Here is a 72,089-nt window from a genome sequence, read left to right as displayed (position 1 = left end):
GAAAATGGTATTGCCCATGATTTCTCTTGTCCTAGAACTCCACAGCAAAATGGGGTTGTAGAACGAAAGAATAGGACTCTTCAAGAAATGGCCAGAACCATGATCAATGAAACCAATATGGCTAAGCATTTCTGGGCAGAAGCAATAAACACTGCATGCTATATTCAGAATAGAATCTCTATCAGACCTATTCTAAATAAGACTCCCTATGAATTGTGGAAGAATAGAAAGCCCAACATTTCATATTTCCATCCTTTTGGATGTGTATGCTTTATTCTGAACACTAAAGATCATCTTGGTAAGTTTGATTCCAAAGCTCAAAAGTGTTTCCTTCTTGGATATTCTGAACGCTCAAAAGGCTACAGAGTATACAATACTGAAACATTGGTTGTAGAAGAATCAATCAATATCAGGTTTGATGATAAGCTTGGTTCTGAAAAACCAAAGCAGTTTGATAATTTTGCAGGTTATGATATTGACATATCAGAAGTTGTTGAGCCAAGAAGCAACGCATCAGAAGCAGAGCTTCTCAGAAGCAAAGAATCTGAAGATCAAGTATCAGCTTCTCTGGAGGATCTAAGTATGTCTGAAGAACCATCTGTCAGAAGATCATCCAGACTCATCTCTGGTCATTCAGAAGATGTCATTCTTGGAAAGAAGGATGATCCAATCAGAACAAGAGCATTCCTTAAGAACAATGCAGACTGTCAATTAGGTCTTGTATCTTTGATCGAGCCAACTTCTGTTGATCATGCTCTAGAAGATCCAGACTGGATAATTGCTATGCAAGAAGAACTGAATCAGTTTACAAGGAATGATGTTTGGGATCTTGTTCCTAGACCAGATGGATTCAATATAATTGGTACAAATTGGGTCTTCAGAAACAAGCTCAGAATGAGAAGATGAGAAATTCTTACGTATGAGTATCCTTTGATATGAAATTATTTTTTTAAGAAGTTCTGATAGAAATCAATTAGAAATTGTGATTCAGTTATTACTAACGTTTCAGTGTTTAAGTTGATTCAGAATCTCTCTAAAAGCAAAACAGCTGTAACTGGCTATCCAGATGGTAAACACGTGTTCACTATTCCTGGACAAGCGTGCGTGCAGTTGAGGGGACGTCTACTTAGGTAACTGTGCAAATCACGTCTTTTGTCATTATTATCTCTCCTCATGTCACGTAACATTAAATGCTTTTCATCATTTACTCTCTTTCAGTTTTTTTTTATATACTCTTCAAACGTTTCTTTTCCCTCTCATATTTCTCTCTCTGCATTCGGTTTCTTTTTCATCTCTCTCTTTTCATATCATAAACCCTAGCAGTTTCCAATATCTGAAAATTCATCATGAATCCATCGTCAAGCTCTGGGAATCAAGACAATGATAGGAAACAAAAGAGAAAGGCATCTGCTGAACCAGAAACCAAACCTAAAAAAGTTAGGATCTCCTATGACCCTCTCAAAGTGTATCAACCCCTTGACGGTTCCCGTCAATCACCTCCCTCTTCAAAGACCTCCACCACCTCTTCCTCCTCATTCATCCTCTCGGAACCACCTTCTTCACCATCTGATATCTCCTCTCCTTTAACCCTTCCATCAGATATTTCTTCATCCCTCTCATACCCTTTTCCCACCAGAACACCTAATCCCTATAGTGTTGTTCTTCCCGATTCAAGGTTCACTGTCAACCCTCCAACCCCTACCACTCAAACATATCTGGAGCTTTTACATGCTGATGTAAATGGCTGGTTGGAGATTCTAGGTGCTGCTCACCTTAATCATCTGGATGAGTATGCTACAAACAATCTCTGGAATACCTTTCGTCAGGATTTTCTGGATAAGGCTACAGACACTCAGAGAAGGATTATGTCTGAAGCTCCTGGTGTTCGTGGTCTCCGGTTGGAAGTTGGTGAGAGCAGCCACCACTGTCTCATCAGGAACAGAAGCGTTCTTGAAGAAAAGATACCTGCAGATGAGTTGGAAGAAGAAAATCTCTGCAGAGATATCGTGGTGTGGAAACCCCGGTCTTCTGTGCTCTGGTTTCCTGTGCTGACTGGAGATTTTCAGTGGCTGTTCAACTGGTTCAGAATGAACCCCTCTGAAAAAACACCTCACATGGTCTTTCCAGTAGTGGTTTATCGTGCTGAAGTTGCTGGTCCTACTCCTCCATCAAACCTAGCAGCTATTCTTCAAGCATTGGAAGATGGAACTTCTGAGCTGCCTGAACCAGAATATGCCAAGGCTCCTTCTGAGTCAGACTCAGATGAGGAAATGGGAGATGCACAAGCTGAAGATCTTCCAGAAGATCACCCTGCTGAGATTGCTGTCCCTCTGGGCAGAAATACTGGTGCTTCTTCTTCTGGTGAAACCTCAGCTCTGATGGAGACCTTGGAAACTCTTCATCAGAATCAAGCTATGCTGGCTTCTCGTTTGGACGCGCAAGAAGCAGCCAATGCTGAGTTTCGTTCCTTCATGACAAGGCAAGCTACGAGCACTGACGGGATTCATGATGTTCTGGCACGGATTTTGCGTAGGCTAGGATCTTAGTCTTTTGGTCTTTGTAGTTTCCTTTCCTTGTTGCATCTGTTTTCCTGCATTCCCTTCTTGTAAACCTTTTTGATTATCAATGAAAAAGTTTCATTCCAGTAAATGTTTTCCTTTTGTCTTATGCATCTGAATTTTTTTTTTTAAAATATTCTTTTTGATGTTATGACAAAAAGGGGGAGAAGATAAATGATAAATGATTTGATTAAATCTATCAGTTGCTGGGCAAAGGCTCCCACACATTCACTAACAAGAACTGCAAGTTCTATATGGTTTAAGTGTTTTGCAGGTACAGAGAAGTGAAGAAAATCTTCAGAAGCAAACACTAGAAGCAAAACCATAAGAAGCGTTATTCTGTAAAAGGAATAAGCTCTTGGAAACTGAAGCAAGCTGAGTGCTGTCAAGCTTCAGAGATCAGAAGCAAGAAAGAAGAATGAATCAGAAGCACTGATAATAGAATTTGAATATCATTGTCTATCCTGTTCTGACAAAATTCTATTTGCTTTGATACATATAATGTTATGGCTCTGATACATTATTTGCTCTGATACACGTTTTTAGCCTAAATGCTCTGATACATTTGGCTCTGATACATATCATGTATTTGAATATACATTTTATGTTCTAACTCGTTCATGCTGACTTTTGTCGTTTAGTTTTTGTTCTGTAACATTTCAGGATGTAGAGATGCTCTGATGATGCTCTGGTACATTCAACAATGTTCTGATACAAATCTAGCATGGAGTGATGTTGGTAGACATTCAAAGTTCTGAAGCTATCCGAGGGAAGCAGAAATCAGAAGATGTGAATGTTCTAAAAGATCCAGTAATTCAAGTTCTGAAGCTGTCCAATGGAAGCAGAAGTCAGAAGCTATGAATTCTCTGAAGGCAGAAGCTTATATGATCGTCTCTACCGAAATAATCAGGGAAGTCTTTTATCAAAGTTCTTCGAGTATTTATTTCAGGGGGAGATTATTTATCTCAGGGGGAGATTGTTAATCTCAGGGGGAGACATATTCATATGCTTATGCTATAGCTGTGTAATTTGTCTTTTGCCGTCTACTCTTTCTGATCGCAAATTCATATCATTTATATATGTTTTTGTCATCATCAAAAAGGGGGAGATTGTTAGAACAAGATTTGTTCTTATCAATTATCTTAGTTTTGATGATAACAATAATATGAATTTTGCTTAAGATAATATGGTACTCTAATCCAATGCAATTTCCCTTTCAGGAAATATATAAAGAGTACGCATAATTCAGCGCTCAGAAGTTGTATCTCAAATGGTTCAGCATGCAACATCAGAACATGGTCTGGCAAGACATCAGAAGATGGTCGAAGCAGAATCAGAACATGGGTCTATGGAAGCATCAGAAGAACATGAGATCAGAAGCACTGAAGATCAGAAGATGGTATCACGCTCAGAAGCACTTCAAGGTCAGAAGATCAGAAGATGCTATGCACCAAGCTGTTTGACTCTGATGATATTCAAACGTCGTATTCACAAACATCAGATCAGAAGGAAGTACACGTGGCAGACTACGCTGACTGACAAAAGGAACGTTAAAGCTACTAAAGGCTACGTCAGTAGACACAGCGTGAACAAGGCTCGAGGTAGTTGACAAAAGCGTATAACATTAAATGCGATGCTGTACGGAACACGCAAAGCATTAAATGCATTCAACGGTCATCTTCTCAACGCCTATAAATATGAAGTTCTGATGAGAAGCAAGGTTAACGATTCTGCACCAAAACAACTCATATCAAACTTGCTGAAACGCTGTTCAAATCTAAACTCAGAATCTTCATCTTCATCAACTCACTACATTGCTGTTGTAATATATTAGTGAGATTAAGCTTAAACTGTAAGAGAAATATCACAGTTGTGATTATCGCTTTTAAGAAGCATTTGTAAACTCTTGAATTGATTACATTAAGTTGTAAGGAACTAGAGTGATCAGTGTGATCAGTATACTCTAGGAAGTCTTGGCAGTTGGCTGAGCAGTTTGGAACTAGAGTGATCAGTGTGATCAGTATACTCTAGGAAGTCTTAGCAGTTGGCTGAGCAGAAAGTCTTAGGAGTGAACTAAGCCTAGAGTGATCGTGTTGATCAGTAGACTCTAGAAAAGTCTTAGGAGTGAACTAAGCCTAGAGTGATCGTGTTGATCAGTAGACTCTAGAAAAGTCTTAGGAGTGAACTAAGCAGTTGTTCCCGGAGTGATCAGTGTGTGATCAGAAGACTCTGGAAGACTTAGTTGCGGACTAAGTGGAAAACCATTGTAATCCGTGCGATTAGTGGATTAAATCCTCAGTTGAGGTAAATCATCTCTGCGGGGGTGGACTGGAGTAGCTTCGTTAACAGCGAACCAGGATAAAAATAATTGTGCAATTTATTTTTATCGTCCAAGATTTAAAGTCACACTTATTCAATCCCCCCCTTTCTAAGTGTTTTTCTATCCTTCAATGTATATATTGAGTGATGTAACGAATGGAAACGAAATAATGTCTTCTATAAGACTACCTGAAAAGGTTTCTGGAATGGATGTGAATATTTGTCTTAACGAAGACTATCTGAAAATATTTTTAGCAACGGATGAGGAATGTCTTAAAGAAGACTACCTGGAAAGGCTGAAAAAATGTCTTAAAAGACTACCTAAAAAGGTTCTTGGAAAGGACGATGAATGTCTTAGAAAAGACCACCTAGGAAGGTTCGTAGAAAGGATCGTAGGATTTGTCTTAAAAAAGACTACCTAAAAAGGTTCATGGAAATGACGATGATTGTCTTAGAGAAGACTACCTGAAAAGGTTCGTAGAAAAGGATGTCTTAAAAAAGACTACCTAAAAAGGTTCTTGGAAATGACGATGATTGTCTTAGAGAAGACTACCCAGAAAGGTTCTTAGAAAAAGAATGTCTTAAAAAGACTACCTGACGAGGTTCCTGGAAAGGATGACAATTCGTCTTAAAAAAGACTACCTGAAAAGGTTCCTAGGAAGGATCGTAAGATTTGTCTTAAACAAGACTACCAGAAAAGGTTCCTAGAAAGGATCGTGAGATTTGTCTTAAAGAATACTACCTAAAAAGGTATGGTGTAATGTATCAACCAATGTATGTAATGCATGACTTATGATGCTCCGATGATAGATTGTTGACAACCAAAGCGTATATAGCTCGCTGGAGTCGTAGGTTTGTTTGAGAGGGTGTGATGCTAGCGCGACTTCCCAATCCCTATTTTTTTGAATTTTGAAGATCGTAGTTAGGAGAAAGATTTGTCGGATGTTGTAAAGTGTGAGAACGCCTTTTCCTTTTGATGTGCGCCTTGCCCCGGTTTGACCCTTTGAATTACTCCACGCTTTTGAATTTTGAAGTTCTCCACGTCTTTCACCTTTTGCAATTCGCACCTTTAACCTTTTCGAGGTTCTCCACACCTTTAACCTTTGGAGATTCTCCACACCATTAACCTCTCGAGGTTCTCCACACCTTTAACCTTTCGAATTGTTCGCCTTATGGATTTGATATCCAATGCCCCAATGTTTAGTGGGAAAATATGCCTATGATCTCCAAGCCGTGAAGGAAGTGCCCCGGGAAATAACCTTGTCGGATGCTTCGAATTCTAGATTGAAGGGTATGCCCTTGGTCTCCAGGATATGGAGGGCTATCCATAGTGTTCTATCCTTTTGAATTTAAATTCTTCCCATGTTTGACATGCCCCTGTTTGTTACTGCTTCGAGGTGTGCCCCAAGTCGATTGAACCTTTAGGATGAATGCCCCTAGTTAATAGGACGTTTGATTGCATGCCCCTATGATCCTTGAAATTTTGCCCCTGTTTAGGAGAACCCCCTAGATGTGGTTCCCCCATTCCAGAGTCTTTATTAGAAGTGATCACCCTTGGTTAACCAATTTCGAGATTTCCTTGATGCTAAGTGTATGATGTTGTACCCTTTGAGAAGTAACTCCAATGCAATGCGTATGCAAGTTTTGGAATCGAAGTCCGTTATGAATTAGGACTGGATGATTAGAAGTGAATGCTTGAAGAAGCGTAGTGGTTTAGGAATAGTTTTAACAAACCTAGGAGTCCGTATAATAAAATCCTGCTTAATATGCTTTCGTAGTTAACCTTGCCTCAATTAGGACTTTTGAATGTTGTAATTTGGCCTGGTTCGCGGTTTTAAGAAACAATGGATATAAGGCTCAAAATTTATTTAATCCACCCCTTTCTCCTTGATGTTCTCCAAATCCTAAGAATTCGCCTAATCCAATGATTGCGCTTTGTTTGCAAGAGAATCGTTTCAGTTTTGATATTGAGTAGAAGCCTTAGTAGAGATCCAAGCACCGATGAGAAATGTTGTGGAGATCCAACCATTGATGGGAAGCTTCAGCAGTCACAAGATTATCCTTTGTATTTCACCTTTGTGTTTTTTATCCCTTATTTTTGCATGAACCAATCCCTTTGAGTTTGGTCCATCGGGATGCCCTAATTTTTGCCTAAGTTGTTTTTGTTTTCATGGAATTTTCCATTTTGACTTAGCGGGCGTTTTTCTTTTGAATGCTCCTTTTGAGGTTCGATCCTTGGATTTTGAATATTGTGACTGCCATGTTGACTTTTGATTTGCAAGCTTCGACTTTGATACGTCCTCGATCTTGAATGATATATCGAGGAAGAAGATGTTGTGAATGTTATCTCCATTGCTTCCTCAATCTTGGACGAATGCGAGGAAGAAGATATGCTTGAACCTTTGCTTGGCCTTTATGCTTGAATTGACTGATTCTCTTGGCAACCAAAATACACCATTGAATTAATCGAAATCTACCCTGCCCCTAGTTAAAATCAAGGTTTATTTGAAAAGTAGAAACAAGCTCCAACTCCTGTCTCGAGGGGGTGACGAGGGATTAACATCCTTATCTCTCCACTGTTTAGGAATTGAAACAATGCCTATACATCCTCGGCTCGGTCTTACCTTGAAAGCATACGTTTAGCGAGACTTAGTTATTTGTATTTGTCATTCTCCCTTCAGTTTGTTAATAATCCTAAATTTGAAATTGAAAATAGTCATAGAAGTTTGCGAATGGAAAGTCGTAGTAGTGAGCGAGTGAATTGACTCCAAAACCTGCATGGTCATCCCATTAGAATTGCTAATCTGAAGATACAACTTTTATCCTGAGTAGCACTTAGCGATCGTAAGGGTTGAGATTACGAGCATGACAATACCTATTGATCCTAGGGACAATCTCCTTTGTAAATCCGTTGATCTTGTTTTACTCCTTAGTTCTTAGACCTGTAGAAGTAAAGGGTAACCTCGAAGTTTCCTTGGGCACGTCAAACCTGTCGGGAATAAATTGTTAGCAGTGGGTTTTCGTCGTATCAGAACTTCATGAGTTTCCTTTGACTGAACCTCTTTTGCTTTTCCTAAGGATAGTGTCACACCGTTTGCAACCTTCAGCGTTTGTAGGTTGATGAAGAAAACCTACGGCCCTTTTGCCCCTTGGTGTGGAGTCAACATATGTCGCCTTTCCTCCATCGTAGTTATGCATTTTTGTTCAGGGTATTTCCCCAGTCGGACTGACCCTTGCCCCCAGGTTATCGTAGAGTGTCCTTGTAAATTTTGCTTTGTTCTAAGACGAACCCCTTTATGACTAGATACCCCTTTAGTGTATCTATGAGGGAACTCTTTGTTGAACTAATCCTTGCTTGATGATAACCTTTGTTGCATTTATAATCCTGTTACGACAAGGCATGGACATGCGGCTGGTATGGTGAAAGACATCTTCTCCTTTTCTTAGTAAGGCTCATTCCTCCTTTCTCCATAGTTTATAATCCTATTTGGTCTTCTTTGTGGGTCTTGGGAAATCGGCTAGCACGGTAAGTGTAGATGCGGGCGAAGGTAGAAATGCAAATGTAGATGCAAATGTATGATTGCATGAAAATGCGGATGCGTGGGTATGCGAGAGACTCTTTGTATTATAACTCCATGTATGCAACGCAGACGTACGACGTATAATCCTAGGGATAGCCTTAGAGGCGACATTAGACCCTAGCGAAATCCTTGCAAGATAGATGTTATGACACGCCAATGGAAATCCCTTAGATTAGGGAGTATGCAGAAGGTAGCGGCTGGTGACCGTTCAAGACAGTCACCAAGTCTCATGGCCATCGAGAGGCCAATCGACGTGTACCAATGAAGTTGTCCTTGGTGGGAAGGTTCTCTGTGTGGAACACAACTTATCTAAGGACGATATCGGATGAAGTGAAATCCCTACGGACTAGGGATAAAAGATGTAAAGATGGAAATCCAAACCCTACAAGTTAGAGGGTGCGCGGAAACAAGCACGGAGTGACCGTTCAGGACAGTCACTAGATCTCATAGCCATCGAGAGGCCAATCGAACGCATGCTAATGAAGTTGTCCTCCGTATGAGGGATGCGATTTTGGAATTAGAATCCCTATAGGCTAGGGAATGCGTAGATGTAGGCACGAGATGACCGTTCAAGACAGTCACTAGATCGCATGGCTATCGAGAGGCCAATTGACGTGCGTAAATGAAGATGTCCTTCGTGGGAAGGACACATAGTTGTAAGAGTACAAAGATATAAAAGGAAAACTCCCTACAGGTTAGGGAGTGCGTAGATGCAGGCGCGGGGTGACTATTCATGACAGTCACTAGGTCTCATGGCCATCGAGAGCCCAATCAACGTGCATAAACGAAGGTGTCCTTCGTGGGAAGGACATGGTCTTAGAAATAGAGTCCCTGTAGGCCATGGAACGCGTAGGAATACCTGCAAAAATAAGAATGCAAGGCAATCGCAGTATATAAATTGCATACATAATAAGCACGTAAGCACGTAAGCCCTAGGTTCATAGGTTCGACGTAACGGCTTAGGGTGCCTACCCTCCCCATTGGTATGTTCTAGAAGGTCTCATGGGGTCGTTCGTAGCCGCCGAGACTTTTTGTCTCTTTGGATTAAGCGTACGACTATGTCTCGTTCACACCATTCATCAATCAGATATGCCTACAACATCAAGTTCAAAGGGCTCAGATCGATTCAATCATCTTTCTCCAACAAGCAAGGGATGAGATGCTCGAAGACATAATAGCAATAGCAGAGTTGAAACTCAATAGAATTGTTTCCACATAGCTATTTTTCTTTTGTTTTATTCTGTAACTTTTTCAAAAAACACACAATATGTTTTTATTTTTGCCTATTCATGGCTTTCTTAATACAAGTTACTTTCTCTCTTTCGAGTTTTCATTTTTCTCTTTTTCGAATAGGCAAATGTCCAATGATAATTTTGAATGAACATATGCATATGAACATGATTATCATTTATCTTTCCTTTCGTAAAAAGTATCGATTAGACCTTTAGACCGGAAGGGCGAAGAGACAATGTCTAAAGAAATCCAGAAATCCTCCTTCAAAGTCAATGATCTGAAGGAATCCCCACAGAGTAGTCATTAAGAAGATATCTTCAATACTCTCAACAAAAGACATAGTTCCCCGACAGAGTTTACATCTTCAACACGGCCAGTCCCCCGACACTTTGCTCTCCTTCAACATGGTTTATCAATACCTCTTATCCCCAGTCAGGGTACATCAAGTTACTGATCATCCCCAAGCAAAAATCATAAATCCCCAGCTGAGCATCTTTAAGACAAGATTAGACAACAAAATTACAAGGACATGGAGATTTAGTTTCTCAATCAAGACAACATAAATCATATTCATACGTCATAAATCATAAACATATTCATACATCGCATACATACTGAACCCACGCATAACATACAAAGCTTCTCATTTATTTTGAGGGACTCGTTACATAACACATACATCATGACATTGCATAAAAAATATTTCTATACCTATTGCAGAATACAGGTACAGACAAATGAACGAAATCTCCAACTTTCCAGGATCTAATTCAGCTACTACGAACGGTACTGACACGATCATCTTCCAAGATCTAATTCATCTACCACGAACGGTGGTGACACGATCATTTTCAAAGATCTAATTTAGTTACTACGAACGGTACTGACACGGTCAGAGATCTAATTCCATCATCACGAAGGGTGTGGACACGATCAATTATCCTCCTCGGTCTAATTCAGTTACTACGAACGGTGCTGACACAACAAGAGAATCTAATTCTATCATCACGAACGATGTAGACACGATTATCTCCCCAAGATCTAATTCGGTTACCACGAACGGTGCTGACACGATCGACCTTTAAAGAGATCTAATTCTATCATCACGAACAGTATAGACACGATCATCTTTCCAAGATCTAATTCAGGTATTACGAACGGTACTGACACGATCAACTCTCAGAGATTTAATTCCATCATCACGAATGGTGTGGACACGATCAACTGCTTCTAAAGTCTAATTCGGTTACTACGAACGGTGCTGACACGACAAGAGATCTAATTCTATCATCACGAACGGTATAGACACGATCATCTTTCCGAGATCTAATTCAGGTATTACGAACAGTACTGACACGATCAACTCTCAAAGATCTAATTCGTCTACTACGAACAGTAATGACACGATCAACACTCAAACAACTACTTCTCAAACACTCCAAACATAATCTAATGCATGATTTACTGGATGGCATCTTTAAGTCCATCCCCATCATACACCTGGATGGCATCCTCAAGCCCATCTCCGACAAAAGCCCCTTCATCATCAGCTAGGGCAAATTTCTGGGTATTCTAGTGTTCAATCCTCTTCCACCTTCAGATTCCGACTGACATACAAACCACTCTACATCTTCAGGTTTAAGAAAATTGAACAGGGGCAGCTATCATACCCCAAAGTTTTCCCATACTATCTCTCCTATTCAAATTCAAATCAAAGCATAAAGCTCAAAGACATCTCTCCTAAGCAAAGATCAGAGAACTAGGGTTTTGTTGTCCAGATGGAAAATCAATGAATAAATGGATCCAAGGCATCCCATATGGCTCAAAGTATCTTACATTACCTCTATGACAATTATCAATTCTCAGCTTAAAAGATTGATCACTCAAATATTCAGAAAGTCAACAGTCGACTGGGTTGACCTAAAAGTCAACTGTGGGCAAAGTAAAGTCAAAACTCCTGATTTTTTTGTCAAGATCCTAATATTGAAGTATCATTCACCATTTGATCAAGTATTGATCATGGTTCATCAAGGAAAGATCAAAAATCAACAATTCAAAAAGTTTCTAAATTAGGGTTTGTATAGGAAAAAGTCAACTGAACTTTGACCAGCCATAACTCTCACATGGAACATCAGAAATTTTCCATCCAAAGCTTATTTTGAAGGAAATTTGATTCTCTACAATTTTGTCTCTCACATGCCAAGTCTAAAAATGCTTCATTTGATAGATATGGACCAAAACATTATAGGTCCTTTTCAAAAGTCAACAAAAAGTCACTTTTTTCAAAAGGACACACAAGGAGCATGGAAATTAATTTTGATATGAGACCAAAGACACTGGTTAGAGGACTCTCTGAGGTTTCTAAAAAGTCCTAAAACACCCCCATACCTAAAAAATTGAGAGAGATAGACCTTGTCAAAGTTGGGCTATTTTGGAGGGAAAAATGTGAAAGAATTTGGATATTTTTGCAAAGAGGCCCATGAGTTTAAGATCCAATCTTGCAAAACAAGTCATCTAGAAGCTCTAATCTTAAGGCCATGAAAATATGATGAATATTTGATTTTTATTTGAATTTTTATTTCATTTAAGTCATATATTTAATTAATATTGGAAGAAAAATTGAAAAGATTTGTTTTCCCTTCAATTTCAATCATCATTAATCATTAAAATACTCAATATTCACTATCCAATTCGTGCAAAAGCCATTTGTTTGGAAAAAGATTGGATTTGGCTCAAGAATAGAAACTTCATAATCAATTTTCAATCAACATGCCAATGATTGATTCAAGGAGATTTGGTTTGTTATTGTTGACCTAAATCACTCACTTATATATACATAACAAGTGCAGACCCCTAGGTCACGAGTTTTTGCAGTAGAAGAACCCTAGAGCCGAGTCCAAAATTCCAAGAAAATTTCAAAGTTGAAATCAGAGTTTGAAGCCAATTCACGAAGTCTCGTTGATTCCAATACATCCCTGGAGGTTCACTGAAGCTAACCTAATACTTCTCATCGAGCAAAGCTCTCAGAATCATCGCTAATAAGCATTGGTTTGCACTTTTCTAAACTTGTTCGATCTCGCTAAATCATGCATCATAATTCAATATTAATTGCATATTCTTATTTATCTTGATGTTTTGATCGATTCTGGAGATTTTAGTGCATTATTATGTTGTTATGGACAATACGCCATGTTAGGGTTTGGACCTTTAAATTGGGTTTTTTTTAATCATGCAAAATAAGACCTTAGGACAGGTACCATCGGATTCGCAAGGTTGAGACGAAGCCAAATTTTGTGGACGTTTGGTTGTATTCGTGTTTTTGCAGGTGTAGAAGATGCAAGCTTTTTACAGCGTTCCTGCAAAAAGCGTTGTAAAAGGTATGTTCTGAAAATTCCATGGAGAAGACGAAGAGGTGTCGCCACGCCATTGACTAGTTCAAATAAAAAAGGCGCGCGCGTTGCTTCGCTGGCCCAGGTAGATCCAATGTGTTTCAGTCCACGCGCACATGGTGTGTCCCCTTCCATTAGCCATCAGATCGATCCAGCGTCTCATCCAACGAACCCAGATGAGCAGGTCTATCCTAGTCCATACACGCGCGCCACACTGGATCCCACGTTAAGTTTTCTAAACTTTTTTCTTTTTAATTACATAAAACCATTTATTTTTATATATTAATATTTATATTATTTTTAATTGTTTTTTTTTGTTTTTTATATATAAACTTTATACTATTTTTAAAACCCTTTTTTTTTCTATATAGTTAATAATAATTATTTTATTTTAATTATTTTCTTTTACCTTTATTTATTTATTTATTTATTTATAATTAATAATTTCTTTTATTTAAATTATTTTCTTAGTTATCATATTTATTTATTTTAATTATATTTGTATTATTTATTTTATCCTTTTATTATTATTTTAAAAATTAGTTATTTATTTAAATATCTTTAATAAATCATATTAATTCCATTTAACGCCCGAACCAGGGTTTACAAGAACATTGCCCTACACTAAAAAAAATGTTTGTTTTTTTTTTCTGTGCTTTTTTTTAGGGTTGCCCTTCCAATACATCCCGACTACACGCCTAATCAAGATCCGAAGCTAAGTATTTAATTTAATTATTATTATTTTAAAGTTTATTTTGTTTCCTTTTGATTAGGGTTTGCTTTTAAATAAATCTTGCCTACATTCAATTTTCTGCCTTTGCCTTGCCATTTTTCAGGGTTAACACTGAGGGTTCCTCCGACCGCCAACCATATCAGATCAAATTAAAAGCTAAGTATTCTTTTCTATTTTTTATTTGTTTATTTGATTTTTTAAATTAGGGTTAACCCTAATTGACCCTGAACTGACAATGCACTCACCCTACTTTTGCTTGTTATTTTTCCACCCTTTCAGGGTTTGCCAATTGCCAAAGCTTCGAATAGTCGATAACCCTAAACCCTGATCTTAATTATTACTTGTGTTAGACCTATAGCTTATTATTCCGCTGGTTTCATTTTCCCTTTCCCCCGCTGGTTTCATTTTCCCTCTCCCCATTATTGCTTTAAACTGCTTTATACTTTCTGTTGTGGTTAGTAATCTTAGGGAGTGCAAGCCTTGAACTGAATTAGGATAACTAATTACAAGATAAATAACTGAATATAATCACGTGATTGTTGCACACACGCACATTTTTGGGATAACCTCTCTGCTGCCTGTTGCCTTTGTTGCCTTGTGTTTTTGCAGAATAAGCCATGTCCCTCGAATACGAGGATACCTCAGCCATGTTGCCTCAATTAAGATCATGGGTCCCTAATGATGCTGCCTTCGATACACTAAACATGATCTCGTCCCTCGAAAGTTGCCTACGAAAGGCTGAGGTATCCTCTGGCTGCCTACGAAAGGCTATTCTGGTTCTTCCCTTAGACTACCTGCCTCTCTATGGCATGGGACAGTCTTATGGTGAACAAACTCTCGATGAACCTTCAACATCCAAATGAAAGGCTTCCTGCCCTCTTATGGCATGGATAGACCCTTTCACCCTGAAAGGCTAAAAGAACGTTTTTTAAACTATAAGGTAATTGCCCCTAATTGCTTTGCCTTGCTCTAAAAATATTTTCATATTCTTTCTCATAAACCTTCAAAAAGCTACGCTTATTTACAAGCTAAAGTATTATTTCTTTTCTACACTTTTTTTTCCTTCAAAAGAGCAAAGCAATTAAGAGCCCATGGAAAACCATGGATGCAAAGGGTGCCTTACACCTTCCCTTTGCATAATTACCCCCCGAACCCTGTTTTTATTTAAAAGGTTTTTCCTGTTCTTTTAGCCTTTCTAATATTTGGATAAAATAAAAGTCGGTGGCGACTCTTACTTAACCGCGACATTTCGATATAAAATTCAGTTCATCGTATTACAATGCCACGCATGATCAAGCCTGGTCCAGAAGCCTTTTCCACCGCCGGAACAGTGTCAAAGGTCGTCTTCTACGGCCGTGAGGGTCGTGAATCCTGGAGAAAACAGTTCGTCTGAACGGGAAAGTAGCCCAGATCGGGTAAATCACGTGCTGCGAATTCAATGGTGACATTCTTGTTCCCTAAAAATCCCTGCAAACTCAGATACGAAGCTCCATGAGCTTCATGCCCTAATAATGGCAAATTCATGTCCGGCCACCAAAAATCGCGAGTGAATGATCAAATCGACTCTAAAACACCATACAAACTCGTTAGTGATATTAGTTTTGATTGATACAAGCTACAAATAAAGAGACGACACTGCACATATCTAAGAAGAACATGGGCGTATGTACAACTGTATGACGTGCATGGGGCTATTCTTAGGACCCCCCTTACCTCTACTTACCTTTAGGACAGTATAGAATCCTTTCAAAAGCTCCAAAGAGGCCTCCCCATTGAGATTCGAATTTGACAATGTTTATGTGTATTTTGAATTTGGGAAACCCTAGCTCTATCTGCCCAATTTCGTCCCTCCTTCATTAGTAAATGTTTCAGCATATATATGAACATAATTAGGTTAAAATTGTGGGCCTCCATCCTTAGGTTATGAGGTCTTGGTAACTTTACATAAATTGTATAAAAACCTTCCAAAATTGGTCATCTCTCCTTCTCCACCAATCTCCACGTTTTTGGGCACTTCATGAGATGTAATATGGGCCTTCAAAACATAGCAATTAAACCCAAGTGGATTGATCCAATTATTTTCATATTTTACTCAATTTATTTGCCTTTTAATTGAATAAAATTTAAATAAATATAAGTAAAAATAATAACAATATGAGGATGGTCCTAAGAGTCATTTTTTAGGTCATAAGATTGTTTGGAATCAAAATCTTAGGCTTATCAAATCAAAGAATGCAAAGTTGTGCACTTAGGGTTTTATGTATCTCTTGAAAATCGACCAACTTGTGCGCATTGTATCTCCCTTCATTTTAATCATATAAGTGCATTCTAAGACTTTTTAGAAAGCTTGATGAGTCCTTTAAGACCTCCTTTTGGTTTCATCTCCATTGAAGCTTCCATTCTCAAGTTATGAGCTTTGACCCAAAAGGTGTTTCTTGTTGACTTTTTAAAAGGACCTGTAATGTTTTTGTCCATATCTCCCAAATGGTGCCTTTCTTGATTTTGGGCCCAACATCAAAGTTGTCGAGAATGAAATTTCCTTGAGAATAGGCTTTGGTTGGACAACTTCTGACAAAACATGTGAGAGTTATGACCGGTCAAAGTTAAGTTGACCTTTTTAGTTAAAAACCCTGATTTGAACCTTTGGTTGGGAGAGAGTGATTTGAGTTTAATCATTGAGCCTTGAACTCTTGAAGATGAAATAAGGCGGGCAAATTTTGGGGTATGACAAACTTCCACGATTTTAATAGGTTCTTGACATTGGCAATTGAAATATTCAAATACCGTGGAAGTGGTATGATAGTGATTAACAAACTTAGTATGTTTAGTGATTCTAATTATTGTTACAATATGTGGTATGATTTTAAAAAAACTTGAGTATGCAAATATTATACGAATCATAATTTCAGTTCAAACAATGAATAAATTTATGTCCAAACAATGAATGCAAAATGAGGATTTGGCCAGAAGAGTATTATGTCATGGTTTAATTTTGTAAGTTTGTTAAACAACTGGAATAAGGAAAAGCCATAACTTTTAAAGCTAAAACATAACAATCTCTTATATCCATGTAACATTCAATCACAACGAAGGCACGCTTTTCCGTTTTACAACAAACCATCAATTATATAGTTTACAAATGAAGAGATTACTAATTAAATCTAACTAAACATAAATTTGTTACAATAGTTCCAAAAGTAAAGCAAAGTTCAATGCATAGCACAATAATACAGCTTCAACATATTCTATATGCACTTCGAAGTTAACCGATAGACTTTTGAATGAAATTTTAGTGTCAACCAACATCAGATGGCAATATGTTATCGATGTAGAGCTGCAAGAACATAAAGAAATAAGAATTAGCTTTTGAAAACAATTTATATTTACACAATTAAAATTGCAGCAGCTAGAGAACTTTAAAATATAACAGTTGTAGACAAAATGGAAATATTTCAACATATTATTAACTGAATCATTTCACAATCTTACATGTTTATAAGTTGTCGAAAATCTCTCCATAAACAACATTTGTAGTGTTCGCACACGGATTTTGTTCATCATCTAAAATAAGAATCTTCAATCCTTTTCTTGACTTTACCCTCGAATTAGCCACATATAGCTGGCCATGAGTGAACACAGGGCGTTGTAAATACAAACCAACCTGAGAGAGATTGACCTTGGCTTTTATTAATTGTAATAACGAAACACAACATAATTGGAAATTGACTTCTCTGAAACTTAAATGGAAAACTCGGATCAGAAGGAATCAAATTCATTCTCGGAATGTAAATCTTTTCACCAATATTTTTTCCTGTAATAATAGTGGCACCAATAATATTTGGACACAATTCATTTATGAGCAGCCTTGTTCCATTGCATAGCCCATTTGATTGATCTATATTCCTCAGAAGCATAACTAGAACACCAATCTTCAACCTTAAACAGTGATTAGGCATTCCTGATCATTTCATGTCATTCAAAAATTCATGTGTGAACCAATCAGCCTGCACTGCACTATTTTCATCAGATATAACAGTTGAGTCAGCACTCAAATAAACCTTTTCAGCACCCGGTATTAACGATAGCACAAAATTATTAACAATATCCACAAAGTCGTGAGTGGGAGAAAGTAACACCCTCTATTCATAGTATTTCAAATTGTTCCTGTTTTCTAAAAGTTGTGGATATGTTAGTTCAACTAGAGACAATAGAGGATTATGAGAATAAGTAACTAATAATTCGTTAGGAATATCAATTATGCTCGCTCCACACTCATCTGAATTGTGTTTTCCATTGCCAATATCAAGCAACCAGTCTGCAAACCATTTCACTTCATTACAATCTCCACTCAAGTTTGAATCGGCCAGCCTCATGTTCTTCGAAAATGTCAATACCTTACAATATTTCCATAGTTCATATGAGTTAATTGACGCTGACACTATAACATGCCTACAACATTTTCTAACAACAGGTAATATTTTTCTAAAATCTCCTCCAAAAACAACGACCTTACCACCAAATAGTTTGTATTGGTTTGAATCGTCTACAACCCTCATGATGTCCCTCAAAGAATGATCGACAGATTCGATACAAAATCTATTTAGCATTGGTGCTTCATCCCATATAATAAGCCTAGCATGCAAGATTAGATTACATCTGTCAGTGCGTTTTTTGATGTTGCACGTAGATGTCTCATTTGTAACTAAAGGAATACAAAACATAGAATGGGCAGTCTTTCCTCCAGATAATAGTAAAGCTGCAATCCCACTTGAAGCAACATTTAAAACAATTAAACCTTGGGATCTAACAGCAGCTGACAAAGTTTTCCTAATAAAAGTTTTTCCCGTGCCTCCATATCATGTAAAAAATAGAATCCTCCAGAATCAGACATCACAGAATGAGCATTTTGATCATACACTGACCTTTGTTCAGTAGTTAAAGTTGACATCAAAGACATGTGCTTTGCTGCCAACTCTTCCTTGTCATAGTTTAATTCAGCAGCCATTAAACCATTTTGAAATTGAGCCATTTCTTAATTTGAAGGTTGTGGCATGGACTCAATGTTACTAAGAGATTTACCATTCATAGAGAGCAATCTCTCAATCTCAATCAAACAAATATTTTTTAAATCATTGTCGCTAATTTGAAGACCTACAGTACAGAGAGATTTCTTTAACGCATAGTAAGAATGAAACTATAATTAAAACATATATTCATTATATAATTCAATACCTGGGTTGCTTAACGTCTTCCCCGCATCGTACAAAAGGCTATCGCACAAAATTTTCCATGTTGCTTCCCAAACGAAAAAAGGATTTGTCATCGAATCCATGTACAATAGCATAACAAATAATCTCCTAATATGATTTCTAGACGCCAAATGGCTGGCTTCAATAATGGCATCCACGAATTCTTTGTCGTTTCGCAATAATCTAAGTGTAACATATGCTTCCTTATATGTGTTGTGTGTAGTTCCAGCCACCGTTTTTATGTCATTGTAACTTGTGCATCCCTTTTGTACAGTCAACAGGAGTCTTAAATAAAAAACATTACCACATCCGGGTGGAATATACGTAAGCCTTCCAATAGAATTACCTCGCTGTCTAGGACGCCACGCTCGAACGCTTTTATCATAAACAAATCGTGTAGGAAATTCAGCATAAGTTAATTCCCTTCCATCTGGATATTTTTTATTTGCCTCAAACCAAGCCAAAAACATCGTATCAACTTCTTTGTTACGCGTAACAACAGACTCAATAAAAGTATTTTCTGAAAACATTATAGACTGGTCATTTTCAATATGAAAAGAAAGCCATATAATAGCAGGCCATCTTTGATGTCTATCATACTCAAAAATCCCCCAAACAGCCTCACACGGGGCCAAATATCTACATTCATAGTACTGCTTTATCTCATCCAAAACTCGCCCATTTTCAGTTCTGTTTGATATCTTAATTGTAGCTCTGTCAGGGCCTTTGATAACATATTTAAACAAATACTTGATAGTATTTTCCTTGTTACAATACTCAAGAATTAGATGCGCTTGATATCTAACCAACAATTGTGGATTGTAAGGAACTTCATATCTATTGTCCAAACGTATTCCCTTTTTCGTAACAAACAAACCCGTATCTCGGCACTTGTACTTTGGATAGCCCTCATCGTTGCCAATAGTAGAATTCTGGTAGTCTTTTGGAAAATATTTGGAGCATTTTCCATCTTTCATGCACGAGGAATTTACATTGTCTTTTCCACATGGACCGTGTAACATAAAGCTCGAAACAAAAGTTTTGGATAAAGTGTATGATCAGGTAGTTCTGCAGAAATGAACTTGTCGATGTCAGTACCTGTCTTGAGTGAATTTGCTGAATCCAGTCACAACAAAATGTGTGCATGTGGGAGGCCCCTTTTTTGGAACTCTATGGTATATGTCCCTAATGTATATAAGTAAATAAGTCCTAACATAACGCAAAAACTAGTTAGTATCATTACCTGCAACAACTTCTCCGAAAAGCTTATCTTTTTTAATAGCATTCATCATGTGATCAAGCTTTCCCTTAAAAATTCTACACACAATGTCCGGTCTATCACTGGCGGTAAGTCCTCTGTTAGTAACAAAATTTTTAATTTTTGGCCAGTTAGCATTGCACGTTATAGTGATGAACACATCAGGATACCCAAATATTTTGCAAATTGCCATTGCATCCTGACAATTGTTAAACATGTATCGTGGTCCCCCAATAAAAGATGCAGGTATGATAACATGTTGTCCTACTGCAGATGCTTGATTTTCACCGCTGTGTAATGCTTCTTGTAAACCACTCAATATATCGCATCTTATTGATGCTTGGTTCAAGCAAACCCAACATAACCTCTGTGACTCAATCAATGAGAAACTATCAACAACAAATTGTTGAAATAATCTTCCAGAATTAACAATATCTCCATGTTTAAATTCTCTCTCTTGAATATGAAATGCAATGAAATCTCTAAATGTAACTCTAAGTCGCTTCCTTCTTCCTTCTTTGATAACAGACTCTCTATAAGGAATCATTTCATGATATTGGTCTTCACCTTAGGGGAATAACAATGGATACTGCAGAGGAAGGAATGAAACATGAGTTTCTTTGATTTTTTCCAAATGACCAGACGTCTTCCTAATAATAATATCTCTTCCAGGTTCAAGATTGTCAAAATCTTCCACAATCAACGTAGCAACCTCGTCACATGTTGGCAAATTATGTGTTCTTGGATCCTTTGTTCTATTTCTAAACAACCTCAAACAGAATTCATATGTGTTGTTATGTTGCATGTGGTTGTGAACTTTTCTAAAAGACTTTGCTAAGACATTGTGTTCATTTACCATCTTTGTGATGTCTTCAACCAATGTTTTTTCCAGGTTGTCTGGGTTGGCTTTGGATCTGCATAATATTACAATACAATAGTCACATATAAAACTAATAGTATTCATAATAATAACAGAGTAAACTAAAAATTAAGAACATACCGGAAATGACTAATTCTATTAGATGTCTCGTTCTCGATATCATAAATATACAACTGGGAGAATTTGGGAGTTACACCTTCATCTGGAATCAGTCTTCCAATTCTATGAAAATTTTGACCACTAAGAATAAATTGGGGAGGACCTCCACTTGAGTTAGAGTGTACCTTCCCACCCATGGAAGTAAAACAGAACATACTATTATATACTCGAATGTTTTCCTTGTAATGTTTACTCCTTGAATCTTGTCCATTCATTAAGTTAAGTAGGAGATTTGGAGGACTTATTTTGTACAGTAGCTCAACAATTCCTTTCAAACAGCAAAAGGAAAATGAAACATTTATGGTTGTATTGCCACATTTGTTAGATCGCTCCTCATACCACATTTGGGCACCACAATAAGAACATACATACGATGGTTCTCCAAAATCGATAATATATGTTAAAAACAAAAAACACAGTTTTAAGATCATCCAAAAAATACGAAATGTGACTGTTCATTTTTCACTGTTTTGTAAATATGTTAATACCTTCACATTCAGCCTGTGCATATTTGTCAGAATGGAGGATTTCTCTCTGCTCATTCATGCTTGTACCTTCAAGGATAGCAGGCTCGACAGTTGGTTCTTCATTAAAATTCAACTCGAATAAAGGAATAGATTGAAGGACATGAGTAGGTTGAGATACAGTTTTTGCAATATGTATGGAAGTTGGATTTATCACTTCGGACATGGGAGTGGGAGTTCTCAATTCAGTGACATCTATACAAATAGAGCATGTAATAAAGAATTATATGTATATTAAAGAGTATACTAATATTCGAGTTGTAAGATGGCAAATCAGAAAGAAGATATATGAATCGTTAATATCTTTAGTTGAATGAGAATCCTTGGTACTTATTATCATCATCCTACGCCTTCTAGCCATTGTTGCAGTATAAATTAATAATTGCAATGGATCAATGTAAAAATAATTAAATCTTATATACAGAAAAAATATTATTACGAAATGTCAGCTGTTAAATTTTATATTGTAAAACAGGGGCACGACTAACCTGCATCAGATATAATGTCAGTTGTTGGTGAAGTTGCATGAGTAGGATTCTTACGTTATTGCACAAAATTCCAGAATAGTGATCAAAAGACTGTACGCCTACTTGTTCAGCAATGGATTATTAGGAAAACAATGAACAAAGAAAATAAAAAACTGAAATGAACAATAGAATGAATTTTCACCATTTGTTAACGAAGGCAAAGGAGTTCTAAGAAATTGATTTTGTCTACTGGTTGAAGCTCCATGGTTATGTCTAACTGGTGTTAAATTTTTGCCTAACAAAAAATGAGTATGATTAACGTAATTGCGACAACATATAAAATTAAATATTTCAATGCTAAAGTAAACAACATAACACAATATCGAGTTCATGAGCAATCATAAAAAGTTTTGTTTTTAGTGCTTCATAGAAAAATACTGGTGAATGTACTCCTTTGCCGCGACGATTTGTCTTTCATTAACATTTTCCTCCTCGATCCGGCATTAGATGAACCATTTTCATCCATAGTAATACACTTACAACCAGTGCAGCACTGCTAAGCACAAGTACCTATTAAAAATACAACATATAAATTATGAGATGAAAAGCAAGAAATGAAACCATTTATACGGTGATATATGAAGTAGATTTAAAATACAGTGGTTATGAAAGTGTGCATCATAGACAACAATGTTGTGCTTATAAAACATTAAGCGAGAGACAAAGAAAAGAATACCTTACATGAGAATGGTTTTGCTGTGGGTGTTTGTCATATAGAGACTGCAAGAATAATGTTAGTATAATATAGTATAGAGAATAATGCAAGAATAATGTGTGTCAACTCAATCATATGGTATAGAGAAATGTTAGCATATATTTAATGGTTTGTTTATACAATGTATAAACTAGAGACTAGCTATTTCCAAGAATAATGTACTGCCCAAGGTAATTAGTTAATCTCACATTGGAATTTGAAAAACAATATTTATTTATCATATCGTATGCTTTATGTTATTCATCAATAACATAATATAACATATTATTTATTATTTATATAATCATGAAACAATTAAGATTTTTGTACTAAATGAAACAATTATATTAATGTATAGTCATTTTGATGTAATAATATAACAATAATAAATATAAAAATGCTATTTTAAATACATGACAAATAAGTATATATAAAATACTATTATTAAAAAAATTATAATAAAAATATTTTTAATTGAAAAATACATTCTTTTGAATATAAAATTAGTTGTATATAATCGTAGTTGGTTTAGGGACAATTAGCACTGGACAATAGGTTTTATATAAAATTAGTCACATATTATCGCAGATGCAATCGGAAAAAGACTGAAACTACATTATGACAACAAAAATATATTACTACAAATATGTTTAGAGTATTACATCAAATTTCAAAGCACATGCTATTGCAAATATTATATTTTATGGTTACTCTGACATCTCACAAACAAAAAGAGAGATATAATTCTCATACCCGTTACAATAGTTTTTTCAAAAAATTACTATCTATTTATTCAATATTAATTAATATATAACCGAGGGGTAAATAATTTATAATACATGCTTAGAATTCTAACAATTGCAGCTTTTTCATTTTTATTTCTTAAAAAAATACGATTTTCTTTCATTTAAGATTTTTGTAATTATTAAATATACCATTCAAATGCTTGCGCAAAATTTAAATTTAAATGGTATGTATTCATGAATTATGTATTATATATATATATATGGGAAGTGAGTAAGTCATATGAAGAAATAAACTAAATGTATAATAAATATTACTAAAACGAGTTTGGTTCTTAAATGGCAAATCATTAAAAAATCCATAGTCATATCATATCTGATGTACATTCAAACTACACAACAACAGTTATACATAATCCTAACGACTTATTCTTCGTGTATGTATAATCTTGAACTTGATGAGGTATGGTCTTGTTATGGAAACGTTATACAATATACCTTTCCTGCCGCATCACATTATAATCTGCCACAATATTTAAAAAATATTAGAAACATAAACTTAGTAACTCTTTAGTTAGAAAATACAAAATAGAGGGTATGCATACCTTTAAGGCCATATAAAGAGGAAATCTTGCTCCTGACTATAAGGGAAATATTGGCATCAATCCAATAAAATAATTCATCCAAAAGATATGGTAATTTTAATTTATCAAAATATGGAGTGTTGCATACTACCTCCATTTTTTATTATAAGTCGTTTTGGCATTTTCACACATATTAAGAAAAATAATAATTATTGTATGAAATAGAGAAATTATAAAAGATTTTACTAAATTGTCCTTCATTAATTGTATGGGAAAGATAAATTAAAATAATTTAAAGAAAGAGAATAATAAATGCTTAAGGGTATAATAGAAAAAATAGTATTAATGATTCATTGAAATTGTAAAACGACTTATAATAAAATACAATTTTTTTTCCAAAGCGACTTATAATAAAAAACGGAGGGAGTAGCTTATAAGGTTTTAAATGAAAAAAATTTAACAATATGAAGGCTGCATTCAAAAGAAATAACAGTAGCAATGTAAACATAATTCAAAGCGAAGTACCTAATTATCGGCTAAATAAATCCCACAAAAAGCCAAATCCAAGAAAAACTAAACAACTCAAAGTGCATCACAGTTTAACAAAACAGAAAATAACAACAATTCAAAAACTATAGTGAATGAACCAAGTCGACTAATCCTTCTCAATCTTTATGTTTTTTAGAATCCTAGTGTCGCCTCCATCGATAACTCCAACAACTTCTCAAATTCCTCTCTTAACAGTAGTGCAATCTGCAAGATCAACTTCATTATGTGCTGAAACGGAACCGTTGTCTTCACAAATCTCCTCAGCGCCATCATTTTCAAATTTTGAACTCAAATCCCGAGCTACCCCAGCAACCAACTCATTCTGAACATGAGAACCAATGGCAATTTCTTCAACACCAGTATTTTTCTAAACAATTTACAATATTAAAGTTAATCATATGAACATGCATCAAAGACTACCAACAAAAAAACAAAGCAAAGTAGAACTGGTTGAAAAGTATAGCAACCTTCACAACGAAATTCAGATCCTGAATTGCACCAGCAGACATGTCACTTTGAACCACACCAGCATTCAAATCATCCTCAACGTCAACAGATTTCTAAAACAGATAATAATTGCACTATTAATCAATTATATGAAAAAACATGAAAGGGACATGTTACACAAAAAAAATGAACTAACATGAAAGAGAGTATTATCGACCTTTGCAACAGATTTGAACTTTGAAATTATATCTTTGTCAGCACAAACTTTTTTCACGTGAAAAGATTGTTCATATCCAGAGCTCACATCATTTTTTACATCTATCTTAAACATAAATGTTTGATCAACCAAACCACCAATCACTTTAGGCACAATTGTTAGCTCTTCTTCCTAAAAAACATATTTTTAAGTATTGTTACTATCAACTAATATTTTGATTATAATAATAGTTGATAATATGTAAAAATTGTTTACTTTATAAATACTCACCCGGTCCATTTCAGCAATCAAATCAGAACATGTCATTTTGGTCAGAAAATAACAATCGCGATAAAAAAGCACGAAAGTAGCAGAATCAGTTTCATCAATTACTCTGAGTTTGACACGGAACCTACATATTTAACGAAGTGGGAAAATTAAATGTTAAATATTTGTTAAATAGAGAAATTAGCCACGAATATTTGAAACAATTGAAAAAATTTACAATTAAACACCTTGGGACAATTGTCCAAATATGCTTGTTATACTTTGAGCAGAACAACCTCCTGGAATCTACAACAACACCCTTGTTGCAGACACATGCAACATACCACCAATCATTGCCACCCATAACATGTTTGATCGTGCCTAACACAACACAAACCATATTCTATAGACATAAAAAAACAAATAACAATGTCAAATAAACCTATAATATAGTAAGCATGTAAGGAAGGACATGAATGAAATAAAAGTAAAATTCAAATTACATCTTGACAGTTTTTTAGTTCCTCTATTATTTTGCGTTGACTCAGATTTAAGAAATCTTCTTCTAATCTCATCTCAGAAGCATCCTTCATATAACTAAATGGTTGAGTAGGCAATCCAATGTTATCACTAATAAGAAAGAAAAAAGTAGTAATCAATTATCAGCATTCAGAAAATTCAGAAGACTTAATTATACAAATTGAACAGATATGTGAATCTAAAAAGCATTTACTTCAGTTTTAAAGAATCTGCCTCAGGTGTTTTTGGGTTGAACAACAGTTTGGTACAGTTCATTGCATTCTGAATCTGGATTTTTCCATTATACAATTTGAATTTCAGATACTGAGCAAGAACAACAACAGTGTCAGTGTTACCATATTTGAGGTATGCATCAAGTTCATCAACATATGGTCCAAACAGTGTACAGTCAAGCTTCATCCTACACGAAACCAAATAATTCAAAAGTTATTGGACTATAACTCTAACTGCATATAAAAGCATATAAGTTTTTTATCATATAACTTACCCATCAAAATGTAACTCAATAACCTTAAACTTAGTAGTTACACCATTCCTTTCATAGACCCTTTCACGTCCAACAGCAGACAAAATGGCCACAACATCTATTACATAAATTAGACATATTAGATTACGATATAATTGAATAAGAACAAAAATTTAAAATAATTTTAAAAAATAGAATATTTATTTTGAAGTAAATAAAAGTTTTACCAATCAAGTAGTCCATATCAATTTTCCCAACGATCTCTGGGAAGGACACAAATGAGTAAGGGGATACTGTTATAAGATCATCACCAATTTCTGTAACCACAGTAGAACTCTGCAAATTCAACTTGAATTGGTGTTTCGTGGTCCTATACCCTCTAGTATTAACGGCAACCCCAAATATTGAAAATTATAAACAATACCCTCACGAATCTTATTCTAAAATCGAGACAGCAGAGCCTTACGAACAGAAGCTTGTATCTTGAAACCTTATAAATAATAACGAATCAAGATCAGAAAAAAATGATATATAATAATATGCAAAGAAAAAAAATTACAAATCAAACAACAACAACAACCTTCTCATCCATTAGAACCATCTCCATCGCATAATACTTTTGTTTCGAATTCATGTCTGGCACAAACCACAATCGAATAACTCGAACAACAACATCCCATGATTCTTTTGCTGGTGTGATTTCAGAAACAAAATCGCGTCTTGCAGCGGCCATCGTAAAATAACGGAAAATCGTAAGGGTTCAAAGGGGATGATGAATTGGAGATGAGATAGGTCATATTTATACATGTAGAATAAGCAAGTAATACAAAAAGATGAGAACTTTGGCAACTTTGTCAAGTGTGATCATTCTAGGTGACAAAGTTGCCAAAGTTCTCATCTTGCTATTTTCTATTGTATGATTACCCAGAGTTGATTTATTGTGTTAGACTTTTTTTTTATTTATTTATGTTCAAGGCAAATTATAAACTGTATTAATCAGTTTAATAAAGTCAATTGATTCAGTTTATTTTCGCACTTAAGATTACTTTTTAATGTCAAAGACACGTATTAACTAAATTATAAATTTTATTAAAAGTTTTTATACACCCATTATCAAAGTTGTTTTTGGTGAGAGAGGAAAAAATATAAAAATGTCACAATTATAAATGTCACTCTGTATATGTGAATAGAGACATACGAGAGACATACGATGTAAGTGTATGATTTTGGTGTCAGATTTTTTTGTAAATAGTTATCAAAAGTTTTAATTTAAAAATTAAAATAATTTTATATTGGATTAGATTGAGAATGTATTTATCAGTCAATTATTAAATTTTATGTCATTATTTATTATTATTATTATTTTTATTATTATTATTATTATTATTATTATTATTATTATTATTATTATTATTATTATTATTATTATTATTATTATTATTATTATTATTATTATTATTATTATTATTATTATTATTATTATTATTATCGTTTTTTTTCCTTCTGGTGGCATCATTCACAATTAACATACTCTATAATCTTGAGTTGATTAACTTTTGACTCTAATAAACCTATATATTACCATATATGCATATCCTACACTAGAGTACTACAAAAATGCATTCATGAATTGGCATGAGATAGGTGTCCTCTCTAGAAATTTGATATGGAACCATATGATATGCCATTTTAGATTAAGGCATGCCTACCCGTTTTAATTTACAACCTATTACGTATTAGGTGATCTCTAAATTTATTGTGTGGTGTGAGACTAAATTAACCTAAATTTAGGATATTAGGTTTTCAAATAATTGGGAGTATAACAGAGCAATCAATAAAACTCTAACTCTATTCAAATAAAACAATTCCTTTTAATTATGCATATTGCTTATAATTCCTTTTATTTATATTATTCATATCATTACAAAAATACTACACCAGAAAAAAATCACCCGTGCGGAAGCACGGGTCTCTGACTAGTTTTAATTTACAACCTATTACGTATTAGGTGATCTCTAAATTTATTGTGTGGTGTGAGACTAAAAGCATTTGTCATGAAATTAGAATTTTTTTACGGTCAAAAACCTCAATGAATCATGAAGCATATTCTCACAATTTTGTCATCATCAATCAAGCATGGGTGGAGTGACTCAATGGACTTCACAATAGATATTCGCATTACAAATTTACAATTAATTTGACTCACTATTGTCCGCTAATAATTTGTTTTCTTAATCCAGAAAAAGAAAATTGAATAAAAAAAATATAAACTAAAAAAATTCATTTTTTTCAAGACAATTAATAATGTGAATTTTTTTTTTAAATAATCACGTTTTGCAAAAAAAAAAATACAAATAACCATATTTTTAAATTATTTTTCAAACTAATCATTTTTCAAATAAAAAAAAGTCATTAATGTCATGCGAGAGAGCCCGTAGACATTTTTATTACAAATTTATAGTTAATTTGACTTACTATTGTCCACAAATTTACAATTAATTTGACTTTTTATTGCCCGCTTTTAATTTCTTTTTAATCCAAAAAAAATAGAATAACAAAAAAATAAAATAAGAAAATTCATTGCTTTAAGTAAAAACGCATATATTATAATGCCAACTTATGATAAAATATTTTAAATATACATGTATTATAAATTATTAAAATTAAATTAAAATCTAATTTAATAATAGAGGACAACAAAACCATTAAAATTGTATGAAATTTTATTTATTAATACAAAAATAGAAGAAGCCATTTTCACATATTTATATAAAATATTTTTAATTAATTTATAAATGACAAATACTATTTTCATCATATAATTATAAACATTTATGCGATTATTTTTTAGTTTTATAAATTTTAATCAGTAACATATATTTTAGTGTAAAATGTTGAGCTCACACTGAAAAAAACGTATTGTTAATATTTGGTGATGATTATTTATTTATTTATTTGAATAATGTGTGGTAACTAAATTAACCATATTTATTTTTTCTTAAACATTTATCATAAACTATTATTATGTCTTACCTATATAATATAACATTATTAAATTTTATTAAATAGAAATGTTCCACCTGGGAACAATCTCCCTCCCAGATACGCCAAGCGACGTGATCGCGGTAGGTAAGCAGCACTGAAGTGTCACTGGGCCCTCCCGGAAAGCCCTCCTCCTGCTCATCCTCCTCCCCGAGTGGAGGGTCAACATCCGATACCTCCTCCGCCTCGTGGTATGGCACTGCCACCTCCTCCTCCTGGCGGGAAGAAGATACCCGAGCCAGACGACTCCTTGATCCAGATGTAGAGGTACCCTCGTCCATCTCCACGGGAACTCGCACACGTCGTCCCCAGCCCTGCCCCCGTCCCTGGGTTGATGCCAGCTGCGCCGCCGCCCGCTCGCGTCTAGCCGACGCAGTCTGGGTCTCTCTACCCTGTCTGATGCGTGCTAGGTTGTCTGACATGTTCCTGAAAACAATTGAAATCGATTAATATGCGAGACAACATAAAGAACTAAAAAAATTGCACTTCTGATACAATTCGGAAGTTCATTTCCGAAACTGGGAATGGAGGTGTTTTCGGAAATGAATTTCCAAAACACCCCTGCGCAAAAGTTTTCTGCAACTTCCATGGCAGACCCCCAAAACAAAGTTCAAAACTATGTTTACACAGTCTAAACAACCTAAATATCAGTACCAACCTAACCTAATTAATTTTTTTGCTAATTGTAAACACCCTAATATGAATTTTAATCATAGATCTAAAACTCAAAATGCTTACCGATTGATGAGATTGGAGGGCTTTTGAATGTAGTGTAGGAAGCTTATTAGATCCTTTGATGTAGCCTTTGAAGTGTTTGCACAAAATTTCTCTGGGGTTGTGTTTGATGTTGAATTAGGGTACAGTGAATGGGGGAGGGGGGCTGTTTTGCTAAATCTGCAAAATGCGCAGTATTTCGGAAATGAATTTCCGAAATGGTGTTTTCGGAAATGCATTTTCGAAATAAGACAAATTTTGAAAAAAAAAAAAGGCGCTTTCGGAGATGCATCTCCGAAAACCCCTTTTTCTTGCATTTCGGAGATGCATTTCCGAAGTAAGGGGTATTTTGGGTTTTTCACCAGAGGTGACCTAGAAGGTTGGGAGGTCTATAAAGAAATTTCCTCATTATTTTCACATAAGAAATATTTTTTTATTTATTTTTCATTCACACAATTCTTAAGCAATAAAATAAAATTATTGAGGAAGAAAAACTTCCTTGGTTTATCCAGAGTCAAATATTAGAGTAACTCATTATGCCATTATTTTTTTCACAAAAACAAATGCTCGTCAAAACTCTTCAAGTCTTTTTGACTATTAACAAAGATAAATCCTTAAGGTTGTTGTAGAACTTGATCACCCATGTAGTTTGATTCCATTTTCTTGTAATTACTGATCTTTGACCTGCAAAATACTAAACAATTATATAAACCTGAGGCGTGTGAATACACTGTCCTTAAGGATTTATCCGCCTCATAAGCGCAAATCCCCAAGATTCAACGGGTTCTTCCCAGATTCTCAATAAGATTCCGAGGCAACAGAATAACAAGAAATCATCTTGTAAATGGCTGGAAGATGTGACCAGAAGAAAAGAAATATCTGCAATTCACCTTATTTGTTTCCAATTTTTTTTCTCTCCAAAACAAGGATCGTTTATATAAGAAAGAGAAAGAAAAATATATTTAATGACTTTGACTAAGTCAAGTCATTATTATAATAACATAATCATTAACCAAATTAAATATTATTATAAATCATAAATATAAATAAAGTAAATAATAATAATAATTTTCTTTAAAAATATTTGTCACTTAAAAATTAAAAGAAAACTTATTTAAAACTTTTGAAATATAATTAAAATTTACAACATATTTTTCTCGTATTAAAATCAATAGTACACTTTATAATATTTGTAAAAGATTTGCATGGGCGATATGGGGACCAATCCTCATTAGGCGTCTGCCCCAGAATGTATTGTCTAGGCATGATTTCCACTCATTAGATGGCTCGCCCTGATGTGGATGGTGACGTGCATGCATTCTATAATCACGCGGGGAAGTATCCGTGACCAGGATTCCCTGAAAAGTAGACATCAACAAGTCTCATGGTCAAGGGGGACAGTTGCTATATCTTAGGAGCCCTTGAATCGGGACCCATATGCCTTTATAAATATCCCAATCTTAGGGTTGAGGAAGGACAATTTGATACACAAATAGAAAACATTTCTAGAACAGAGCTTTCCACCCTCGTGAGCTTGGTCTAACCCAACAGAAATACTAAATCCTTTGACAACCCATATCATCCTAGAGTTGCTACGCATTTGTACTTTTTAAAGCAAGTACAATGGTGTCCAATGTGGTGCCCCCGTAAAGCTAACATGTTCCATAACTTTCATCGTTACCACAACCTTAACACTCGCCGAAGTCTATGCTTATAGTCCTAACCATTTCCAATCATTGTTTCTAGAAGGGTGCAATCTACTACATATGAGGATAATGTTGGTGGAGGATAAATGGATCGAAATGATCTAGAGGGCGGCGAATAGACTATTCCCATAAAACCATTTTCAAAAACATTTCCTTTTATAAAATTAGAGTTTTACCAAAATATGCACAAATTAAACGCTCTAAAAGTGTTTACATTTGATAAAGGGAAAAACATATACATAAAAACCATGAAGCTTCCATCTTATTCTTTTCAAAATCACCCTCCTACAACTTCCATACACTCGCCTCCGTCTTCTTCACTGTTCACACCCTTTAAATCGTAACCCCTAACCTCAAATTTTCTGCCGTGAACACGACAACTCACCATAATTAGACATCCTATCCTCCATCCGACCATGAAACCTTCATTGATCTACCATCTTACACCTTCATCTCACCAAAAAAACACCTCACAACACTACAAAGTTGTGGTAGTCTTTGCTCCACCTTCAACTCGTAACCTGAAACCACCTCCATCAGAACAACCAGTTCCAATCCAACTACACTTGCAAACAACCCACAAAATAACCTACAATCACTGTTCATCCGCATATCACGGTTGAAAAACCCAACAACCGAACCATACCACCAAACACCATTTCTCCGCCAACTACACTCAAAGTCTGGAGAACCATCACCTATAAACAACCAACAACAGACTCACTTTTTCATCTTCACCACTCAACACGCGCAAAAACACCTACAACCAACAAAATTGAAACGTCCCTTTTCATTTTCACTCCTTTTCGGCTAGATTCAACAAAGCATTGTGAGCTAGCTTGATCTCGGTTTTGATTGGTATCTCATTTTTATTTCATTTGTATTGCTATTGCATTAATTCTGTTAGTTTTTGTTTGTATTCGTATCGATGACGTTAAATTATGACTTTGTGCTGGACTTTACTGTTGTAATAATATAATATATGTGTGTTGTGTTGCTGAATTTTTCACTGCATGACCATTTTAGTTTCTTAATATCATTTTTTGCTCGGCTTCTTAAAGAGTGATTCCTAGATGAATCCACTCTAAGTTATTATTCTCATAGATTCTTAGTGAGTCATCCTTTCACGCTTAAATGGTCTGAGGGGCAACCCCTCACAAATTCTCTTTTTCAAAATTAGAAATGGGCTTGTATGAGGTGTTACCTTTGCTAGTCCAAAATAAATTATTCGAAAATCATGTCTTACATTTATTTGAGGAGTAACCCATGTCATGTAACTTTTTATTTTATTTTATTTATTTATGCATTGTGCGAGATTTTACCATGGCAACGTTACTTTTTTGTGACAGGGCTTTTATCCAAACAAATAACCTTTTGTTTTCTTGTAGCAAATGAGCCCATCCACCCCATTTTTTTTGCTGATGACACTCTCTTGTTCGCCAAGGCCAAAACGTGCCAAATCAAGAAAATAGTCAACCTTTTTGACCATTTTAGTCGTGCCTTAGGACTCAATATCAATAACCAATTTCCGAGCTTTATACTCCTCTAGTATCATATTATCCAAAAATCACCAACTTCTTATCTCTAGGGTCTAAAACACAATCATCCTAGACAAATACTTGTGATTTCCTATTCTTAAAGGTAGAGTCAAGAGCGGTGATTTCAACTTCATCATTAAGAAGATGTAGGCTCTCTTGACTTTATAGAAAAACAAGCTCTTAAACAAGAATGGTAGGTTGGCTTTTGCCTCCTCATTTCTTACTTATATCCCTTCCCACTACATGCAAAGAATATGACTTCCTCAAAGCATTTGTGACACCATTAATCATATTACATGCAATTTCATCTAGAAGGGTGACACAAGGGTAGCTTGAGAATTCAATCAGTCAGAGATGACAACACTTCTCTTCTTAGCAATTTTTTTGGATCATGCTTCAAAGAACAAACAAGCTTTGGGTTATTGTCTTATTCAACATGTGTGTGTGAGATGCCCACATTCTCTCTCACTCTACAACTGCAAGTTCCCCCACATGAAATTTCACCATCAAAGCCAATAATATTTTCAAAGATCATTTTGACTTGACGGTAAGTACTAGTTCTTCATTCTTTTTGTTCAGTCATTGGACCTCCCTTAATTCCACTGTCTTGTATGTTCATTTTCATGATCTTGCTCTAACTATAAATGGTGTTTGCTTTACAATCCCATCAATTCTCAATATCTTGTACACTTAACTCTCTCATGATGTTATTACTTGGTTAACAACAAAAGTATTAGCTTCAACAATGTCACGAAATACATCTTTGTTTGACATAATCACACAAATGGTAACTACACAATGAAAACGGCTACTTATGGGTTCTTAACAACATAGAGGGTGCCATTAATATTTACATACTTTCCTCTAGCGTTGGTTTTGCATTTCTAAGCTCAACCTTTTAGAAAAATCAAATTATTGCTCTAGCTCACAACCACAACTCAATCCCTACTCTTTCCATACTTCACCATTATAATATGTCCACCCGTTACAATTTAGAAGATGAGATATTTCTCCACTGTGTCAAATACTACACTGACTCTAAAAACACATGGCATACTCATGAGTTTTCGAATGCTGATTTTTTTTACAATACACAACGAGAATAATTAACTTAAAAATATCATGTCTAACACTCACTACAATAGAATTCCATTTGCATCGTTTACGATAATATTCATTCATATTAACTTATTCCCTCTGATCATAATTATAAGCAAATATTCTTTTTTTAGATTCATTGAATAATGAATGTATCTGGTCTTTTATATAAATCAGATACATTTATTACTTACTGAATCTAAAAAGAAAATATTTGTTTATAATTCAGGTCATAGGGAGTAGATGATTCTAAGATGGAAAATATTTCTTAAACAAAACTCACAATATATCAAATGAAACTTCTTCAATCTTCCTTATACTATCCTCAACAATGATGAAAGTTGCCTCACAATACATTTCATCACAAATTCAAGTTCAAAAATTTCCTAATCGATGATTACCATATAAGAGTTTAAGATATAATTAAAAAAATGAACGAAAAAATAAAATAAAAGTAACAAAGTAGTTATGTGGGTTTGTTGAGTTAAATCAAATGATTAAGGTGTGAAAATGATGCAAATCAGATCCCTTTATCATCAGCTGTCACTCATCCTTATCTGTCGGTGGCAACATTTTAGTTCATTATTATAACTTCGTGTTAAATTGTCACTTTCATCATGTCTAACCCCATTTTTATTTTCTTTATCTATTCATTTACAGCTACACATACACATTCACATAGTAGAGAACTACTAGTATAAATTAAACAAACCAAAAACATTCAATGCAGAGAGATAGAGAGAGAGAGAGAATAACAAATTTTTTTGTTTTATTGTTGTAACTCTCTTTCTCTTTCCGTCGGTCAATTAGATTGGATCCAAATTTCGGTTATTAAGTTCTCTTTCTCAATCACAATTCATTTCTTGCTTGCAACTTAATTCTATCTATTTCTCTCACTTTTCTGCTTGGAGTGATTCATCTACTTAGATCTCTTTTTTTTGAGGTAATTCTTTGTTGAAATGATGTAGAATTGGGGATTTAGGGTTTTATGCTATAGTAAGTGAAACTGAAAACATGATAATTGTGTAATTTTGAATTCAGTTTTTGAGTTTACTGTTAATAAATTGAATGGTTTATGGTTTTAGCTTAATTTGATTTGATGAACTTTTTCTTAGTGATTGATGAGAGTTGAAGAGATCTGAACATTTTTTTTTTCTTTCTGGTTTACAAATAGTTGAATTGAGAATGTTTACTGGATAATTGGAGAATTGGAATTTAGTGATCTGATTCAGTTTACTGTTTTTGTTGTACAGATCTGAGATTTGATTTATTTATTAAAAAGAAGGAGTTGTTGCTTCTGAAGTGGATTAGGAATATTTGAAAGTGGTGAAGTGTTTGAAGTGATGTGTGTGACTTGTTGAGTTTGGATTACTATTTGATTCCTTAATTGGATCTGGGAGGAAATTGAGGAGGAGACTATGATGGACTCAGAAGGGGAATCTGGGGTGAGTTTTTATTTTGATGTGTATTAATCATTTGATTTCAGTTGAATAGTATAAAATGTTTGTTTGGGATGAGATCTTTGAAGCAGACAATAAAAATGAATAAATTAAATGTAATCATAAGTGTTGGTGTTGGTTTCGGACACTGACACAGACACAAATTTTTTCAGAAGTGTTGATATTACGTAGGATGAGATTATTATTCATTGATGCTTACTGGCAAATTTTGGTACTACTTGTGATACTCAGGATAAGGCAATGAAGGTGATGGGTAGCCAAGTCTGCCAGATATGTGGTGATAATATTGGTAGCAATGTTGAAGGCAGTCCGTTCATTGCTTGTGGTGTTTGTGCCTTCCCAGTTTGTAGGGCGTGCTATGAGTATGAAAGGAAAGATGGGAATCAGTCTTGCCCCCAGTGCAAGACTCGGTACAGTAAGCACAAAGGTAAACTAAGGATAAAAATCTGTTATCACTTATTGTCATAATGTAATTTTTTTATTTTTTAAAAGTATAATGTTAAAACTTCATAAGACAAAAGAATACGGTTTTGGTGTGCTAGACAATATGAAGTTTTTTGGAAGCAAATTGTCCTCTTTCGTGTGATATATGAACTGAGTGAGAATGATGCTAGGTTCTTATTTTCGTAAAATATATTCTTTTGATTAAAGAATTTTTTGAGTGAACATATTGGACCTTCTATAGCTAGGACATGATTTAAATTAAAGTCACTTAACAAAGCCAATAAATGAATCCGGTGTTGGTAATGATAGGTGCAAGCTAGACTCGAGCAAAATCATTGAAGTGTATAGATAATTCATAGAAGAATTTATTTGTATTTGATTACCTATTTCAACTGCTTCTATACCTGCATGATAAAGATTATTAATGCAAACAACTTATTTTCTTGGTATCATGTGTTTTTCTCTATTTTTTAATGTAACAACTAGTAATTACCATGCTTATTTAATTGATTTCAGGTAGTCCTGCAATTCTTGGAGATCGGGAAGAGGATGGTGGTGCTGATAATGATGCCAATGACTTCAAGTACAATTCAGAACCTCAGACCCAAAAGCAAAAGATTGCAGAACGCATGTTGAGCTGGCAAATGGCGTATGGGCGAGGTGAGGAGGTCGATGCTCCAAATTATGATAAGGAAGTTTCTCACAATCACGTTCCTCGGCTAACTGGTGGACAAGAGGTTGTTCAACTAGTTTCCTCTATATTATTTTTTTCATAATATGAACTTGAACAAATATTTCCCAAAAGATTTTGAATTAAACATTCTTTGCTAAATCTTCATTTTCAGACATCTGGAGAACTATCTGCAGCCTCACCAGAGAGGATGTCAATGGCATCTCCTGGAAATATTCGTGGGAAACGAGTTCATAATCATCTATCATATTCGTCTGATCTTAATCAATCACGTAATTCCTCTCCCTCTCAAACTATGCACATTCTTATATAGTGTCATTTCTATCTAATATTGATTTTAGATGTTAATTTATATTTCCTTGAGCAGCAAATATCAGGGTTATTGAACCAGGATTGGGAAATGTGGCATGGAAAGAAAGAGTTGATGGCTGGAAAATGAAGCACGATAATAAGAACACTATTCCAATGAGCACAGGTCAAGCTACATCTGAAAGAGGACTCGGAGATATTGATGCCAGTACTGATGTGCTTTTTGATGATTCCTTGTTGTGAGTACTTCTATTTTTCTTCATTAGAATGTGTGCTTCTTCATCTCTGTTGCAAGCCTCTTTGCTACTAGCTCTGTCAGAATTAGTGATACTATTATGTTTTTCAGCAGTTAAGAATCTCATTTAGTAATATATCATGACTGATACATGGAGATTTTATTATCCAAGTCTGTTGTAAAATTTTCTTCTATGATTGTGTATTACATAATTAAACTCATTCAATTGTGTCGCTTTTTATTTTAGCACAATGCATGTTTCTTATTTTTAGGCTTTAGTGCTAAACACCTTGCTTTGATTATGCAGGAATGATGAAGCTCGGCAACCTCTTTCGAGGAAGGTTTCTATTCCATCTTCCAGAATAAATCCATACCGTATGGTTATTGTTCTGCGGCTTATTATCCTCTGCATTTTCTTGCACTACCGAATTACAAATCCTGTACCCAATGCGTATGCATTGTGGTTAATATCAGTTATATGTGAAATTTGGTTTGCCTTTTCTTGGATATTGGATCAGTTCCCCAAATGGCTTCCTGTGAACCGTGAAACATATCTTGACAGGCTTTCATTAAGGTAGAGCCTCAATTTGTTCATCAGCTTTCTCATTTAACTTGTTAAATTTTATAAAACGCATTTTTTGACGGAATACCCTATAAATTTGTTATTTTAGAAACTGTCATAAGCTAGAATATCCAAACTGAGCCATAATTGACATGACTTGCAGATATGATCAGGAAGGGGAAATATCGCAGCTAGCAGCAGTTGACATTTTTGTCAGTACTGTTGACCCGTTAAAGGAACCCCCAATTGTGACAGCCAATACTGTACTATCAATTCTTTCTGTTGACTACCCAGTGGATAAGGTCTCCTGTTATGTCTCTGATGATGGTGCTGCTATGTTGACATTTGAGGCTCTTGCCGAGACATCAGAATTTGCTAGGAAATGGGTTCCTTTCAGTAAGAAATATGCCATTGAACCGCGAGCACCTGAGTGGTACTTTTCAAAGAAAATTGACTATTTGAAAGATAAGGTCCAACCATCGTTTGTCAAAGATCGTAGAGCAATGAAGGTAAAACTGATTAACTTGCAAATCAATTATATTTATTCTTTTGTCTTGACATACATTTGTGTGCGATACCATAATCCATGCTTCTTAGCACTTACCAGCATCTTTTAATGACCATTCCTCTTTGTTTCAGAGAGAATATGAAGAATTCAAAATTCGAATCAATGGACTTGTTGCAAAAGCAACGAAAGTTCCTGAAGAAGGATGGGTGATGCAAGATGGTACCCCTTGGCCTGGAAACAACACCAGAGACCATCCAGGAATGATCCAGGTAATTTACTTATTTTTCTTTTTAGTTGGTTGATTTTTCATGACACAATCTTAAATGGCCTTCTCCACTTCATTCACTGCTATTTTCCCTCAATAGTTTCATCAACCTAGATTGATTAAATATTAGAGGGGTCAACCTAGGTATATTGTCGTTTCTAGTGTTAACTCTTGTCATTTCATGTTACAAAATAGTTTACTCTTGCAAATAATACTTAATCTGCACCTATTTATAAGACCTTTTTAGGCTTTATAGTTTATATACATATTAAGAAAAGTTGGTAGTGTAACTAATTTGTATAATTTGTGTATGCCCATTAATAATTAAGAAATTACTCTGTATGTAAATGCATTCAATATTTTCATATTTGAATGCAAATTAGTAGTATTAATAAGGGATACATTTGCAAAAACAGTAATAAGTGTATCTAGAAATTTGTAAAGAGTTTCTACAAGGGTCTTAAAATTAGGGACAGAGGGAATATTTACTTATGCATATTTTTGACGTTTTGACAAATGGCAAGTTTGATGCAATGTGTGTTGTTGGATTTTAGTTGAGTTTGCGGAAGTTTTAAGCATATGATTTACTAAATTTTCTTTTTCTATCCGTAGGTTTTCTTGGGCCAAAGTGGAGGACTTGATACTGAGGGTAATGAACTTCCACGTTTAGTCTATGTTTCTCGTGAAAAGCGTCCCGGGTTCCAACATCACAAGAAGGCTGGTGCCATGAATGCACTTGTGAGTAAACTATAGAAAATGGTGAAATCTTATTTTTCTCTACTAGTGTACTTATCTCACCATGGATAATCAATCTATCTGTTTCAGGTTCGAGTATCAGCTGTCCTTACTAATGGACCTTTCTTATTGAATCTTGATTGTGATCATTACATAAACAACAGCAAGGCCTTGAGGGAAGCTATGTGTTTTATGATGGATCCCAACCTTGGAAAAAATGTTTGCTATGTTCAATTTCCACAGAGGTTTGATGGTATTGATAGAAATGATCGATATGCCAATCGTAATACCGTTTTCTTTGATGTAAGTATCTTACAGAATATTCATCTGATTTCTGTTATAGGTTTTAGGTTTAAAGTGTTTTCATAATGATATTCAACTTCTTGTGGAATGGGTCACCCCTTATTGTCATGAGTCATCGTTCACATGGATGATTTTATATCAAACATGTTCCCTTTTACAAGAGCCATTTGGGCTCAAAGCATGAGAGGATTTTCCACATCCCCCAATATCACTTTCGAGCTATGGATTCGGAAAAAAAAAACGTGAATTTTATGCCGTCTAGAAGTACATTTCCAGAGACATTAGTGGTTTTATAGAAATGTGAAGGTGGGGAAAGTTGCTTCGCAAAGCGTGGAAATTGTACAGGGGCCCATACAATTATTTTGAGCTAATTACTATCTTAGTTTTAAAGGCTTTGGAGCATTGTCATGAACAAACTTCCTCAAAAGCTTACGTTATCAAGTGAATACAGTATACATGAATCGTTTTTTTAATAATACTTATCTTCCCCATCTTGTCTCTTTTTACAGATTAACTTGCGAGGATTGGATGGTATTCAAGGCCCTGTTTATGTGGGTACAGGATGTGTCTTCAATAGAACTGCTTTATATGGTTATGATCCTCCTATTAAACCCAAGCATAAAAAACCTGGACTTATTTCTTCACTTTGTGGTGGAGATCGAAAGGGCTCAAAATCTGGCAAGAAAGGCTCAAAAAAGAAATCTAGCAAGCATGTTGATCCAACTGTGCCCATCTTTAGTCTAGAGGATATAGAAGAAGGGGTGGAAGGTATAATGTGCCTGTTGAATATTTACTTGCTTTCTATATGAAGTTCATTTTCTTTTGTTAAACAGTTGGGGAAGGGGAAAATTATCATTTTCTTTTCTAATATAACCATTTTATTCAGGTGCTGGATTTGATGACGAGAAATCCCTACTCATGTCACAAATGAGCCTCGAGAAAAGGTTTGGCCAGTCTGCTGTTTTTGTTGCATCTACACTTATGGAAAATGGCGGCGTTCCTCAGTCTGCAACTCCAGAAACTCTCCTTAAGGAGGCAATTCATGTTATCAGTTGTGGTTACGAAGATAAATCAGAATGGGGAACTGAGGTATAACACAGAATGACACTAATCCACAGAATGACACTAATCCATTACTTTTGATGCTCTCTTTAGTTTCTTGTTCATAGTTACTCTCATCTCGGATTATCTTCGAGTATAACCAATATTTGTCTTGTATTCCACAGATTGGATGGATCTATGGTTCCGTCACAGAAGATATTCTTACTGGATTTAAGATGCATGCCCGCGGTTGGAGGTCTATATACTGCATGCCCAAGCTTGCAGCATTTAAAGGTTCAGCTCCCATCAATCTTTCTGATCGTTTGAACCAAGTGCTTCGGTGGGCTTTAGGTTCCGTCGAAATTCTACTAAGTCGACATTGTCCCATCTGGTATGGTTATAGTGGAAGACTAAAGTGGCTCGAGAGGTTCGCCTATATAAACACCACAATCTATCCAATCACTTCCATTCCCCTCCTCATGTATTGTACCTTGCCCGCCGTCTGTCTCTTGACTAACAAGTTCATTATTCCACAGGTTCGTGATTTCTTCTTGAACAAAATATAGTATGTTGCTTGTTGCTTCTAGAGTCTCAATTTGTGATTCCTCTTTTTGCTTGCAGATTAGTAACATTGCGAGTATATGGTTTATATCTCTCTTTCTTTCCATCTTTGCAACCGGTATCCTAGAGATGAGGTGGAGTGGTGTTGGAATTGACGAATGGTGGAGAAATGAACAATTTTGGGTTATTGGTGGTGTTTCAGCTCATCTTTTTGCTGTGTTCCAAGGTTTACTCAAAGTACTTGCTGGAATTGACACAAACTTCACTGTTACCTCAAAAGCATCTGACGAAGACGGAGACTCTGCAGAACTATACATGTTTAAATGGACAACACTTCTCATTCCACCAACCACTCTTCTTATTATTAACCTTGTCGGAGTCGTTGCTGGAATCTCCTACGCCGTTAACAGTGGCTACCAATCATGGGGACCACTCTTCGGTAAACTTTTCTTTGCATTTTGGGTGATCATCCATTTATATCCTTTCCTTAAAGGTCTTATGGGACGCCAGAACCGAACGCCAACCATCGTGGTTGTTTGGTCCATTCTTCTTGCATCCATCTTTTCGCTTCTATGGGTTCGAGTCGACCCTTTTACAACACGAGTCACCGGTCCTGATTCTCAGATGTGTGGAATCAACTGCTAGAGAAAATAAAAGTTGGCAGATTGAATAACTTGTCAGTTGCCAATTGCCACTCCACTGTTGTGATTGTATTGCAATTCTTTTGTTTACAGGTTACAGTTATTTTTCTTTTTTATATTTATTTGTTCATGCATGTTGTTTAAATTATGTGCAGTTGTTGGACTATACAGAAGATAACAAATTAGAATCAAGTTATTTTTGAGGGTGTTATTATTTTATTTTTTTTTGGGTCTGTAAGGGTGTTATTTTTTGTATAATTATTATTTTGAACACACCTCCTATTTTTTGGGAGAAGCTATTTATTGTTGTTAAACTATTTATCAGAAGAGCACACATGTATACAAGTTTATGTTATCATACATATTTTCTTCATATATTTGTTTCAGTAACTAAGACAAGTAACTTCTGCATGTGCTATCACTTAGTTATATGTTTAATATAGTTATTGATCACTCTGTTTATGAGCTTAACTTGCAATGAAAAAAGTATGAAAATATACCTTAATAAAAGTTAACATTGCTTTTTATTTTGGCTATATGGGGTGAGGTCTTAGTATTGTCCAAACCACAAAATCTACATGTCCAAAACACATATAGAAGGAAAATATGTCCCTACTCATCACACACATTCCTTTATTTGTTGCTTAGTTATTTACTCTTTCATATTGAAGTGTATTCAATATTCGGAAGATGAGCATCAGAAGCTCTGGATGTCAGATGTTCTGATGCGGGATGTCAGATGTTCTGATGCGGGTTGATCTTCTGATGGTTACTCAGAAGATAGTGTTGACCAGAAGTTCTACTTTCTGGATCCAGATAGCGTAGCTGTTTAGTTAAAGGGTACTCTAGTATTTGTTAGTATTGTACTGTTTGTACCTTTAGACTTGTTCACTAAGTTTACTCTATTAGGGCTTATGTGGCAAGATTTTCTTTTGTATAAATAGTCTTGTAGTAGCTATTATTTATTAACCCAAGTAGTAGAATATACATCATCACATTTATTCTCTCATTCTTTTGCGCCGTTATTCTTTTGTTTATTCTCTTTGTTATCATCTTTCATTCTTGTGCACCAACAATTGGTATCTAGAGCTCCGGTTCCAAACACAGGGAAACACGAGTGAACGTGAGTTTGTGTGACTGTGTGATTGATTTTGTTTTTGGGAAACAAAGTTGTGTTGAATCACATTTTCTCTTGGTTGTTTGTGGGTTTGGGAAACACTGTGTGAGTGTGAGTGAAATCTGTTTTTCTGCACAAGTTTGAAGATGAGTGGAAGCAACTTGAATACCAAACTTCCAGTTCTTGATGGTAAAAACTGGAATAGATGGATGATTCAAATGTGTGTATTATTTGGTGCTCAAGATGTTCTAGATCTTGTCACTGAAGGATATGTTCCGGTTGCAGCGGATGCAACGGAAGAACAAAGAGAAACGCAGAGAGAAACGAGGAAGAGAGATCAGAAGGCGTTGTTCTTCATCCATCAGTGTGTGGATGCGAATGTGTTTGAGAAGATTGCTGATTCTATGACGTCAAAGGAGGCGTGAGGTATACTGGTTAGGTGTTACGGTGGTGACGTATCAGTGAAGAAGGTGAAACTTCAATCCCTGAGAAAGCAATATGAGAATCTCAACATGAAGAACAATGAGAAAGTCTCTGAGTATATCTCTAGAGTGATTTTGATCACTAATGAGATGAAGGCTTGTGGAGAAACCATTTCTGAACAAGTAATCATAGAGAAGATATTGAGGTCACTTACTCCTCAATTTGATTATATTGTTGTATCTATTTAACATTCTAAAGATCTGGAAACCATGAGAATAGAAGAATTGCAAAGCATTCTAGAAGCACAAGAGTTGTGTCTGGCTGAAAGAACTTTTGAAAGGGAAGTTGAGCAAGCTCTGAAAGCTTCTTTTGTCAAGAAGGACCAGAAGCATTCTTGGTCAGAGTCCAAAAACAGACGTGGTGATAGATTCCAGAAGGAAGCCTCAACTTCTGATGAGAAGAAATATCAGAAGGGAAAGGAGAAGAAGAAAGTTCAATGTTATTGTTGCAAACAGTTTGGCCATTTTGTTAGAGACTGTTTGGCAAACAAAGGAAGGAAATCAGAAGAAGCAAATATAGCTAGAGGTGATTCAGAGGATGAATCTGTGCTATTGATGGCTTTAGAGTCTGACGGAAGATGTTTGTCAGAGTGGTGGTATATGGACACTAGGTGTTCAAATCACTTGACTGGAAACAAACAATGGTTGTTATACTTTGACTCTGAAAGGAAGACAAAGATCAGATGTGCTGATGATAAGTACCTTTATGCAGAAGGAATGGGAAATGTCAAAGTCAGAGTGAAGAATGGGAAGAATGTTCTGATCAAAGATGTTTGGTATATTCCTGAAATCAAAAGCAATCTGGTGAGTGTGGGTCAGCTCATTGAAAAAGGTTTCTCAGTTGTTATGAAGAACAACCTCTTGAAGTTGTATGATTCCAATCAGAAGTTGACTATGCATCTGAACAAGGAAGCAACAGAACATTCAAGGTGAATGTAGAAACAACTGAAACAGAGTGTCTGAGTGCAGAAGGCTCAGAAGGTGATAGTAAGTTGTGGCATAAGAGGTTGGGGCACTTGAACTACATAAGCCTGGGGCATATAAGTTCTAAAAAGCTTGTACATGGCATTCCAAAGATTGTGAAGCCTGAGAAGTCATGCGAGGTATGCATGAAAGGCAAACAACCCAGATTGCCATTTGTATCAGAAGTTGCTCCAAGAGCAAAGCATGCTCTGGGAGTAGTGCACTCTGATGTTTGTGGACCATTTCCAGAACCTTCACTTGGAGGAAATAAGTATTTTGTGTCTTTTGTGGATGAGTTCACAAGAATGACGTGGGTAACACTTATCAAGTTTAAGACTGAGGTGTTCACAGAATTCCAGAAGTTCAAGGTGAAGGCTGAGAAGCAGAGTGGTCAGAAGATAAAGATTCTCGATGGTGGAGGTGAGTATAACTCTACAGAATTCCAGAAGTGCTGTGATGATAATGGAATTGAGCATGAGGTTACTGCTCCTTATACTCCTCAACATAATGGTCTGGCTGAACGTAGAAACCGTACTTTTCTTGATATGACGAGAAGTATGCTAAAAGAGAAGAAGCTTCCTCACAATCTCTGGGGAGAAGCTGTTGCTACTGCAGCATATGTGCTCAACAGGTGTCCAACGAAGAGACTGAAGGAAATTATTCCTTTAGAGAAGTGGACTAAAGAGAAGCAAAGTGTTAGTCATCTGAAGATTTTTGGTTCTGTGTGTTACAAACACGTTCCAGAAGCTAGAAGGAAGAAGCTGGATGAAAGGAGCAGAGTGATGTTATTGGTGGGGTACCACAGTACAAGTGCATACAAGCTCTATTGTCCAGAGACTAACAAAGTTGAAGTCAGTAGAGACGTCATTGTGAAATAATCAGAAGTTTGGGATTGGAGAGAGTCTCAACCAACTTCTGATGTAGAGATAACTTTTGAAGAAGAGTTAGAGTCAGAAGATGAAGAATCTTCTGAAGATGAGTCAAATGGTGAATCTGATTCTGATCCAAACTCTGATGATGATCCAGAGTTTGGTGGTAGTCATGATTCTGGAAGGGATGACTCTGGAGGTGATGACTCTGGAGGTGGTGACTCTGGAGGTGGTGACTCTGGAGTAGGTGACTCTGAAGTAGCTCAAAGGCCACAAAGAGTCAGAATTATACCTAGAAGGTTTGCAGATTATGACATGTTGCAAGATACAGAAGTTGACTCAGAGGGAGATGTCATTTAGTGTGCCATGTTAGTAGATTCTGAACCAGTGGGTATTAAAGAAGCACTCAAGAAGAAAGTCTGGCTGAATGCCATGAAAGAAGAACTTGAGGCTATAGAAAGAAACAAGACTTGGAAGCTGACAAAACTTCCAAAGAAGAAGAAAGCCATCAGCATCAGATGGGTTTTCAAGGTAAAGCTTAAGCCAGATGGATCAGTTGGTAAGCACAAAGCAAGGCTAGTGGCTAGAGGATTTCTTCAGAAACCTGGACTAGATTACTTTGAGGTATTTGCACCTGTAGCCAGACATGAAACAATCAGGCTGGTGGTTGCGTTAGCTGCAAATAAGAATTGGTCCTTGATGCATCTGGATGTAAAGTTTGCATTTCTGAACGGTCCATTACAAGAGGAGGTATACGTGTCACAACCCCCTGGCTTTGTGAAAATGAATCAGGAAGGGATGGTGTACAAATTACATAAAGCTCTGTATGGATTAAAGCAAGCACCCGGAGCTTGGAATTTGAAGATTGATTCATTTTTCAAGAAGCAAGGGTTTCAAAAGTGTGAGATGGAATATGGAGTTTATGTGCAACATTCTGGAAGCAATATGATTCTGTTATGTCTTTATGTTGATGACATATTGCTTACAGAGAGTTGTCCAGAAGATCTGGTGAAGTTCAATAAGGTGCTGATGAATGAGTTTGAGATTACAGACCTTGGAAAAATGTCACATTTTCTAGGGATGGAGATTCTGTACTCAGAAGATGGTATCATTCTGAATCAGCTGAAGTATGAGTTAGAACTGCTGAAGAAGTTCAAGTTGGAGAATTGCAAAGCTGCTGTTACACCATCAGAAACGAATCAGAAACTGGATTTTGACTCTGAAGGTGAAGATGTTGATGCTACGATCTTCAAACAGCTGGTGGGTTCTCTGAGGTATTTGTGCAATACCAGGCCTGATATATGCTATGCAGTTGGATTGGTTAGTAGGTTCATGAGTAAACCTAAGTGGTCCCATTATCAAGCTGCTGTCAGAATCTTGAGATATATCAAGGGAACTCTGAAGCTTGGCATATTGTTTCCTTTTGGGAGAAAGGAAGAATCAGAGTTATTGAGTTACTCCGACTCTGATTGGTGTGGAGATAGAGTTGATAGAAGGAGTACCTCTGGATATTTGTTTATGTTTCTGAGAGGTCCTATTTCTTGGAGTTCCAAGAAGCAAGCTGTTGTTGCTCTATTAACTTGTGAAGCTGAGTACATTGCAGGCGCTGTAGCTGCATGTCAAGCTGTGTGGCTTCTGAATTTATTAGAAGATCTGAAGATTAAAGTGAAGAAGCCTCTGAAGCTGATGATTGATAACAAGTCTGCAATTAATCTTGCCAAGAATCCGGTGTTACACGGAAGAAGCAAGCATATTGAGACTAAGTATCATTTCTTGAGAAGCCAAGTCCAGAATGGAACATTAGACGTTGTGCACTGCAGAATCCGGTGTTACACGGAAGATAGCGTAGCTGTTTAGTTAAAGGGTACTTTAGTATTTTTTAGTATTGTACTGTTTGCACCTTTAGACTTGTTCACTAAGTTTACTCTATTAGGGCTTATGTGGGAAGATTTTCTTTTGTATAAATAGCCTTGTAGTAGCTATCATTTATTAACACAAGTAGTAGAATATACATCATCACATTTATTCTCTCATTCTTTTGCGCCGTTATTCTTTTGTTTATTTTCTTTGTTATCATCTTTCATTCTTGTGCACCAACATTTCACATTTGAAGTAGCATGGTATATACATGCGTCTTCTCTTTCATAAATTCACCATTTAACCAATACATGAGTCTCCTCTTTTATAAATTAACCATTTAACCACTTACATTTACAACCAACAATATATGAGTCTCTCCTCTTTTATAAATTCACCATTTAACAACTTACAGCTACAACCAACGATTCCCACATTCTATAAAAGGATGGATCCCACAGAAACAAACTCTCTCCCACACCAAGCCAAGCTATAACTTTGATACTATATGTTTTGTTGGAGAATCTTAACTTTTTATACTATTTGTTTTGTTGGAGAATCTTGGGAATTTAGGAGCAACAATAGAGATCCAATCCTTCAAGACCAGAAGGGAGAGATGTTAGATTTCCATCCAAAACTGTAAGGCATGCTTCAAGACCACAAGGGAGAGATGCTAGATTTCCATCAAAAACTGTAAGGCATTAGGTATATGAGTTATATCTCATATAAATTTAATGTTCAATTCATTCATAGGCAATATAATACTTAACCATTCACACTTACAACCAACAATCTTCTCCACAAGTCCTGGAACAATTGAATGTGTGTTGGATCTTGTTATAGGATGTGGAGACTCATATTTGTGGGAGAGATTATTGAGTTTAAGTGAGTGGTTAAGTCATATGTCACCTATGAATGACTTGAACATTGAATTTATAAAACAAAAAATACATTTAACTAATAGCTTAAGGTTATGAGTGGAGATGTAATGTCTTCCTTCCTCTTTTTCCTCTCTTGGGTTCCTGGAACATTAGTCTCATTGTCTCTTTCGAACTCCGCAAAACAATGTGACGAGACACTATCTTACACATAATTTATTTTTATTTAAATATATTGTGCTCTTCTCTCAAATTGATTCTTTTCCATTTCTCTTCACCTAATTGTGGAATTGCTTGAGTAAAGATCCTCTCCATTATTATAATTTTAATGTATAAATGTGTAATTAATGTCACAACCTTTAAAAATGCGTGTAAATATATTTTATTTACATTAATTAAAACTATAACAATAGACACCTCCATTTCTTTTGAGAAATGGAGATAATCCTTACTCGAATTGCTTAGCTCATAATGAAAATACTTTTACATTTACTTAGCTCATACTATGAAAATGGTTCTCTCCCTACCAAAACTTTTATCCCTTATCAAGTATTGAAAACTAGAGATTGAAAATTAGAGGACAAAAGTGAAAAATATTATTAATATTTGACACAAACTTATGCATCTATTGTTCATATATAATTACCGACTAAGTTGACTTAACGATTTTGAATCATAATTAATTTTACAAAATCAATTATTCAGTATTTTTACCCTAGAAACAAATACACACTCATTTTACTTTTCATAATTAATTTTATTATTTAAAAATATAATTCATAATTTTTGGGATAATTTTATCTTGAATTTTGATTAAAATTTATTTTTGTAAGATTTTTTTCAATCATAAATCATTTTAAAATTTTATCTTGAATTTTGATTAAAATTTATTTTTGTAAAATTAATTTTAATAAAACAATTTATTTTGAATCAATTCTTTTCCACCGGAGAACCAAAGACGCTTTAAATTAAAATACCGAAACAAACAGCAGTATCTCTCCCGTACCCTGATCATCATCTTCTCCATTTCCAACTTCCTGTATCAAAACAATCATCCCCATCCCCCATTCATGGCAGATTGGTCTCAACTCCCAAAAGACCTCCTCCACCTCATCTCCCAAAAACTCAACTCCCATTTCTACCAACTCCGCTTCCGCTCCGTCTGTTCCTCATGGCGCTCCTCCATCCCCCAAAATCACCACCACCACCTCAATCTCCCTCCCAAATTCCCATCTCCCTCCAACAACGATGATTCCAATGATTCCACCTTCCCTCTCTCCAAACGTACCCTCTTCCTCATCTCCCCTCCCCCAAATCACCAAACCCCACAACCATGGTTAATCAAAATCGGCCCCGACTCACGTGACCTAACCCGCCTCTGGCACCCTCTCTCACGTGACAAACAACTCCCTATCCATTTCCCTAACTCCATCGATTTCAACCACCTCCCTATCCTCGATCTCGGTTGCGAATTCGTCATCGGTAACTTCCCTTCCCAATCCTCCTCTCTCCCTCTCAACAACACCTCACTCTACATGGAGAAGGTTGTTGTATTTGATGCTGACACGTGGCAGATCGGAAAAGGACGCTGTTCGGTTCTTCTCACTATTCACATTTCCGGAAAACTCGCTGTATTCCGATGCAGTGATGAACGGCATGATGAGAATTCTGATGAGAATTGTGATGAGAAATGTGATGAGAAGTGGATGATAATTCCTGATATGCTGACGCCTTATGATGATGTATGTGTTTACAAAGGGAGGCCTGTTGCGGTTGATTGTACCGGTCGGGCGGTTGTCGTGGGACCGGATTTGAGTGTGGAGATGGTGGCGGAGCCGGTGTTTGGTGGAGATAAGAAATTCTTGGTGGAGAGTAAGGGTGAATTGTTGTTAGTTGATAAATATTTGTCTTGTCTTGTGATGAATTGTTTGAGGGATGATGGTAATGGTGATGGTGATGGTGAGTTTTATGAGATTGGAAGGGAGAGAGCGGTGAAATTTGATGTGTTTAGGCTTGATGAGAAGGAGAAGAAGTGGGTGGAGGTGAAGAGTTTGGAGGATAGGGTTTTGTTTTTGGGGGAGGATTGTGCTTTTTCTGCTTCGGCTATGGATTTGCGGATTGGATATGGGAATTGTGTGATATTTAGGGATGATGTGTATAGAGATTCTGGATCGAGTGAGCTTGGGGTTGGTGTTTTTCAGTTGGGTCAGTTTAGGATTGCGCCGTTGTCTTGTTTTCCGTGTTATTCTATGTTTTTCTGGCCTCCTCCGGAATGGGTCGGGCTGCATTGACAATAACAGGTTGGATTGAAAGGTTTGGAAGTTGAAACTGATGAATTGTGCTGGAAATAATCGACACTTATTGGTTAGTGCTGTTGCAGATTTAGTTCTATGAAATGCAAAATGATATTATCATTACTATTTTCATGTTAATGTTGTTGACATTTGATTTGTTTCTGTTGATAGGTTGGATTAGTTTTTCAATAAGTACTTGTAGAAAAATAAATGCTAAAATGTTCTTATAATGATGTTTCTGGGTCGTTGTATAAATTGTAATTGTCTTCTTTATTTCAACTTTATCAAAAGATCTCTTATAGTCTTATCTAACTTGTTTGTAAGCATAGAAAAGCATCATGCGTTTTACCTTTGTATAGATTTTATTTTGTTGTTCAAAGTGAAATGAGTTTGGTTTATTCTGAATAAGAATCAACCATCTGCTGTAACATGCCTTTTGGTATAGTGCTGATTATTTATGCTCTTCATGTTGTTTGGGTAAATCACATAGGTTACCATTTCCTTTTTCACACACTGCTTATAAAGCATCACTTGAACTGATGTGTAGAGCCTTATGGGTTTGTGCTCCCTTACCTCCACAAGTTTCACTTACTTCGTTACCTTTGTTAATGCATTTACACATTTCCCTCTATTTTGACCATATTGTAACCACTAAAGCCAATTCAGGTCTTGAGTGTTTGTTTGTTAGGTATTTAACACCCACAAAGGCTACAAGTTCCTAACTCTAAATTGCCTCCTTTACATCTCATAATATTTTTTTTTTTAGTGAAGATATGTTTCTATAGAATGTACTTTTTCGCCTCCGTCACCTCATCCTCCCAACTTTTTTCTTCTATTCAAGCTTAAACTTCAATCCCATCCCTACTGTTTCTTCTCTATATCAACGTAGCACTAATCAACAATTTAGCCTATCCACTCTCAGTTTCATCCGACCCTCAACCACCTATTCCTACTTCCCCTCTATCTACATCTGTTCAACCAACACTTGTACGAGTCTGTATGATGCAGAATCTGTATGAGTCGTTCTAAAATTGAGTGAAGAAGGGAGATAAATACAGAAAGTAGTTTTGAGGTATTGGTAGGAACATTGAAATTCATGGATCAAAAGCAGCTCAATGGAATCATTCTGAACGGATTGAAGGAAAGGTAAGGGTTGAACTTAAGTATTGGGTCCATTTACATTCCTCTCGGTGCGTAGCGCAACTGATAGATTTTTCACACATGATTGACAAAAAGAGTTTGGAGGAGAAGAGAATTGCAGGGAGGGTTGCAAGGGGGACTCTCTTACATGATTAAAAATACAGGGGGACACTTCATTCCCTTGCAAGTCTGCTGTATACCCCCTTGCATTGAGATCATTATTGTTAACCTATATTATTGATACTGAACCTTTTTAGTGGAAAGGGTTTTTAACTATGTAGCACCTAAAAAGATGTCGGTGTTGGCCACCGATTGACACTTGTGATTACGTTTAATTTATATGTTTTTTAAATTATTATCGGTGTCGCGCTGTCAGTGTTGGAGTTGTGTTCAGGTGTCTGGGTTTGTGTTTGATAGGTTTTTAAAAGGTTTTAGTTAAAAGTAATTATGAGATTTTGCAATTCAATCAAGGCCCGTGAAATGCATATGACTGTCAAGTACTAGTCACATTTCAATCGCTGCAATTACTTTATCAGCTATTATCACTTTTTGTTAGCATTGTTGTTTTGCTTTGATCTTAGGCTGTTTCAATATTTTCTTTTCTTTGGGTTGTTTGCTAAAAACATGTTTTTATCTCTTTTTCATGAGAAGGGTGATTTATGATTTATTTTGACTTAGAATCATCTATTGAATATTTATGTGCCTTACGATTAACTCACAACTTTAAAAACATTAAAAAAAAAAAAAAAACCAAAAACAGAGAATCTGAGGAAAAGAAAAATCAAAATCATTAAGAAAAATATCACCCAACCTGTCACACCTTCAATAAATATAATGCCAATTTTTTTACAAAGGATTAGCTTGACCAGTTGATTTGGTTTAGATACAATTAGTGCGGTTCATGGTATAGTTTAGTAAAAAAAAACCTGAGTCGAGTCGATTAAAACTATAATAAAAAGTCATTTGGACCGAACTGTTTCAATTTGTGCAGAACCGAATTGAACCAAAATTATTAGTTTGATATAACGGTTTCAGAATACCAAATTATACCAAACCATTAGAAGATAGTTTTAAGATAGTTTTTCTAAAACGTTTCAATTTGTGCAGAACCAAATTGAATAACAAAACTATTAGTTTGATATAGCGGTTTCAGAATACCAAATTATACCAAATCATTAGAAGATAGTTTTTCTAAAACGATAATCAATTTAAAACTGGATATTGTATAAAAACTAGTTATAAAACCATAGCCGAATTTATAATTGATTTTATAACCGATTTTGATTGACATATGGTTATAGTTATAAATCCAAACCATTTAAATGGTTTATAAATGGTTATGGTATGATTTTTAAAAATAACCAACTATGAACACCCCTATTTTTCATGCTCTTTTCAGGAATTTAAGTTTTCTTATTTCTATTTTTATCCATCACAAAATAAAAATTAGACTTTTGATATCTACACAGTATCTTTCATAACAATTAGATCCATAACCACAAACATTATGTTAAATATATCATTTTATTTTCGCTAATTAAATAATGATCCTAACACATGAATTTATTACACATATGACCAAATAATTCTAACAATCTCCTACTGATCATATATGTATCCTTATAAATATGTTAGATTTCATGAGCTCGAATATTTCCATTATAATCATTGAATATATTCTCATATGGTCCTTTAATTGTATTAATATATATGACCAAAACAGTTTTCATTATATCAATCATAATTAAACCCATAAATGATCACTAATACAAACACAACTAAATAACATTGATCAATCATGAAATGTGCAACATGAAAATAACGTGAAGGTGATCAATACATCTCAATTCTCAACAGATCCTCCTTACTTTAACGAAGTCAATATTATCATACAAAATGTAATAAACTGAATAACCATACTTTATTTCTGATCAAAACGTAATACAAATATATGAGTATGTGCATATACTATCAAACAAGATTATTCAAACCCCACTCTCTCTAATTCACTCGAAACAACAACAAATTGCACAAGAATAAGATGCAACAAAAAGGAGAATGAATCTCACATGAATTCATAATCAAGATGCTATTCAAGAGAAGACGATAAAGATTTATGGTGATGTGTATAGACACACCAAGAAGAGAAGACAAAATCACTCTTTATTTCTATGAGTTTCACCTAAATGTTTCACTCTCTTGTTGCTTTCACCAAATAAACAACTATTCAAATCAAAGATGAAAAATGGGGTTTGTGAAGCCATGATTCAGATCAAGTAGAAACTTTGATTCAAATCAGTTTGAGCAAAGCCCAAATATAGCTTCATGGAAATAGTTGATTCAAATCAATTTTTACACTTGATTCTGATCATATGAGGTTGTGATTCGAATAATGTTCATTTTGTGATTTCAAATGGTCTATAGGCGATTTACAATTTTCACAAACCTTCTAATTCGAATCATGTTTTACACTTGATTCAAATCAAACAACTAAAAATCCAAATTTAAGAGTTCTAACTTGTGAAAAGCAAATTACAAATACGCAAATACTAAATCAACTATATTCAAATTGACAAAAACATCAAAAAAAAGTGATAGCATACGATACCGCGACTGCACTTTAACTTTGTCGACGAGACATGCTGCCTAACCACTGTTTTGTCAAGTAGACTTTTAATACAAGAAGTCGGTCCCTTAGTTAAATAACTGTCTGATACCATTGTTTGGTAATAAGGGGTAGGGGTGATCGCGGTGCGGTTTGGGCGGTTTTGACGAAAAAAATCATCCGAACCGCAAGAGAAAAAATCGTGCGGTTTGGTTTGGTTCGGTTGGCTTTTAAAAAAAATCCGAACCAAACCAAACCAACCTAATGCGGTTTGGTTCGGTGCGGTTGGTTCGGTTTTTTAGAAATATTTTATTGAACCATTCATATACATATAGATGATAACGAAACTTTGTATTTAAACATTCATACACTATTAAATAACAACAAAATCCGTCATATTTTGATAATAACTTTCTATTTAATATGTAAAAATTAAATTAGACAAAAGTGGAATAATAAACATAAAATAATAGTATAAACCAATATAAAAATTATTAGAATGAAATAAAAAAATAGAAGATACGAGAGATTAGTGAAGGTGAAAAAGAAAAAACAAAAGAGTTGAGAAATTAGAGAAGAAGATGTGCGATAAAAACGAAACTGAAATAGGGAACATTTGCCTAAAAATGAGAAGGTGAAAAAGAAAGAATATAAGAGAGTAGAGATTATAGAAAAAGAGGGAAAATGTATGTGGCAAAGAAGACGCGATAATGCTATTAGAGATTTGAGAAGATCGAGACTAAAATCATGTGTAAGGAAGAAAAAATTGTTCGTAATCATAAGGTTAAAGTATTATAGATTTAAGTTTGGGTTGGATGTGAGTTAAGTAAAAGTTAGATTGTAACATAATGCGGTTTGATTCGGTTTGGTTCGGTTTATAAAATACAAACCGCAAACCAAACCGAACCATGCGGTTTTGTTAAAAGATGACCCAAACTAATCCGAACCAAATGCGATTTTTTGCGGTTTCGGTTTGGTTTGGTTTGGTTTGCGGTTTTCTATTGGGTTGGTTTGGTTTTGATCACCCCTAATAAGGGGGACATCCATATTGGATTAAGATAAACCATACAAGTGACAAAGACAACACATCTACCCTAAGAAATTGTCACCTTATTTTACTTTTAACAAGTACAATAACCACTCACACATGTATATCCACAATCTCTCTCATAAATGTGAGTCATCGACATCACGAGTCTTGATCCACACTACGATCTCACTTTCGTTTATGTACCAAATTTAACCTAAATTCTTATATCACTTATTGGGACTCTAAATGTCGAGGAGAATAACAAGACCTACATAGAACTAAACGTCTAAAATTTTAAGAGACTTTAACCTCACATATCCATTAAAGATCTTATGGGTTTTGATAAGTCAAAATAACCGTTCTACTTCGGTCACAATCTCTAATGTGGTCGGTAAACACATGAAATAATTGGTACGGTCTCCCCCGAGATGCTTTAGAGTATGGAAGGTGACAACTAGTCTCTCTATTTTTGTGCTGGAGTCACCGCATTAAGGTTAGCTTTGTGCTAAATTGTTTATTTAAACTTAAATAATAAGTTATGGGAGCCTCAATTGGATTATAGACTCATACTTGTTCAGAACCGGGTCTGCAATCTTAGTCTTTATGCCGTTCTAGTATATACAAAAGAAAAAAAAACTTTTAGATAATGAGTACTCATACTATGATCATATAGTTAAGTTCCTATAAATAACTGTCAAACCATACAAGTCTATTAAAATATCCTTACCAACCACATAATAAATTAATTTCACAATGTCACACACACACAACAGTACTCTCTCAAATTAAGATAGACACACATTAATGCAAGAACTCAGTATCATTTCCCATGGCCACCAATATCTCATAAGAAAGACATGGTAAAACATCTATACTGCCTTCTTCCGCCCCAGCAAACACACTAATCTTCCCATTTCTTTTATTCGCACCCCCGCATCGAACTGCCACCGGCTTTCCCCACCCGAAATCATTACCATAAACATCAAACCTCGGAGAACTGTTCGTTGTCAACGAATAACAACCACTCAAATCACTCCCACCTGTAAACAACTTTGGTTTTCTCAACCAAGAATCATAACTGTTTTTTATTTTCTCATCATCAGAATTTACAGAAATAGTCTTGTTCATCTCTACTGCTACCTTTCCAATCCCACTACCAAGAATTTCTCCTGCTTTCATTGTAAAACCACACACCGCAATTGCGTTTCCGAAATATTCATCTTCGAGCGGAGGAATCATCTTTGCTCTAACTCCAATCAGCAAACCGTAACAAACATCTTCATGTGGATCAAGTCTTTCGCAACGAACCACGGAACGCAAAACGTGAGATAATACCGCTTGAAGTGAAGAGATTGTAATATTTTCAGATTCAGTTTCTGTGTTTGCTTTTGATTTCAGTTCCGCGATTTTCTCCTTCGTGAAATGGAAAACTCTTTCACCTAAGTTGTTTGGTTTGGAGGTTTGGGTGAATTGATCAGTTGTGAAAGGGAAACGTATGGGAAGTTGATGAATGTCGTTCGGAAACCAGCGTTTAAGTAAAGGGAGTTTGTTTAAGGAAACTCCTCGTGAGATTTGAGACCAAGAATGGATGAAATGCCAGAAGGACTTTCCATCTGATGCAAGGTGGTTGAGTGTGAAACCTATGAAGATACCGTCCTGTAACTCGGTTACTTGGACAGCAAGAATTGGGTGGGAAGTGTATTCGTAGTTTTTGACGCCGTTGAAAGAGAAAAAAGAGTAGACAATGGGAGGTACAATATAGTTTTCTGGTTGAAGGATATCAGAAACAGTGGTGTTTTGTGCTGTGGCGTGGACGAAGAGCGCGCCAGCGTTGTTGCAGACGATGTAACATGACGATGAGGTGGTGGTGTTGTGTTCTTCTTTGTGTTGAGTGATTACAAGACGACCGGCGAGGGGTGGAAAGAAGGAAAGAGTGGTGGAGAGGGTTTGTTTCAAATGCTGGATTTGGGATTTGGATGGATCAATGGTGTGGTGGAAAAGAAGGCCTTTTTGAATGGGTTCAAGTGGGAGGAATTGGAGATCCCATGGTGTTAAATGGATTTTGTGAAAGTCAGTTGAGTTTGTATTAATGTTATTGTCACTTGGTGCTTGAATTGTACTTGTGGAGATTACTCTCACAGAATCATCCATGGTGCTAACTAGTCTATCTTCTGTTGAAGCAGTTTGGAGAGACTTTCTTCGTTGCTAACAATGTTAGGTGTGCAAGTGGAGGATAATAGGATATGACAGTAATTAATAAAGTTGTCTTGGAATGAAAAAGGGTGAGGATAATTGAATTTGACACTAATAAATAAAGTAAAGTTGTCTTGGAATGAAAAAGGGTGAGGATAAAATTTGACACTAATTAATAAATAAAGTAAAGTTGTTTGGAATGAAAAAGGGTGAGGGACCGGGAACCACTATCCTAACAACAATGTTAGGTTAAGGATACTTTTTAGGGTTAATGAACTTTTTGGTCCCTCTAAATATTGCAGATTTCGTTTTTAGTCCCTTCAAAATTTTTCTTTAAGAAATCGTCCCTTCAAAATTTTTCGTCTAAACTATTGGTCCCTAACGTCAAATTTGCTAGAGATTAGCTACGACTTTAGCCACTGATTAGCTACGAAATTTGACGTTAGGGACCAATAGTTCGGAAGAAAAATTTTGAAGGGACGATTTCTTAAAGGAAAATTTTGGAGGGACTAAAAACGAAATCTGCAATATTTAAAGGGACGAAAAAGTTCATTAACCCTACTTTTTATTGTTATGTTTTTTATATAGAATTAAATATATATTTTTTTATAAATATTTTAAATTTGACTTTTAATTCTTATAAAAAATATATTATACTTTTGTCTTTATAAAATTATTTTTGTATAACGTTTTAGTCCTTTTACAGAAACTAAAACTACGTGCATAAATAATTTAGTAGGGACTAAAACATAATTTTTTTATAAGAACTAAAAGTCAAATTTGATAATTTTATAAGGACCAAAAACATATTTAACCATTTTATATAATAAAGACTAATATTATTTACATAAAGATGGTATCTCTTTTTAGATGAAAAAATCAATTGATTTGGACCGTTCACCAAAAAACAAAGGTCTGACGAGGGAGCAAGCGAGGTATGGAATATGGAGTAGATAAACTCCTTCTCTCTATAAAGTAGACAATCTTTCACCTGACAATCATGCTAACTGCACAGATCATATAATGGTTTTTCTACAAGCGTGCAACTATCAACCATATTTAAAGAGGAAAGCACTCCAGTTCAAAAGTTTTCAAATCTTTTCTCATTCAAACACTTGTTTTAAATATTAAATATCATACTAACCTGGACATTGTAGTGATAACATTGTAGATCTTCCCCCTCTCCACCACATAAGAAACTTCGAACCATTGCAACAAACTTTGAATTCATATTTTATGATTAACTCTAGTCCCAAAATGGAACATTGGCGTTGTCTGTGCGAATCGACTCCTGATTCCTATGATTTTCCAATATTAAACTTCTCTTGATTCAATCGAATCTTCTCCATTAGAAATCCACATCTCTTTCAATTGAAGCAAATATCTCCATTTTCTGATCACTTTTATCAAATTCAAACTCTTATCCTTTAAATATTCTATCAGATCTATCGACAATGGCAAATTGTAAAGCTACTCACTCTTCTATCCAATGGCAAATCACCGTTGTCGTTGAAGTGGCCAAGAATGCTCCACCTCCCCCTCAAAGGACGAACAATCAAGTCCTGACAACTTCTCAATTAGTTCCTCTAACTCAAGATCTTTTCCAACCTAGGGAAAATAAGGGAGTTATTCAACCTCCGTCATTCCTCGAATTTACCTCAAAGTTCCACAAAGGTAAATCTTCATTCATACCTACACAATTTCCTATAATGCTTGGGAAAGAAATGCTTCATGTATTTCAATTCCCGCAGGCTATCCTTGACGTGCACAGAGCTAACGACATACAAAACAATGTCTATAACATGGTACAACAGTAGAACTCATAGGCCATAGTGGAGAGACTACTCTGGATTGAAGAAAGCTTACATAATGCCAATCCTAAAAAGATCACCATATAAGAGGCGACTTCACACAAGAATCAAACTCCAACCTATGAGCCAAGGAGAGATACAAAAGAAGTCCAAAAGTCTCCCAAGACACGGGAATCACTCTCCTTTCCATTATCACGAAGGAATAAGAGGTAGTCATACTTTCCTCGAAGTCCGTCTTTCTCAGAGGGGGGAAGATACGAGGAAGATGCTCCCATCCAAACACCGAAGAAAATACTCTATCCGTTTGCATCTTGGAAAGACGAATCCCAAAATTGTTGGAGAAACTGCTAAAACTTTAGATCTATGATGGGACCAAAGATCTTGATAAGCATGTCGAGCATGTAGATGATCATTTGGACTACCATCATGCCAATGAGGTTGTGAAGTGCATACTCGTTGCTTTAGCCCTAATAAAATAAGATGCACGTAGCCTTTTATAAATCCCTCCCAGATGGGATTATTTATTCTTGGGCTGAACCGTGTGAAGCTTTCACTGCCCACTTCACATTTAGGAAGAGACGACTAATTACTATGGTCGTTCTTAGCTGAATCACGCAGGTTAAGAAAGAACCCTTGCATAGATGCATTGATCGATTCACTAAAGTTGTTGTGCTGTTGGAGGCTCAGATGGAAGCCTGAAGTGTTGGATCTTTGAAATGGGCCTGAGACTTGACTGTGATTTATGAGAGAAGTTAGGGTGCAAAATGGCCCATAACCTGAAGGATTTGTTGAGTAAAGCACAACCCTATATAACCTACGAAGAAAACTATTGTCGTTTCCACAAGAGTCACAACCACAATAAAACAATTGCATCCCGCTAATATGATGCAATTGAAAAGATGACCAAGAAGGGGCGATTGATCGAGTACACCAAAGACGATAATGAAGGTGAGAAAAATACACAAGAAAGGGGGTTAAATTGTGTATCTGATAACTTTTGCATCTATAGAAACACCAACTTCTAAATCTTACCAAGTTCAAATTCTAAGCTTGAGTAAGCAGCAACAGAATAATTTAAAGTTCATAAGTAATAAGTAAATTGATAACACGAAATTATATCGTAGATTCGACTCGACTCACATGCATTTTATTACCGATTTTATTTATTTATGTCATATTATGCTGGTATTTCTATTGTATTTCAGATATATGCTAACAAAGAACCTAAATGTGAAAAAGAGAAAGAAACTAGAGGAAACAGAGAAGAAATGAAGAAAAGAACGAAGAAATGCAAAGTTGGGCCTGTGGCCCTCGCCGTACATATTAAAGAGGGTGTTGCCCTCGATATAAAGGTGTGTCCCTCGTCACACTTTGCCATTGCTATGTTATTTTGTTTTGTTGCGTGGTTTTCTCCATGTTATGAAACAACCCCAGTCCATTGATTCTTCTCCAACTTAAAGAGTCTCCCGGATACTCTGGGCCATGAAGTCACTAGTCCTGATTTTTCTCAAAAGGAAGTTATGAGAATTCAGAGAGAGTTATAAAAGGGATTTCTACACAGTTTCAAGAGGTTCTACCATTTTTTCGTTTGAAGTGAGGGTATTATGCATAGATTTTAAGCAGAAAAGTTTACTTGTAAAAGTGGTAGTTTCTCACATTGAGGAACTACCACACAATTAGTTTTAGGCGTTGTTTCATTTATTTCAATTCTGTACTTGATTGTCAATCGTGCCGACATATTATGAATTCAGTTCCTGCTACTATACGCGAACATAATTTCAGAAGTTAATTCCAGTTTGTTTATTTCCGCTTTTACAGGTTTCTCTTTATCGTATTTCTTATTTCTATTGTATGGTTTGTTTAATTTAATTACCATGTTGTTCTTAATTGCAATCGTCATGTTTATTTTTTTTACATTTAATTCCATGTTTAGTTAAACTGTCTTGAGTCCAGTATTTGAGGACCGTCGTCTCTGACGGGACTCGGTAAAAATGTTGGCCTAACTAATTAATTTGAAATTTCTGTTTTGGTTATTGTTTTTAAACTGAATTTAAATTTCTTTGTCACGAGAGTGAGAGGTTATTTCACATGATTTAGCCACGAGAATGGGAAATTAACTAAGGTTCGAGCCAGCACTGCGAGAGCGTGGGGGTAGAACCGAATAGTAGAAACTAGACATTAATTATAAACACAGCGAGAGCACTTTAGGATTAATTAGAATTTATTTATTTCCAAAAATTACTTTTAATTTAAATGAGACAGCGAGAGCAAAGCATTATGCTTTAAGAGTATAGTCAGAGTCAACAACACGAGAGTGTGAGATAAAGTCTTTAAAATCAATATTTTCTACTAAACACTTTTCTAACTTTAGTGTAAGCCAACAAGTTACAGAGTCCCTGAGATATACGGAATCCACATTCCAACCTCTCTTTTATTATATATTTCTGTAATATTATTTTAGTCTTTATTTTAGTCTTAGTTTCCCCTTAATCAATCATTCATTAGCCTTAGCTTTACAAAGAGACAATAGATTACAATAGGTTGACATTGGTCTCTGTGGGTTCGACAGTCTTTTATATTACTTCGATATTTCTGTGCACTTGCGGACGCATCATAAATCACACACAAAAATTATACTGGTTCCTCTATAACGAGAGTAGTCCATTTCCCTTGTCACACAAGAGCTTTTCACTATAATTAAAACTTGATTACAACTTGCTTAGACACACCAGTCCAAGAATTCCTGTTCAATCACACCTGAAAAAGACTTCCTTGCCTAAACACACCCATTCAAGACTTCCTTGCTCAATCAACCTGAAAGAGACTTCCTTGCCTAAACTCATAACTCAGGACTTCCTTGCTCAGTCTAACCAGAAAGAGACTTCCATGCCTAAACTCACAACTTAGGACTTTCTCGCTCGATCTAACTAGAAAGAGACTTCCTTGCTCAAACACTCAGTATGAGACTTCCTTGCTCAAAAAAACTGTTTGCGACTTTTACAAATTCTAAACAAATTGTTTAGGATTACAACAAGATGTACCTGATATACAATCAGAGGTATAAATAATATAACACAAGAAAAGATCTTGTTACTTGAGATTTCTTGGATATACAAGTGTAATAAACTCTCAAGTCTATGTACAATACAAAAACTATGTATGAAATCTTAGAGTGCAAAATAATTCCTATTCTATCTTGTTGTATTTATTTTTGTTGTTGCTTCTTTTGAATCTTCACCTTCTTGTATAGAGGAAACAAAATAGACGTTGGAAGCTTGCTTGCATAAGTATCTTTGCTAAAGAAACGATTTTCATGATAGAGATGTTGGAGTAGGTACGATGAGGATCTTCATCTTCTGAATAATCTTTTTATCCATTATGTGTTTCTCAAGTAAGGCGTCCATAGGAATGCTATAGTATATTGAAGGAATCGTGTTACACAGCCTTACGCTAAAACCTCTAGTTGACTTTCTCCATAATTATGGCAGTTTACAAGGTGAAGCTGCTTTTACACAAAGTACGGACCAAAAGGCATACTACGTTTCTAGTTTATTAGAGGCTGAGTCAAGATGGTGCCGAGATTTATTTGAAATTCAAATTCTGATCTATCAAAATTTAAATTATATGCTTCTTCTTTAAAAGCCATTTAATAGGGTTAGAACCTAGTTAAATACCAACTTAATGATCCTGTATACTTAAACATATGTTAGTATACCCTATTGTTCTTAAGTACTTTTTTATCATCAAAACCCAAGGTGTATGAACAAATTTTGTTCCAGCAGACAATAGGGGGCGAGAAGAGTTTCCAAAGAGAAAACAACCCCCCCAAAGGATTTGTTGAAGTTGTAGACGAGGGAAAATGCAAAGATGTACGCAGCGAAGAAGATGAAATGCATTACGGGAAGCGACAATACATCCCTTTTATCAAAGAATGCACCTTAATGGAAAGAAACCCATCATGTCATACCCTAATTTTTACCCCTAAGATTCTTCATAATCAAGGATCACAAGTCGGGCATCTTCCTAATCCTTAACTCCTTTGGTTTGACCTTTATGGGAGATCACTAAGAACCTTTTGTGTTTATTTTTGCATATTGTTTATATTTAACTTTGCTAACCTTATTCAAAATACAAAAAATTGTGTTGCTCTCTTTTCTTATTGTTCAAGGTACGGGCTTACAATTAAAGGATCAAAAGAGTGTCTAATTCCTAAGAAGATCTTATTCTACGATCAAGACTTATTGGAGGTTCAAGGTTACTTGGTTTTTGGTTGAAGATACCAAAAGGCCAAGTTTGGTTTCTCAATTAGGGTTTTGGTCCACAAAGTTAAAGTTTTGGTCAACAATTGGTCCAAAGAACTTTTTAACTTCAAGACATGACCTATAATCTTAGGTCATTTTCATGTTAAGCTTCTTTCAACTTCATTTGGTAAGGAAAAGTTCAAGTTTGATGTATGTTTTTAAGTTTGATTCAAATATGATTCATGTGTTTATTTCCATGCCATCTCCATTAAATTATCAAGGTTATTCAAGGGACAATTAAAATTTCTTCATTTAGTATTCAAGTGTTCATTATTGGCCTTTGGATACAAAGAAATAACAAAAATCACAAGTTGGTGCATGGTTGGTTGACCTAAATTCAAGTGTGGCATGTCACTTGGTCACAATTCATAACTCTCCCATTTCTCAATATTTTTGAAATCTTCGAGCCAAATATCACATTTGAACTTCTCTACAACTTAAATTCAAGGGTTAAACATCAATTTTGCCTCTAAGTTCCTAAATTTTGGAATTGTTCAAGATGCTCATGTGTGCACAAACGCTGGTCCACAACTTTATTCGACCTATTTCCTGACCCACGAATCAGGTCATGACATGAACTTTTCATCCATTCCATTTTCAACTCAAGCATCCTTTTGATTTGATTCTTTTTGTTAGACGATGTCAACTTATCTAGAGGGGGTTGAATAGATCCCCAAGTTTAAAAGCCAAATTTTAAAGGTTTTGAAAACGTTTAAACTATGGCAAGCGGAAGTATCTTGTTTAGATCGAAAGTCGTCTAAACTGAATCGGTTATTGGAACCCCATATATGCACACAACTCATTGTTTGGAATAATAATGATAAAATAAATTAACAATTCAAAATCCTTAAATCCTTAAATACATTTTAAATACATTGATCGAATCCAATTGTATAACTCTTGTTGAAAATCCTTAAATCAACACCTTGATCTTGGAGTAGAAACCTTCATAGTTTTTCCGATGAAAACCCTTATGATTCTCAAACCAACCTTTGGTTACAACAAACCTATATTGAACGTTATCAACCAAGTCTACATGGCACCTGTAGCAACCCGCCTAAAAAATTAATGTTTAGAGTCGCCACCTATTCTACCAAGGCGAATAGGAAACCTTTAATGGTTGTGAGATTCAAGGTAAGATACTATATTCGGGTTAAGGGAAGGTGTTAGGCACCCAAAACCCTTTCCTAAAGGTTAACATTGCAAAGATTAGGGTTAGGGCAAAAGCATAAAAAAAGGGGGTAACAGACAGTTATTAGGGTTAAAAGATTAATTATTGAACATGATTAAGATTTGGAGGAGGGGGACTCGCCTTGTTGCCAAGTGCCTACGTACCTCCTTAGGGAGGATCAGAGTCTACGTAGTTCGGGAAAGGGTTGTACGCCCTTAGAATTAGAAATTTGATAGGGTTGGGAATTTGCCTCAAAGGCTTTTGAAATAGCCTATGATAATGTGTAATTTGATACTGGAAATTTTGAAAAGTTTGGGAAGTGTTTTAAGAGTGGGCGTACAACCCTGATTTAATTTGTACTATTAACCGCAATAATTGATTGATTCAATTACCATAGTTAAAAGATTAATAATTTGCACCATTACCAATTTTAATCGATTGATTCGATTATCACTAATAATGAATTAAGGTATATTTTAATAATTTTATAGAATTTTTATATGCATTGTTACCCCTCGTAATCGATTGATTCGATTAAAAAGAATAACAAATTAAATCGAAGGGAAGACGGTTAATCATCACAACTAATAAAATAGTTGCAACCATTTAACCAAATAGGGAGTAATTTTATTTTAATTAAATAGCATTTTAATTAAAATTATTGTTGACCATAGCGATTAATCGATTTAATCGGCACGAACAACAAATTATAATCTAATACAAATATTATATATTAATTTATTTAGAAAATAACTATTATTATATAAATAAATATATTAAAAAAGAATTAATTAAGATAAATATATTAATTAAAATTTATTTAGTTATTAGGGTTGTGATTTAATAAGGTGGCTATTAGGGTTCATATCATAGGGACCTAATCAAGGGCGTTGGATCAGGCTGAGTGGAGAATTGAATGGCCAGATCTGGCAGGCGCATGGTAATGCCTATAGCATGAGGCGCATGGGATAACTGGTTAGAAATTCAGAAAAAATAATATGTTGGAGGGGAGGCTCGAACCCATGACCTCTCCCTCCCATACGCGCTTCTCAACCATCCCTACTGAATGAGTTAGTTGTTTAGTACACGCGCGCAATGGATAATATAGAAAGACTGGAAAACGCAATGGGAAACGCGCGCGAATTTCAAACACACGAATCAGATGAGGACACCTCATCGTCTTCCCCAAACAACCCTGTAAATTTCTGCAAAATTGGCTACGATTTAGCTACAAACGTGTTCGTAGCCTTTTGACTTGAATAATAGCGATTAGCACATACTTCTCAATAAATATTTCGCACCCCCTCTAAATGTTTCGTCTCAACCCTACGAACCCAACCATGCACCTAATTTAACCTAATTTTTACCCTAATTAAAAGCCCCAAGTTAGAACCCTAGAAACTCAAAACGGCCGTTAATGGCAAAGCAAGATTAAGGCACGCAAACTCCACACAATTAATCCAGAAATAATCAGTGCATCAAGGCAAGCCAAAACATATGATTAAAACATCATGAAAGTGTCTATAACATGCTAATCGATCCAAAGTTAGAAGTGACTTACTTTGACAAAATTGAGGTAATTCTGGGGGTGTTGATGCTATGCTATGATCCAGACACGTTCCAAATGCCACGAGCAAGCTTTTGGAACCTTTAAATCTCCCTGAAAACCTCCGATTCTTTGAAACCGAATTTGAATTTCTTGATGACTTTTGAGTTCTTGTACGTGTGCCTCTTTCTGAATTTTTCGTCCCCTATTCTGTTGCTTGATGTTGTGTACTTATAGGGGAGAGAATTAGGTCTAGAAAAGAGCCCAAAAAGCCTTTGAATCCAAACTTCCTTCTTTGAGAAATTTGATTTTGTTTCTTGAATAAAAAGTTTCTTTTTTTTGCCAAGATTATGTACCAATCTCCTCCCATTTGATTTAGCACGAAAATGATAATATATTTGCCATTAATACTGATTGGAATTCATCAAAATATATTTTCCATCAAAATATTTGATTTCTCACTTATTTACATCATTAAAAATTAATTTTAAATGAAATAAAATTGTGTAAAAAATCAAATAACGTGATAAAATTCGTGGTATAGGTTTTGGATAACTTATGGGCCAAGTTCAAGTCATAAAAATATGGGCCTATTTGCAAAAAATCTAATTTGAACCTCCTTTTTTCACATTTGGTCCTCCAAAATCACCCAACTTTGATCAAGCATATCTCCTTCAATTTTTAAGCTATGAGGGAGTTCTAATACTTTTTGGAAACCTCAACATGTCCTCCACAAGCCACTTTGGAACATATTTTTCATTTGGAGCTTTTATCTTGATCATATCTTCCTTAACAAAAAACTGCTTTTGAAGGATACCTGAAAATGACCTGTAATCTTTTGTACTGTACCTTTCAAATGAAGCATTTCTAGCCCTAGCTTGTGAGAGAAAAAGTTGTAGAGAATCCAATTTCCTTCAAAATAGGCTTTGAGTGGGGAATTTTTGATGTTCCAGGTGAAAGTTATGCCCAGTCAAAGTTGGGTTGACTTTCTCCTAAAGAAACCCTAATTTAAACCTTTTTGTATTTGTTCATCTCTGAGTTTCTATTAACGGAATCATGATCAAGCTTTGATCAAATGATGGATATACATCCCCATACTTGTTGTGTGACCAATGGTTAGAAGTTTGGATCATGCCTTGACTTTGGATTTGAATTAGTTGATTGTAGATCTTGGGACTGTTTGTACAGGTAACCTTTGGAGTGATGCCTTGACTTTTGCCATGGAGTTAAATTAGATCACTATAAACCATATACCCTTAATTAGGAGCCTTATCTCATTGATCCCTCTTAGAGGAATCTCAAACCCTAGCCTTAGGAGGCTCTTGGCTAGGAGTGTTGCTTGAATGGAACCCTAGTCTTTGAATCTTTGTAAGTGAAGTAGATGGGGCAAATTTTGGGGTATGACAGCTGCCCCTGTTCAATCTTCTTAAACCTGATGAGGCGGATAGGCCCGCTCGCCTGTTGCGACCTGAAGGTGGAAGATTATTGAACACTGAGAATGCCCCGAAATTTGCTGATATTGCGGGGTGTGGAGTAGATGCGTTGCTGGCCACAGGATTAACGTGGTAGGGCATGTTTGGGATTGGAATCTGAATTGAAATTGAAATGAGTTTCCGGCTACTGCCAAAGAACGTGGTGCCATATCACTGCCATGATAAGACGTAACGCGAGGGTTACGATTTGAAATTGAAATTGCCATTATCACTGCCGTGATAAGACGTAACGCGAGGGTTACGATTTGAAATTGAAATTGCCATTATCACTGCCGTGATAAGACGTAACGCGAGGGTTACGATTTGGATTGAAATTGAAATTGCCATTATCACTGCCGTGATAAGACGTAACGCGAGGGTTACGATTTGGATTGAAATTGAAATTGCCATTATCACTGCCGTGATAAGACGTAACGCGAGGGTTACGATTTGGTTTGAAATTGCCATTATCACTGCCGTGATAAGACGTAACGCGAGGGTTACGATTTGGTTTGAAATTGCCATCATCACTGCCATGATAAGACGTAACGCGGGGGTTACGATTTAGTTTGAAATTGCCATCATCACTGCCGTGATAAGACGTAACGCGAGGGTTACGATTTGGTCTGGAATTGCCATTATCACTGCCGTGATAAGACGTAACGCGAGGGTTACGATTTGGTTTGAAATTGAAATTGAAAATAGAGTTTGAAATAGGATTCAAGAGAAACAAAGCTTCATTTGTAAAATGATGCTCTGCGAATGTATATGCTTATGATTTGTTGTAAATGCATGCATGCTTATGCAGATGGTACATATGTGAGTGTATATGAATATGGATATGTATGATGACTTTGATGCATTATCTTTTGTCACCCATTGGATTTGTTTAGCTTTCCGAGCAGCTTTGCGGGTCTTAACTCAGATCGTCTGAAGTTAGTCTACTGGGATGTTGCAGTGTTTTCAGGACCAGGCGTATATTGACTACCGGAGATGTCGAGGTTTCAGTCCGCTCCCTTTTTTTTAGTCTGATGATTTGTAAGTTTCTTGTTTTAAGTTCAAAGTTTAAAGTTTTTTAAAATAAATTATTCATTGCACTTGGTATTGAAATGATGAATCGATAAGTATGAAAGGAAAAACTTTTATTGATTGTTGCCTTGAATTGGCGAATGTACAAAAGGTATGAAAGAAAGAAAAATGACAAATAGAAATGATACTAATACTGCTATTGCTCTTTTTGCTATCGAGGGCCCCAGTAATCCTTTGACTTTGGAAGTTGATGATTGCTCGATTTCCTATCTTTTACGAATTGTCTTGGGCTCGTAGCTTGGAATCTTGCCCTTGCTAGGCGTAGTATTTCTTGACTGCGTCTGAATTGATTGGATGTGGTAGCTCGTCCCCATCCATGGTAGTGAGGACGAGTGCTCCTCCTGAGAACACCGTTTTTATGACATATGGACCTTCGTAGTTGGGTGTCCATTTTCCTCGGGCATCAAGTCGGGGCAGTAAGATTTTCTTGAGAACGAGGTCTCCTTCTTTATAAGTTCGAGGGCGGACCTTTTTGTCGAATGCCTTTTTCATTCTCCTCTGATAGAGCTGCCCATGGCACAAAGCCGTCAGTCGCTTTTCTTCAATGAGATTAAGCTGATCAAAACGGGTTTTTACCCATTCCAATTCTTCTAACTTTGTGTCGGCTAGGACTCTTAATGATGGGATCTCCACTTTGATAGGGAGGATTGCTTCCATACCATAGACCAGGGAGAAAGGGGTTGCCCCTGTGGATGTGCGTACTGAAGTTCTGTAACCGTGCAGGGCGAAGGGAAGCATTTCATGCCAATCTTTGTACGTCTTCACCATTTTCTGTATTATTTTCTTGATATTTTTGTTTGCGTCCTCAACAGCGCCATTCATCTTAGGCCTGTATGGTGAAGAATTGTGGTGTTCAATTTTGAATTCTTCGCACAACTCCTTCATCATGTTATTGTTCAGGTTTGACCCATTGTCAGTAATGATTCGGCTTGGGATCCCATATCGGCAAATGAGGTTATGCTTGATGAACCGAGTAACCACTTGTCTTGTTACATTAGTGTAAGAAGCAGCTTCGACCCACTTGGTGAAATAGTCGATAGCAACCAATATGAATCGGTGTCCGTTAGAGGCTTTGGGTTCGATCATTCCTATCATGTCAATCCCCCACATTGCGAATGGCCATGGCGAGTTTAGTACGTTCAGTGGATTTGGTGGCACATGTACCTTGTCAGCATATATTTGGCATTTGTGACATGTCCTTGCGTGTTGGAAGCAATCGGCCTCCATTGTTAACCAGTAGTAACCGGCTCTTAGTATTTTTCTTGCCATTGAATGTCCATTTGCATGAGTCCCAAAGGTTCCTTCATGGACCTCCTTGATGATCTCTTTGGCCTCATTTTTATCCACACATCTTAGTAATACTGAATCGTAGTTTCGCTTGTACAGGACATCGCCGTTTAGGAAGAACTTAGATGCCAACCTCCTTAGCGTCTTTTTGTCAATTGTGGAGGCGTTTTTTTGGATACTTTTGTTTCTCCAGGTATTCCCTAATATCATGGTACCAGGGTTTGTTATCAGCTTGTTTCTCGATCGTAAGGCAATAAGCTGGTTCGTCAAAGTGTCTGACCGTTATCCGAGGTTCGTGATTTGGCCATGTTACTTTAAACATAGAGGAAAGTGTTGCCAGTGCGTCGGCCATTTGATTTTCTTCCCTCGGGATATGGTTAAAAGTGATGGTCTCAAACTCAGCCATTAGTTATAGTATGAGGTCTCGGTATGGGATTAGCTTTGCATCTCGCGTATCCCATTCTTTATTGACTTGGTGGATTACCAACCCTGAATCCCCATATACCTCAAGTAATTTAATCCTTAGATCGATCGCGGCTTCTAGCCCCAATATGCACGCTTCGTATTCTGCAATATTGTTAGTACAGTCGAAACATAATCTCGCCGTGAAAGGTATGTGACGATCGTCAGGAGATGTCAAGACTGCCCCTATGCCATGTCCTAATGCATTTGAGGCCCCATCGAACGTAAGGGTCCACACCAATCCTGGTTCGGGTCCTTCATCGGGCCCAGGTATTTCGTAGTCTCTTACCAGCATAATGTCCTCATCAGGGAAGTCAAATTTCATAGACTGATACTCTTCAATGGGCTGATGAGCTAGATGTTCTGCCAGTACACTCCCTTTTATTGCTTTTTGAGTGACGTATTGAATATCATATTCTGACAGTAGCATTTGCCATCTAGCGATTCTTCCTGTGAGAGCCTGTTTTTCGAACACGTATTTCAAAGGATCCATCCTCGATATTAACCATGTGGAATGGTTCAGCATATATTGCCTTAGACGTTTGGAGGCCCATGCTAGGGCACAACATGTCTTTTCCAACGGTGAATATCGGGATTCGCAATCGGTGAATTTCTTGCTAAGATAGTAAATAGCGTGTTCTTTCCTCCCTGTTTCGTCTTGCTGCCCCAGTACGCATCCCATGGACCTGTCGAGAACGGTGAGGTACATGATCAATGGTCTTCCCGACACCGGGGGTACGAGTATTGGTGGTTCTTGTAAATAACGCTTTATG

General features: G+C 35.8%; 4 protein-coding genes and 1 pseudogene across 4 annotated transcripts; 2 read left to right on the top strand and 3 right to left on the bottom strand.

Moving 5' to 3' along the window:
* Positions 1-17,306: 17,306 nt before the first annotated feature.
* LOC131625634 (uncharacterized) lies at positions 17,307-20,867 on the bottom strand (annotated as a pseudogene).
* A 4,288-nt stretch (positions 20,868-25,155) lies between these two features.
* On the bottom strand, positions 25,156-27,629 carry LOC131625632 (uncharacterized). The gene is made up of 10 exons (XM_058896475.1): positions 27,477-27,629; positions 27,124-27,232; positions 26,918-27,014; positions 26,624-26,830; positions 26,394-26,520; positions 26,187-26,293; positions 25,915-26,035; positions 25,624-25,815; positions 25,448-25,540; positions 25,156-25,347 (listed from the first exon to the last, which is right to left on the bottom strand). Exons 1-10 carry the CDS (start codon positions 27,627-27,629, stop codon positions 25,156-25,158), a joined length of 1,398 nt encoding a protein of 465 aa, XP_058752458.1.
* An 8,061-nt stretch (positions 27,630-35,690) lies between these two features.
* On the top strand, positions 35,691-43,124 carry LOC131625654 (cellulose synthase A catalytic subunit 3 [UDP-forming]-like). The gene is made up of 15 exons (XM_058896498.1): positions 35,691-35,937; positions 36,248-36,439; positions 36,686-36,881; positions 37,415-37,635; positions 37,744-37,861; positions 37,957-38,137; positions 38,441-38,707; positions 38,859-39,204; positions 39,335-39,472; positions 40,081-40,206; positions 40,294-40,506; positions 41,016-41,274; positions 41,393-41,595; positions 41,733-42,083; positions 42,169-43,124. The coding sequence occupies exons 2-15, from the start codon at positions 36,413-36,415 to the stop codon at positions 42,751-42,753; spliced, it is 3,231 nt and encodes a 1,076-aa protein (XP_058752481.1). The 5' UTR covers positions 35,691-35,937; positions 36,248-36,412; the 3' UTR covers positions 42,754-43,124.
* Positions 43,125-49,872: 6,748 nt separating this feature from the next.
* On the top strand, positions 49,873-53,090 carry LOC131625652 (F-box protein SKIP23-like). The gene has a single exon (XM_058896497.1). The coding sequence runs from the start codon at positions 49,986-49,988 to the stop codon at positions 51,204-51,206; it is 1,221 nt and encodes a 406-aa protein (XP_058752480.1). The 5' UTR covers positions 49,873-49,985; the 3' UTR covers positions 51,207-53,090.
* A 3,562-nt stretch (positions 53,091-56,652) lies between these two features.
* Positions 56,653-58,284, bottom strand: LOC131625625 (uncharacterized acetyltransferase At3g50280-like). The gene has a single exon (XM_058896467.1). The coding sequence runs from the start codon at positions 58,133-58,135 to the stop codon at positions 56,786-56,788; it is 1,350 nt and encodes a 449-aa protein (XP_058752450.1). The 5' UTR covers positions 58,136-58,284; the 3' UTR covers positions 56,653-56,785.
* Between the last annotated feature and the right edge of the window lie 13,805 nt (positions 58,285-72,089).

The sequence above is a fragment of the Vicia villosa genome, unplaced genomic scaffold (genome assembly GCF_029867415.1).
Source record: "Vicia villosa cultivar HV-30 ecotype Madison, WI unplaced genomic scaffold, Vvil1.0 ctg.000232F_1_1_3, whole genome shotgun sequence".
In the NCBI taxonomy this organism is placed as follows: Eukaryota; Viridiplantae; Streptophyta; class Magnoliopsida; order Fabales; family Fabaceae; genus Vicia; species Vicia villosa.
Note: the sequence above shows the minus strand (reverse complement) of the source record. Positions and strands in the feature narration are given on the sequence as shown.

Bases quoted from the DNA above. Each gene is read 5' to 3' on its own strand.
- LOC131625654 (XM_058896498.1), top strand. From the start codon at position 36,413: ATGATGGACTCAGAAGGGGAATCTGGG. The intron at 37,862-37,956 runs GTAATTCCTCTC...TTCCTTGAGCAG, and splicing joins GTCTGATCTTAATCAATCAC to CAAATATCAGGGTTATTGAA. The intron at 39,205-39,334 runs GTAAAACTGATT...TCTTTGTTTCAG, and splicing joins AAGATCGTAGAGCAATGAAG to AGAGAATATGAAGAATTCAA.
- LOC131625652 (XM_058896497.1), top strand. From the start codon at position 49,986: ATGGCAGATTGGTCTCAACTCCCAAAAGACCTCCTCCACCTCATCTCC.
- LOC131625632 (XM_058896475.1), bottom strand. From the start codon at position 27,629: ATGGCCGCTGCAAGACGCGATTTTGTTTCTGAAATCACACCAGCAAAA. The intron at 26,294-26,393 runs GTAATTTGAATT...TTATGTCTATAG, and splicing joins AACTAAAAAACTGTCAAGAT to AATATGGTTTGTGTTGTGTT. The intron at 25,816-25,914 runs GTGAGTATTTAT...TATGTTTTTTAG, and splicing joins TGATTGCTGAAATGGACCGG to GAAGAAGAGCTAACAATTGT.
- LOC131625625 (XM_058896467.1), bottom strand. From the start codon at position 58,135: ATGGATGATTCTGTGAGAGTAATCTCCACAAGTACAATTCAAGCACCA.